Genomic DNA, 64,578 nt, shown 5'->3' on the forward strand with positions numbered 1-64,578 from the left:
AACTTGCTCGAACGGAAGTGAAAGACGACCGGGTGGGAGGGATAAAACATTCTTTCTTTCCCCCGGAGTGGTGCCAATTATTATTGTTCTGGTAATGGTACTGTCAAGCACAAAGCTAATGGGCCTCGCTCTCGCCTCCGTTTTCAGGCGCAAGCTTTAAAGACAAACGACCACACGGACGCAAGGTGAGTCAGATGGCAGTGATGCATGCGTAAAAATGCTGTTTAAACCAGCTCAACTCCATTCCGTTGCGTTGGAGCCGAGGGGAGTTTCGCAAGCGACAAGAATGAATAAAGTACCACTTGAAGCAATTTCACTGCAGATTACATGCTGACACACACACACACGCACACCCCAAAACGGCCATTTGCTTTTGAATTGCTAAACGGGGCTTTTAAGTGACTAATTGTTAATGTGCCCTTGGTGGCATTGTAGCCTCAAGATTACCTTAACTTCAAGCGTGCAAACGAACCGGGACAAGATTGATAAGACTAACCTGAGGTTAGAGTCTGGCAATCTCTAGCACTAACATTTTCTATCCATCGTAAACCAACTTACCCACTCAACGACACTGCCTCGCGAATGTTTCACACGTAAACCCTCTCGTGTGCTGGTTGCCGATGCGTTAAACTTCCAAACCTCCAAATAAACCGGTGCGATCTTATGCATCCCACACTTAACACTCCAATACTTTTAAACGCTACACTTCGCGACTACGGAAAGGTGATAAAGAACCGTGAACGAATACAACAGCAGCAGCAGCGGCGGAACAAAAAATATCTCCACTTGAAAATTCCACGTTTCGGTGTCGGGCCCTGTTTTTTTTCTGGCCACCCATTCCACCAGCTCGTACCGTGCCGACTTGCCATTGACACCTACTTTTGCCACTGTGAGAACTCGTTTCGAACGTCGCACAAGTAGTACCGGCACACGCGAACCGGGAGTGCTTATCTCTCTGCGGCTCGTTTGCATCCTCTTTTGCACGTCGCACAATCACAAGGCTGCAAGGCGGCATAGGATGCGACACGGCGGAACTCGGGAAGCGGTTGTGGTTTGGGGTATATCGTTTGCTTTCTCTTTTTTTTACTGCAAGTTGATTTAAGTCAACTATGCAAAAGCATTTTCACTCCGCGCCACACCTGGAGGGATGTATATGTTCTGCTGCTGCAAAGAAAATGGCCACCGGTAGGAACACATTTCACTTCTGCGAGGTATTTTGCCTTCTTGGTGGTGGCTAAACAACTATTAGCTTCCTATCTCACAGCGCATTCTTGCCTTAAAACCATCAATAATAACGACGGTAGGGACGGATTGATGCTGTTTAGATACCGTTTGCAATCCTTTAATCCTCACGATCCTTGCACTTTGGGGAGATCAATTATTCTGCTTCATTGCTGACACTTCCACTGAGCACTTTATTAGCAGAGGCAAGCGATTGACATTTGACATCTTTTTCAAACATTGAATCAAAACACTGATTTCAAGCTTATCGAGGTAAGTGAAATTTTCAAAACAAAAAATTGAAATTGGGCAGTTCTTTCGGGAATTTTGATCAATTCCAGTTCCAGTTACTTTATACTTTTTTTATAGAATACGTAATGATGTCTAAGAATCAATGACAATCCTTTGGACTATACAATGATAAGACTAGCAAAAGGTACATCGCATAGTTATACAATAGTTGTTGGGAAACAGGATCTCAACCAAATTGCATGATTGAGTCCTTGCCCTGAGCAATTAGTGTTCAATACCAAACCGTCTGGATCATCTGGTTTTGTGGTTCGGATTTGGATTCCTTGGAATTCGGATCTGTTTTTGAATTTTCTTTGAGAACGTCCAGACCGTACATCTTGGAATCCGGACCTTTTACGATTAGAATCCTGGATAGGGATTCAATATTCAAATCCGGCAATTGGATTGAAAGAGGCCCAGATTCAGGCACTTGTGGATCCAGCAGTGAGATCTAAAGCGAGAGACGTGTCATAGAAGCAACCTTGGTAAGCTTTTAGACCAACCAAGAAAGAAGAACCAAGGTAAAAACACAGGGTGAGATCTTGTCTCTAAATTTTTCTATCATGCCAGGTAAAATCTTTGCCGACCCGTGAATCAAACAATAAATAAATCGTTAATTTATTTCATCACAAATATTTTTGTTTTTCAATAAAATTTCATTAAACTTTCCTATTTCACTACATTTCAATGTTATGTTATGTCATACAAAAAGTTATGGAAAAGAGCTTAATGTTATACGCTGTTTTACATTAATAAGCGCAAACCAATTACAACATTATTCGATTTGCACGTTAACTCGGCCGCTCGCTCCATCACATTCATCGCTCTAACGCAATAAATTTGTCGTTTCCTGTACTTTGCAGCACTGCCCTGCTGCTGCAGAATGGTACGTAAAAGCAAACCCATAACCACCGCAGCGCACCCTAATGATGGTTCGCAATAAATCGTGGCATTCGTCCGACTGCACATCCCGATTGCATTACGCAGCCACTTCATCTCAATCCATTCGCTAACCAAGTGAATCAGAGTGGGTACCGCACACTACGCTCGTGTGCCAGCAAATCATCGTTTCGTTTTTGCGGGAAGCACCCCCGGCGGGGGTTTACTTTGCCGTGCCAAACACAACGTGGCCAGGTGGTCGGAGGTCGCTGGGTCTAAAAACGTTCGCATCTTCCCCACGTACACAAAGGTGGGCGAAGGTGGGGAAAACAATTTCCCGTACCCTACCATCAACGGTGACGCTACAACGCAACTCGGGTGCAACTCCATAATAGACGGAAGGATGCATTTTTAATTGAAAATCGGTATTTGCGCTCACGCTGCTCGGTACACTGCGGCATCACTCATCGTGCACCATGGCATCATAGATGGTACCGCCCATCTCCCAGCGTGGCATACAGATAACGGAATTAATTCCACGGGAACCGTGCTGCAGAAAGCAAAAAAGGAAGGTTGCCTCAACCACGAAAAGAGAGTAACAAGCAAGCCTGCCGGATCCGGCGTAGAGGAGCGGAAAAGCGGATTAAATAGTTTTTCTACGCGATTCGCTTCACAATTTTTACAACCCCACCTTGGTATTGAGTAATTGTGAATGAAATGCAATTGGGAAGGGACAGCCAGCTTTGGGTTTATTGTTGTTGGTGTTAAAAAGAATTCGAATCACACGATGCACACGATAGATAATGAAACCTGTCGGAAGAATCAATCACACCGATGCAATCGTACTTAGCAGCTTAATATTCATATTCCTCCCGATCGGGTTAGGGATCTTGAACCTTGATTACTAACGAACCGTGGGTACACTGATCACCTAGAAACAAAGCTCCAGCTCCGACCGGAAGCAGAAAATGCAAGAAACGATAGGAAACTCCAGCGGGAACACGGCGAATTCTTTCCATTCGCTTCCACGCATTACAGGAGAAGCCATCAATTTTCTCCACACCTCCAAACCTGAACAGGAAAGTCGATCCCTTTTTCTTCGGTGCCCTTTTTCTCCCTTCGCATGCCTGTCACTCCCGTTGTTAAGGGATAAGATTCGATACCCATCGTCGACAGCGACAGCGAGCAAGGAGTAAAAATAAATAACTTGAGCAGAAGATAAGATGCACTGTGATGGGACGAAAACCGACCCTGGTGGCGTCGGTCCCATCATCATCGTCATCGTCATCAGCAGCAGCAGCAACAGCAACGTCCCATCGGCGTGTGTTCGCTTTCGTGTGCCAGATAATTGCCAATCATCCGAAACTCAAGCCACGAAACGCTGAACTGCGGAAAGATTAGTTTGGGGAAGGAAACATTTTAACCATCACCACTGACACCCTCGTTGCCGGGTGCGCCCACCCCGGCACGATTTCGGACCACCGACATCTACCGTGACGAAGATGACGCGGTGATGGCGTGGAAGAATTATTGAAAACTTTCCAGCGCGCTCGTGCATTTTCCTGTTCGGCATTTTTTTTTTTTGTCCCTTTTCCTGCCATGGAAAACGTTCCCACGTGATCCTCATCATCTTTTCTGCTTTCGTTTCTTCACCTTTTTTTTTTTCTTTGTTTGCCTCCGAACCACTTACCATCTTCAGTGCGTGCATACTGGCCACGACGAGATGGATGGTTACCTTTGGCTGGGATGTTGGGGGGCTTGCAAACTTGGAACAAAAAAGTTTACTAAGTGTGTGTGTGCTTTTCTTTTTCTTTTTAGTGCCCTCCTTTCACTGGAGTTGCTCCCTTTTCCCTTTTAGTTCTCTCATCACTTTTCACGCTTTTCTTGATTCTCCTGCGCGTCACGCTCCTAGTGCGGGTGATGGGAAAAAGTTTTATTATTAGAGTTTGATCTCCATCCCATCCAGGTCGCACACACACCAATACACACATACACACAGCAAAAGAGGTGGAGAAATTGAGGAAACATTGCTGGCCACTAACCTGCTGGCCGTGAGACTACCGTGCAGAGATTGTGCTCGATTATGCTCATGTTGTTGTCGTTCATTTTTTCTGGTCACGGCACCAACAATGCCATTTGGTCATGCTTGCTTTTCACCGATCCTATTAACGCCACTATTTCTCTATTGCGCTTAGTGTAAATCGGTGAGATGAAGGATGTTGTTTTAAGCGAGAAGCGGGAACAAAAATCTATTACCCAAATAGCGCTGTACATTGTCATGTCAGCAACGTAGTAAAAATGTTGTTAATCGAACGCTTTTCTAAGAAAAATGGCCAAACTCGCTCGCTCACTCGCTGTGGAAAGTTTGCACAAGTTTAACCATTCATCGTGCTCTCATAATTCGTCATTTACCAATGTCACTCGTTGGAAAATTGCCAACATCGACGGCAACGGTCAAGTTAAGGACACTTTTGATTGAATTGCTCGCCCAATCGTATCACCATACAAAATTCAATTTCCCCCGAAGAATGTTTTTCCTTCTCGCTCACAGCTAGTTGGATAGAAGAATTTTTCAATTCAAGCATAACTGTCCTAAACTATGTGCCTGCCAAGCAAGGGGGATAACACCTTCCCGCTACGAGCTGTCCACAAAACTCGGGAAGTAGGGAAGCACGTCCGAAGATTGTAAAATTCATCTGCCATCTGATTCGCTTCCAGTTTCCCATCCGAATGATCTGCTGGTCAGCACTGGCCCACACATCGTCCAACGGTGCGTGGTCGGAACGAGAGTAGGAAAAATGGTTTTGAAAAATAATAATCTCATAAATCAACGGCACTGGGTGGAGGGAAATTCTATAGATTGTTTTCCTCCTCCATTGCCACACGCCTTGCAGGCGTTTTTTTTGCCATTTTGAGCACGCCTTCGGTAAGTGGAAACCAAACGCTAAGCCGGTACACTCCGTTGAACCGTCAGGTGTTGAATGGCCGCAGGCGCACACGCATAAACTCCGCATACTGCTCATACGCTACTCCGGCTGTTCAGTTTCTTCTCCATTCGGCGTACGCTGTGCGGACAGAACTCACCTTCAAACGCGCGCACGGAACAACGGCACGGATGTTTGTTCGTTTTCACATCATTTTATATCAACGCATCGATGGACGCGACAGGTTGGAAAATGTGTTGATACGAATTATTAACTTCTGGGCGTCCGTTGCACAATACATGATCAACAAACGTAACGTACAGACAGCTCTGCTTTTGAAGGATACGTTTATTTATCTTTGTAGTTTCCACTTGGACCTAACTAACTCACGGTGAATGTGGTATTTGAAAAGAAAAAAAAACCCTGTTCCGTAAGGAAACTTCACCACCACCTTGTTGCGCTGAGCATGAAATTCAATATAAAATTCTACCAAACTCCACCACAGACCACCACCAGCACAGCACAACACGGCAACAGCTACAGGCCGTACCATTCTTCACAACATTACCGTATCAAAAGGGATCAGAAAGCCGTTTATCCGGCTTTTTTGTTTAGAGCGGGGTTTTTCTCAAGTGAAGATAAGAGCAACAACAACAGCAACAACAACAAAAAACCCGACTCTGCCACAAAAGACTGGGCGCCTCCATTGCGCGAAACGTGCGAAACACGTGGCATGGCATGGTGAAATGGGGGAGGCCGGGGGCGTCAAAGTGGTGTTTATATTTTCCCAAATTTCTTTCACTTGCTCCATAAAACCACCCCTCGAATGTGAAGATTGACTTGACGCTGGATGGCGGGACGGGGCTGGGGGGAGATTAAGTCCAGCGTTGGTTGAATTACGGACAAGTTTTTAAATTACACTTTTTAAGCATGATAAAACGTTCATTTCTCTCTGACTCTTTCTCTCGCTCCCTCCACACCTCCCTCGATTGGGCACCGTTTTTCTTGGTTATAATTTCTTATTGCGTTATTGGTGACTGGTTCGGCTTGTTGGCATTCAACCGCACTGGCATATGGCAACAAGTAAGTGTGCGTGTATGTGTGTGGGTGAGCGTGTCGAACGAGGTTATTAAAACTCACTGGCAAAAAGGTAAACACTTTCCCCGGGCGCAGTTAATATTGCCACGCCGCGCACCATTCCCGGTTTTTGCACTCCCATTTTACGCTGTGTGGAGGAAGTTTCGGTCCGCGTGCACTTCGACTTTGTATAGTTTGCGAAAGTCGAACGGTTTTTCCAACACAATAAGCGGGGGTTGTTTTTTTTTTTCTCTCGGATGGCGATTGGCTGCAGAAGGATGGGCGGCTTATGAAGCGCCCGTTGTTTCCGGGTTGTTTGAGTAGCGCAACTCTTGCAGAAACGCAGTACGGCTTTTGACTCGGAACTTAATCGCACAAAGCAAAGCATGAAGTCCAACAAGAAGTCTTTGGTCCGGGGGTGAGCTACACCGTTGAGACCCTCTTTTTTAGTGTTTTATCATAAAAGATTAATAATTAGTGAATTTGATAGCACTTCAAAACGATACAAACGCAAACAATTGTTGCTGAATGTTTCAATACATCTTCAATGCACACGATCGACTGATCTAAAGATTTCCTTTCCCAAAGCTCCTCTCACAAATTACGACAAGTTACGTCAAACTGAAGACAATTTCGTACACTGCCACCAATTTTCTTTCGTCAATCACATCTTCTTCTACATCGAAACATGCTTCAAACTGCCATTTAACAGGCTGTGTATTTCCACAGTCCTTGCACACAATTCTTCTGCGAACCTTAGCCACATTGTAAACTAACCAATGCGGAGCGACCCATCGCTTGGCTCGGAACCAAACGCAAGGCACATTCCATTTTCCTGCCCCTGAACTTAAACGTAACTTAGTGGTAACAACAAGAAGAAAAAAAAACAAGGACGGAAATTTGCTTCCTTGCGAAAATGTGCGACCCAGAGCGCATCGGCGGGGGCGGTAAAAAAAAACCCGAAGGGAAATCGTTTAGAAAGTCAGTGAATGGAAGCGGCACTGTGGCATCAGTGGCAAAGCATTCTTCGAACACGGGCATTGTCGCTCAAGAACAACCACTTAACAATTGTCTTATCAGCGTTTTTCTTACAGTATAGAAGCTTCCCCCTGTCCCAACTCCCCCCTCCTCCTCCCCCCAAATGGGGGTTTCCTTCCTTCTCCCAAGCGCAAAAATCGTGCGCATCTCATCATACGGATCACCTCTGCACGTCAGCCTATACCAGCAATGCCCCACCCCACCGGCCCAGCAAAACCCCCAAAACCGCACCCTTGATGTGTCTTGAAAAACCACTGCAAAAGCACCCTTGACGCTGGTACGCTATTCAAACCAAATAGACAAAGACCGTAACCGGAACCAGCGCTAACTGGGTCCCGTCTGAAAAGGAAAGCCCCTGGTGAATGTCGCCCAAGAAAACCCGGTGTGCACCAAAAGACAAAAGGGGTTGTCCTGCTCATTGTCTTACGATTTGCTTACCCAACCTCGAGAATCTGAAGCCGCTTCCAGCTCTAACCTCCGCGCTGTGGATGCTTAAGGAAGTGTACTTTGCGTCTCAAATTTTCATCCTCTTGCGTTCCTTCGCCTGCGACCGAATAGCTTCGGTTCGATCGATGTCGATCGATGCCAAATAGCGCCCGGTAGCTTCATTCCCCCGCTTGGTGTAAAGTACCTTCGGGTGCGGGTGAGATCTTCTTCTCGAGGAATGCGTACCGCACCCTGGGCGCCATATGTCGTACGTCAGAGAGAAGCGATTACACCACGGCAGGTGCACACTAATCTGCCGTGCAGTGCACCATACGTGCGAGTGTTGCCTCGTATTACCGATTATGCAACAACGGCCATAACTGATAGGGTTCGTTCTCGTTCCATGCGAAATTCTCCTGCAAACCTGCAATGGATGGTCGTACGGTGTGTTACCATCGGCTTTAGACGACGTACCAACCGACACGCCCTTCCAAACCCAAACACCCGCTCGGTAACGGCATGGCCCCGGAATGATAAAGAAATTGTTCACGTTCTGCCCGGCGTTAGCAGCAAACCCGCCCCGGACCAGCCTGTAAATGAGCAGCAATCACCGGAACGGGATGGGATGCCCTTTTGTATCGGCGCTACGCAATGTGTTGATGTGCGAATATGTAAGCAACACGTTTGACGATGCACTTCTTGCTCTTCAACACTGTTTTCAAAAACACACACACACCCGGGCGGCGTGCGACGACAACGGCGCTTTCTGCACCAACAGAGCTGTCAAATACGCCCGGTGCGTACTATTTACACAAAGCGAGCCCCGAGTGCGCCTGTTTGCCGTTTGCGATAAAACACTTACCTGTGGGCACACAATTTCCGCCAACACTTGCGGGATGCTGTGAACAATGGCGTTTGGAACATTCTGCCCGACAAATCGCTTCATTCCGACTTCCAATTGGTCGTTCGATATTCCCCGTAGGGTTAAAGACGCTCTACACGCTGCGCTTAGCTACTGCTGTTCAACGATCTTTGCGAAGGACATCAAAAGTAAATCTGCGCAATTTACTGCTTTAAACATAACATTACATCTGTTCATCATCCATCAACACAAAAGAAGAGAATAATCACTCTATTCATTGCGTTGAATCAGCGTCACAGTGTGACTTCCGATATTCTAAACCATTACTCAATTTACAAACAGGTCAAACTGGTGCGCAGGCAGTTATTAAAACGTCACAACAAATAAACAGCAGCGTCTGACGTACAAGCTTATTTAAAGCCCGAATCTCTAGGTCTAATATTGTTTAATTATTCCTGTAAAATCAATATATTCTATGAATCGGTTAACTTCTTCGAGCCATAACGCGGATTGCTGCAGATTGAAGCTTTAAAAAAGTTCGATGAAGGGAGGAGGCCTTATTCACATTAATGTACATTCCTTCTGCTACAGCAGAAGCGTCAATATTTCCACACAGAACTGTAGAACTCTGTTCGCGAGTACCACCAAACCCAAAAACAGTGACATAATAGTCACTCAAGAGTGAGTCACTGGTCGGCACACAGAGAGTGAGTGAGTATAAATGCAAAGAAGTAGCAGTAAACTTCTTCTTCATCCGCACAACAACCTCAAGATGTCCAAGGGCTGCCATTTCGGGTTTTCTTTGGCTTTATTTATCCGTAGACGGGTTTGTCAGTTCTGCATACGGAGGATCGGTCCGGATGGGATTTTGGACCGGTCCTGTCGTGTGAAGGCCGGCGCCGCTATCAATACACTACCGGGCCACCTCGAAAAAGTGTAGTAACACGAGTCATAAAAACTCCATTCATACAGTCACTTGCAAGTTAACTCACTCATTCTTACATCTCCAATCCACACCGTTACTTCTTAGACCAAGTTCAAGATTTAACCAGGAATTTCAAGAAAACCTCCGATCGTTTCACGGTGAAAGTTAAACTCGGCTCCGTTACCAAATGAAACGTTTTTACGAAATGTACTGTATAAATTAAATCAACCGAAAAACGTATGCTCCACGACGTACACTTTGGCACCGTCTAGCAATTACTGCTCGCATAACCACCTGCAGAAAGTGTTGGGACAAATTTCACTAACTGAAACCCTACTTGCAAATTGAAAGCAATAAATATAGCTTGCGCTCACTCTTTTGCATGAACCCTGTCCCGAACCATATTCACGTTCAGTTCACCGGTGAAGCAAATCGAATAACGCTATTGATTCGAAAATTGCACCAGCACAATCTTCCAAAGGTGGGATGCTGATTGAATTAGACGCGGCGTGGCAAAAACCCCGACGGGCAGCATCGATGGCACTTTTACCGATTCGCTCCACAATCACGGAGCACCATGGGAGGGAAGGGTGGGAGAAAATAAATGGAAGGAAACAATGTCACCTTTTTTTTTAACAAACGGCAAACAGGCGCAAGCTTTTCGCAATGATTTTCCATATTTTTCCACACAAAGATGCACCACGCTACGGCAAAGAAAGCCATACTGCACCGGGAAAACCAACCGACTTCCAGCAGCTTACGAACCATCATCGACACGGTGCTTTTCTTTTCACTGAAGATGAAGAAAGGATGACATCTTTTCCAAATGAACGGAACGTGACGGCGTAGAAGAAGACAATAGAGAGGACAAAAACCACTCACACACCCTCATCTGATGGCTCTTGCGGTGACACTAAAGAAAACAAAAGGGGAAAAGGTATCCGAAGCGGTCGCTACACCGGTTCTTCCATCGAAAGACTTCGACGTCGGGCATCTTGTCAGGAACTCAAGAAAAGCTGCTGCACTCCTCATCACTCTCTTCCCGGCTACAGTCAAAGTCAATAAATCAATGTCGAAAACGTGTCCGTCCGGACGGATGGAACCGGGTTTCCGCTTTTTTCCGTTCCCGCCCAGCAGTCGGGCGATGCATTCCTAGCGAAAGTCGACACTTGAAGCATCGACTGCTTCCCGTGATGCGATGCCAATGATGATGCGTCTGTCACAGATGAAGTCCAGCAGAAAACTAATAAATTCTAATGGGAGGGGGGGGTTGCCGGTCGAACAAACTATGCTGCGAAACGGAAGCGAACGCATTACGGCGTATAATGCAACTTCTGGTCCGCAAAATCCTTTCGCCCGGCGGCAGTTAAGCGCATTCCACAGCACAAGCACGTGGAATATTCCACCATTTCGTCAACTTTGATCGATATGCCCTCGACACAGCACTGCTGACCATCGTGATTTTTATGGTGTAACTTATAGATTTCAGCATTTTTGTGTCGTTCTCAGTGGGAAAAAAAGAAGATCGGACCCGAAGATCCGTAAAATGGAACCATAAAAACCATCCACACACACGCTCGCACACATCTTTCGACTTTGGCCGTGTCGAAAGTTTGATGGTTCGTTGAAGTTGAGTTGAGGTGGATCCACATTCAGTCCGGCAGAACTTTCGTTTGCCTTTATTTTATCGTCCCGTCCAACCGCTAAGAACTTACATTTATTGGTGCTTTTTCTTACCGGAAAAGCATACGCTTTGGGCACACAATCGGTAAGAAAAATCGTCCCCTGGAAGGATCCGCTGTAAGTCTGTCAGCTAGGGCCAGGTTTCTTAGCCGTGGAAAAGTACATAAAAAAAACAAGCAAGGACGAGAAAGAAAAATCTGTCGTCTAATATTCGGTTTCGGCAATAAATCTTACCAACGACAAATGGACTGCCGCTGAAATGATTGTACTGATTCGGGGGTTTTTTTCTGCTTGTTTTCTTTCAGGTAAATACATCCCTCGGACAAGAGTGCCCTGCAGATTAAACCGCTAGCGAGTGAGTCATGCAGAACCCACGCAATGTTTTAAAGAATTTCCACTCCAGTTCCATCGACCGTACTTTCGTGGATGTAGGAAAATAATCCAAACTAGACCACCAACTGACTGTGGACAGTGCTTTTATAGCACCCAAAAAGGAAACACAGTTAAACAACAGCCACCTCGCGTGGACCCAGACTATGGGACTCGCAAATTTGTGTTGGCCGTTTTCTCGCCCTTCGATTACTCTGCCACCACACCATTTAAATCATCCGGAAACGAAGAATAAAAACTGACAGACCGAATGGCCATTCCTTCGGCCTCCCGGACCGGCGCGAACCCCAAAACCCAGCGCCGCCATTGAACGCCCAATTAATTCTGGTTTATGAGCTTTCTCGCTAGTGTCGCCTCGGTGCCGGAATCGTGCCTTCGACCAACGGTGCACGCAACTTTTCCGTGACGGCAGGCGGAAAGATTCCGTAATGTTTCCGCCGAACATCGTCGTTTGCGCTTCCGGCGTATGGAAGGAGGGAGGAGAGGGTGGCGGAGGAGGGGGGGGGGGGGGGGGGGGGGTACAGTTTTATCTTTGCTCTGCGTTAACGCCAGACTGCGAGACTGAAGACCAAACACCCAACAAATGTCCCGGTGCAAACAACACATCAGCAAGGGGAGGGAGGTGTTTTCGGGTGGTTTTGGGCCATGGAAAACGATTTCCCGACTCCGATTCGGGAGTCTTTAAAGTGGCTTCCGGGTTCCCGGTCGTGTACTTATCCGTCCAGCGCGGTTTCCGGTCACGGCCGGGATGGCCCGAAGGAGTCCGGGTCGCATTGTTCCGGTGTTTGTCTTAAAGATTCCGCTTCTCGGGGAGGCAATTTTTCATTCCCGCTCGGGCTTGTCATTACCGTCATCAGTTCTCGCTTTTTTTTTCACTTCGCTACTTGCAGCTCAAGTTAATGTTGAGTTGAGAGTTTAAATCAATAGTAAAGATTTTTCATCATCTCGTGTTGGCTGTTTTTCCATTAAACATTGAATTGCTTCCAATCTGTGCAAATCGAAATGCAAAAAAAAAATATTTTCTTTCCTTTCATTCACATCGGAATCGAAAGACAAATGGAGTATATTTTTCATCGAAGAAAGTTGTTGTATCAAATGAATTTCCGATAAGTTTTTGTATATGTAAATTACTACAACGGAAAGTAAGCATCAGACGTGATCTGGATCATAGATATGGAGCTGTCTTGGAATGCTTAAAATTAACATTCCACTTCATGCTTTAACACTAGAAAACTTTACAAATAGTTTGTTTAATTAAGATTTGTTTATTTTATTATTTTTTCGTAATTTGTGTGTGCATGAATTAAAATATGAAAAGAAAACATTTTGGAATTGTAAATAACTGATGTTTTTGTCACTTAGACCGGACGGTCTGAGTTAGGCCGGACGGTCCAACCCTATTGGATCGGTGCTGTCTGAAATTTGAATTGAAACGTCCGTAATATGAACTTTATAATTTGATGCTTTTTTTTTCAAACATATTTTAACTAATATTTTAACCTGTCCACAAAACACCAACAAAAGGCTAATCGAGGTAGAGGGCCATTACATCGGAGTTATGCAATCTTGGTGCTGGAAATGCAGACAGATCAGCTAAATGCTAAATATAAATATTTTGTTTTACCCAACTCATAGAAAATGGCTTGAGAAGCAATGATTAGCTTATTGGAAACGAAACGGCCATTAAACATGGTATAACACGATTTTCAGAAATTGATGCGAGGCATCATGCCATTTATCTTGCAACGTTCCCCATACCCAGCTATTGTTTCCATTTAAGCATTTTTTACTACATTAATTAAATATTCCTAACGTTCCCTTCACTGCAGTGCAACGTAATAAGCTTGAATAATGAGAATTGTGCATCGAAATTTCCCATCGCGGTGTCCTTTAACAGCCAGCAAACAAGAAACTCCCGGAACTGAAATTAAATTGATTTCCCCAGCCATCCGGCGGTCGGAGCTGAAGGTACGCCCTGTACCAGCTCCCAAACAAACCGGAAGCAGGAAATGCGAACTTTTCAATGATCTCTCGCTTTAATGCTGGCTGTTTCCTTTCCCCCACCCCCGTTGGCATTTATCGCAAACTCGAATCATTTCGAGTGACCTCCAGGGAATGGCGGAAGGACAACCACGATCCGGTTTTAAGCCCCGGGCACTGCAAAAGTTGCACATCCCGGTGGTTCATAAATTATGTTCTCGCATTTCCACAATTCCCCCGCCAAATGGGGCAGAGGGGGGAACGGGTGGTGGTGAAGACAGATGATGAGGATGTTACTGACCACAGTGTGACTTTCCACCAAATCCGGAAAGCTCGAATGTGTATGTTTGTGTGTATGTTTGTGTGTGTTTGTCTCACAAGACTCAATTGCAGAGGATAACAAAATCACTTGCCTGTATCGTATCGTGCAACTTCTGGACGGAGACGGTGTTAATTTTTATTGTTACCAAACTGACCAAAAATCGTTCATTCTCCAAATGTACTGTATCACGTTAGCTGAAAAACGAGCTTTGCCGCTTCCGCGTAGTACCGAACGGAACCATTTACCGCAGCGCCATTTTGTGTCCAAGTATCTGCCGTAAACGCAACAATGGAAATGAAACTTACGGCAGGTACGGGAGGGTTCGTTCGTGTATCGTTCTCCATGCCGGACGTTGCATCAAAAGGGAATTAGAATGGGGCACCGAATTGGGGGCTAAATAATTAATTTAGCCAAACCAAACTAGAGATCCGACCGATCCGGTTCGGCAAATCGGGAACGAGTACACGCTGGTAAGTCACTTCCAGCAAAGATATCTTCCTCCCACGTATTCCTTCTTCACTTCAACTTTATCGTCAATTACGCATCGGAAGTTAAACAAATGCACCAGGAAGTCATCGTCGTCCGGTTTGTGATTTGTGGTCTCAACAAGTTTGCTGCAGACGTCAGCTGTACCACCGGCCGTGGAGACCCCAACATGGTAGCCATCCGTAGCTCCGAACTGGCCTGCTCTCGATCACTCACTCAACCTGGGTGTGATGCTTATTTGAATCATCACAACCTCCTTGAGTGAGCGACCGCGAATACGGGTAACCGCCTATCACCAGGAACATTCGGCATTCGTGACAGCTTGGACATCCCAACAGACTATTCGGAAGTCGTAAAATTCAAATAAACTCCACTGGGGTTTCTTCCTCTTCTGCTTATTTTAATTGAGTTGGACGAAGGAGCTTATAAGACAATCAAGGATACATCTACTTGCGCCCATGAACTTCCGACAACTAGAGCCATATACCGAAAAGCCCACAAGTTGGAGCTTATACTATTAATGTCCGTCGGCGCAAAAAGCCCCTCATCGGAACGGAAGTATTTGGCGCAGAGCGAGTGCTGCGTTACTATAAGAACTTACAGTTTTCGATCTGTCACCTCATTTGGCCTACCAAGGAAAGAGTAAACTGTCACACGAACGACAGAATTCAATTACCGACTTCATCTTCAAAACTAACAGCTTTGCGTCAACCAACAGCGCGAGCCCTACAACCGAAACGCTTTCCAGTGAATAGCGTGAGATTTAAATTAACGCAAAATGTGGCTCGTAAATTAATTAATTATGGTATTAATTACCCGTTTAAGTGTTGCTACAAGGCAACGCTCGCTGGCAAAAATATCTCCACCCCCATTCTGGACAAGCGTGTGCCCGCTCTGGATTATGTTCGCTGTGCTCTGCTCGAACGGCCTTCTACTAATCCAGGCCAGACGAGTTTTGCCATGCAGTAGGAAGTACCGGGAACCGACAGTTTGTCTCGAAGGGCAATTAAAAAAAAACACACGTACCCCACGCTCTGTGGGCTGCACGTTGGCTCGTAAAAACTAAACCTTCCGAAGACCGAACGGGGGGCGTTGGGTGAGGGAGGGGAATTTGTCCAACCGTGGTTACATTTTACCATGCAAAATCAAGCAAACAGGCCGGTCATGATGGTTTGTAAATTTTAATCTTCATAAAGTGTGCAGACAACCCCCCCCCCCCAGCAAACGCGACCGATAGCGATATTTCAACCATCTTGGTGGACGGGAAGGCAAAATGGTGACGGTGGTGATGAAAATTCATTTACGCGCCCACCATTTTAAATGAAGCACAACCGATGGATGAGTTGCGCGCCCGCTTCTTGCGAGTTAATTGTGTTGTACGCCCGTGATTAAGTGCGAATTACTTTGCGCGACAGCAGGCAGCAGGCGCTTTGGAGTGAAGGACGCGAAGAAAAAAAAAAACCCCGCCAGGTGGCGCGCTCGTCGGTGATTAGATGTCATTTCATTCCGGTGCTACAAAATTACCAATTTACCGGCCCAATTTATCGCGAAAGTACACCGTTACGAGGTGAGGGAAAATGAAGCGAACTAACACAATCCTTGTCAGCTCATTAAGGGTGTCGTGTTGCTGTGTTTTTTTTTTTTAAATGGCAATTAAATCTCAGTGCGAAGATTACATCGGGATGCAATTTATTCCACACTCCACATTGCACGGAGATTGTACTATGCGGAGGTAAAGTGATGTGTTCATCAACACATTTTGCTTTCTCGTGATGTCATCGATCACAACGATACAGTGAATACGCTCACCCTCAACTGTCTGCTGTGGTTCATAAAAGTTGCCTTATCTGCTCCAACACCAATAACACTTCACGGGGACCAACCCCCAAAGTTGTTTTTCCACCCATAAAAAAAAATCATCCTCGATCCATGGCCGGAGTATATTTGTTTCGTCAACCGTTTTTCCGTTTCATTCCCGCACCCAACGGAGCAAGGACAAATTATCCCAGCCAAACCGAGTGGTGTTCTCAGCAAGACGAAGAAGGAACATGTCGTTACCCATGATGTCGATCGATTTATGCTACCCACCGCCGAACCGCTCTCCGTCGCCCTGATTTTTGCCCACCGAAAAGAAAGGGGAGCACAACGTGTACGCGGGATAAACCATACACGCTCGTTTACGGGTGGCACCGTACGTTCCCAGCTGGCAAGGGCGAAGCAGCGACGTGGAACGGAGTTTATTCAAATTTGATAACATATTTACCGCTCGAAGACGGTGAAAGGATGCCGAAGGATTCGCAGGGCGGTCGCGTCGACATCGTTAGGGTGCCCTTTCTGGTGGGGGGGGGGGGCTTCGAGGACACTCCCCGGAGCTGCATTAGCTGCGACATGAAGAGGACGAAGAACGTTTATGCCACTGTAGGCAGGGGAGAAGAAAAAAACAAAGACACTGGTGTGTGTGTGCTTATGGCATAAATCGCCAGAGAAGCTGTTGGCGTATCTCGTGCGAGTTTGCGTTAAGGTTCCCCAGCAACGGGGGCAGTCAACATCGAATATGTAACTCCGAATGGGTAAAAAAAACACAGTCGTAAAATGCATAAATTTGTCAAGCATATTACCCTAAGCGTTGAACCGTTCCCCTTCGCGCTTGGTTCGAACGGGGGACGCCCTCCGACCGATCATCTTCACTCTCGCGAATTGGTCTTAAAATAGAAATAAAACATACTAATCTGTCCGAAACGATCGGAAAGCTGACGGGCCGAGGGTCTGCGTTACGTAAATGAGGCGTGTTTTACAAACAAATGGCAACGAAAACAGGTGAATGAAAAAGAAAAGAAACGAAAACCCACCCTCAACCTAACCGGCATTATCTGATAATGAGCTTATTGTGGGGTTGATTGTGCGTGGCGGAGCGATTGCGACGCAGCAGTCGTGGCCGAGTGGTTAAGGCGTCTGACTCGAAATCAGATTCCCTCTGGGAGCGTAGGTTCGAATCCTACCGGCTGCGGGGTAAAGCATAATTTTTATTATTTTTCTTTACCATTTCTTTTTTTTAACTAAAGCTTGATTTTAAAATTAGTTTGAATAAAAGCAATTTAAAAACAATCAAAATTAATGTATTTCAAATAAGCTTTTATAGTATTTTTTTAAATAAACGACAGTAGATAAAAATTGTTTTGTTATAAGTATTATCGTATGATAGTCCCTGAATGCAGATCTTCACTGTACAGTGCGTAACAAAACTATAAAATGTCTGGTGTTTCAACATACGCCTTGGAAAAAGAAGTCCTCTTTGTTTTCGATAAATGGCTTTAGTGATCGATACATACGACAACGCATACACCCCCGATGTTTCGTACCAAACAACTATGAAAACTGGATGGATTGGATATATCTATCAGCGAATCTTTCGGTAAAAGGGGGATTGTGAGAGGCTAAGTTGCAGATGATAACAAATAATGCGAGAAAGTGTTACATATTTGGCCAAAAATGGACTTGTTTGACATGTACAAAAACATGCTACATAAAACAGAGAATTTCGCGCACAAAAACAATGGATTTCGTTGGTAATAAATATAATTTGATATTTATTTAATAAAAAAACTTTAATAATAATAACAAATTATTAACTTTTTTTATTCTTCCATTATGGCGACATTTGCCGTATTTAAACATAAAAACATATTCACAAAACTTGAACAGCCCGAATTATTTTGTTCCGTACAACTTATTGCGTCTAACGTTTACAAGTTTGTTCAAGTTGTTAATGTTATGATTTTATTTTCAAAACATAACAACATACATACATATCATTAAGCTACGCACTGTAATATACCAATTTACGGTATGTTTGCTAAAGACACCATAAGAACAGGAGCCGTGCTGATATTTCCAGGTGCTGAAACACTACAGTCCTCGCATGGACGTTACGTTACGTTACGATTTCACACTCGCTTCATAGAGCTTTAAAGATTTATATTTGCTCTGGTGAAAATGGATGTAAACATTACATCCCCCCCCCCCCCCCCCCCACCTCCTCCCTCCTCCCATAATCGAACGTACTTTGAAAATACAAACACTCTTGAGCTCGCTCCTAACCATAGCCCCCGTTAGCACCGTTAGGGCCACAAGATCGACACCGGAAATATTGTTTATCGAAGACGAGCGAGATAAGAACGTCTCCGTGCCTTTAGCAAAGGAAAATGGAAGCATCAAAGACGAGATGTGTTATTTCAATCGGAAGGCATATGAAGATGTTTCCATTTGATGCCGTTTTCGATCCGGACTACAATGCGCGTTCCGTCGCTGGGTTATTACTTCTTCAGTAAAGGAATCATGGTAATACTGGCCTTTTGATCTGTGCGTTCCCTTCACCCATGCAGGGTGTGCATAAAAGGATCCGGCGGGCCAGGTTAAGGCGGCAGCATCATCGAAACACAGGCGAAAAGGGCCGGATCGTATAGAACGTGGCGGGCAAAATATGTATAAGCTGCCACCTTACACCCGCTTGCTATCAGAGTTTCTCTCTCGCTTCTTCCGGCAAGTGAACGCATCCGAAAGGTAGTACACGGCGCCGAACGTACAACAAGCTAACATGGTGCTACTACCGCTCAAGTACTACTACTCCGGCCTACTGCCTACGAGAGAAGTGCCAGAACGAACGATAAAAGGAAAGTGTACAAGCAAATTATCTTACAAGCTTGCAAACAACATTCACCCAGTACGACAGCGTGGAAAACTCTGCCGATGTTTAACACACGTCAGTAAGGAGGATCCAAAAAGTCAGCTAAATCCAACTCCATCGTCTGCAGACACAATACACCTTCCGTGCTTAACGGTGCCAAGGGTTCAGATTTGATTATGCCTAGACGGCGCTCTCTGCCACCTAGCAGATGGTAGGTTAAACGACTGGTAGCAGTGCATTAGACACAGTCCGTAAAAAGCAGACAATTCCTTGAGGAGGCAAGCGAAAATCGATCAATTGGACAACAAATTTGCGTCCCACTCCAGGACACGATGCACTTTTGTTGTACGGACGATGCTTTTGTTCCCAGTTATACTCGCACCGCTCTTCTTAAGCAATGGACAATCTACTTATCGGTCGCTCCCTTCGTACGGTAACGCCCCCGAGCCACTTACTCAATTTCGCATAAAACATTCAATTTCCAATTTTCGCTAAAACTTTGCACATCACAGCGCGTGCACACATGGTCCAAAGGGTAACTCGGATGCGCTACCGAAGGTGCCGGCACACCTGTTTCGGGGGAAAACCCACCAGAAACCACAAACGGTAATGCAAACGAAAGAGTTTTAGGTGGATTTGGGGTTGAAACTCCTCCGGCGTTTGGAGACAAACTGGGAACTTCACCTTCGTAACACTGCCGCTGCCCATAACCTGCAACACCGCTCGGCCAGGTTATGTACGGGTGGATTTGCAGCCAAATGCTTTCCATTGCTGGCTGGATTAAATAAAATCAAACAACCGACGAGAGCAAACGTGCTCGATACGGACCACCGAACCCCGGGAAGGATGGTTCATTTTCCTTTGCCAAAGTAAAATGGGATCTCGTAAAGGAAGGATTTGTTCGATAGCGTATACATTCGCCCGGAGATAGAGACGCAAAAGCGCACACAACATGGGAAACCTCTTCCGGTACTTGGTCGGTAAAGTTGCCGTGCGCGAAACACTTTACGATGTTACCAACGAAATGGCACCCGTCGGAACGTTTCAGCAGCTGACGAGCTGAGTTCGGCTGCCGTTCACAGCTCACCGGCGGTACTACTTACCCGCACTGGGTAATCGATAACGGAAGCGTCATCGTTCGGTGTTTGCTGTTCAAGTGATTGAATAAAAATACACAACTAAACACCATGAACGACTGGTAGGACGTGGAAGGTTCCTCGTCTTCACGGTGCCACCATTGCACAGGGATCTTTGCGTTGCGTGTTACAACACCGCACTGCACTGGCGTTGTTGAGTGGCGTTTATGTATTGGTTGTCGCTTTTACTTCTCAAAACCACCGCAAATCCCTTTTTTTTCTAACCGGATCCCCCCGCCCTTGATGAATAGCGAAAATCTCAGCGGAAAACGAGCGTTATACACCTTGTGTGTATACTTATCTAACGGATAGTTTACTTGTGATGCTTGTGTTGTGCAGTAATAACAAAACTTGTTACAAACGTCTCACATCCCTTATTACAAATCCTGTCACAAGTTAGTGCTTAACAGTGCTTTAGTTAAACGCCCTAAAGTATGCAACTCACACGCTCACTCTAGCGATTAAACAACGTTAAACCCCTAAAAGTATGCAACCGCAATGTTTTCTTTGCTTCTCAGCGATCTTTTTAACCTTTCAAGTTAGAGCACTGTTAGATGAATGATGGTTTTAATAAAAGATTTGGGATTCAGTATGATTCCGTGTCCAAATATAAATATCTCAAGAATAAATCTTCAAGAGATGTGATGCACTTATGCGCAAAAAAGTGTGTTTCAAAATTCTTACCAACAAATGCATGGAAATTCATCTTTTGCAATGACAAATTTAACAACTTATGCATCTTACCTGACACGGAAAATCCTTTCCCAAGTAGCTAAATCTACCAGAAACTATCATATCTCTAAAAGTGTACAAAAATCACTGACATTCTATCCGAGAAATCTCAAATCCCCAGGACTCCGAATTTCTGAGTACTGATGCTCGTTGCAATAAAAAATGGACGAATAATCCTTCTTCGAATGAATCCTATCAACGGCAGAGATTCACGTTGCACTTACCTTCATTCAGCGCTGAAAAAAAGGTTATGCAAAAAGAGAAAAGGGCGCATTCTTACGGTCCTCCAATCCGATTCCGATGCTGAAGTGCATTTGCTTGAAAGACAAACGAAGGTAAAAAAAACATATTAATCGATTGCTTTAGCTTCGTTGCTATCTGCTCCTGCTGCCCAGCAGTACTCACTTTGATAATGACCAATAATCCTACCTCAGTTACATCAACGTTTTGTTCTGGTGCCATTTTGTTTTCTTGTTTTTCACATTCTCCATTTCATCTATCTTTATTGTCCTTTTTATCCCGATCCGGATGCACTTCTGGATATTCCGATGCTGGTAAGGAATTGCTGCTCGTGTCCACTCGTGAAGATAATCAAAACAATTCGTTCCAACCAGTCCGGATCGGGCTGTGCATGTAATGCCAATCTTCTTCACACGTTACCCGGTTTGTTGGAGTAGATTGGTCGTTTGGTAGAGTGAAGTAAAAAGTTCCCTTGGTCACGTCAACCACGCCAGGCCAACTGCGATGCATACAGCAACGGGGAAAAAAACCGTGCAGCAGAGCGGACTAACTTGATCCGTTAAAAACGTTGTGGGGAAAATAGCGAGAGGTTCTCTTTGTTCCCAGTTTTGGCTCAATTCGATGGTTGATGAACAGTGGTGAAATGAAAGTTCAATCTCTTCAACACCATTTTGTGGCCAATTTTGCCTGGCCACAGAATGTAATGTGGCTGGTTGTTTTTGTTTGTTGTTTACTCTCTTGTTTCGTCGATGCAATTTCTACTAATAACCCGAATGCAAGGAAAGGTAAATTGAACCCGTTTGGGTGTAGAACAATTGGTTGTAAAAATCTGAGCTAATAAACAGAGTTAGTGTTGTGTTATCTGTTGTGAACTGTGGAGTTTTATTCGTATTCTTTGGAGTTTACACGTATTTTTTTCCTTTTTGTAATGTTGATACACATCAAGTTATATTATATTTATGCAATTTATTAATTTTTTTATTCATGTTACAATTAAATTCATAAATTAAATTTAAAAAATAAATATTCAATATTGGTAAATTAATCATTAATTTATATATTTTTTTGTTATTCGTAAATAAAAGTATTTTAACATTATTACAAAAAACAACGAAATAGGAAACCCAGTGTTAAACATGCTTTAGTATAAATGTTTACCCAAACAAAACGAACGACAAGAAGAGAAAATTTAAAATTGTGCCACCCTGTTCGAAAAAAAAGGAGGAAAATCGATTTTCCCCTCTCTCGACTCTCTGTACCGAACCGTGTGCTACCACCAAAACGGAAACCCAATGGTGTCGATCGAATGATTACATTCAAGTGGTTCCGTGTTCCGTGCCGTGTTCAATTTGTTTTGCCGGGGGCGAGCTGCGGCACGAATGCAACCTTTTCCGACAATTGCATCGGCAGTACTTGCAACGAAAATTTTACCCCAACAAAAAAAAAGTTGCACTCTCACGTCTGTTTACACTCGCTGAAAGATGGAAGAACCTCCAACGGAAATACTTTACAAACGCAAAGGAAAGTAACTATGGTTGAGGTTAAGTTTTAATCTAAACCCGCTCATCCCTATCCCCAAGACTTTCGTTCATAAAATGAAGCTAGCAAAAAATGGACAGTGAGCCCTGTTCCACTCCAAGTCCTTTGTGTGGCAGATACTCTTGAAAACAGGAATTTTTGTACCTTTTTGCTTTGTTTTTGTTTGACGGACTCTTGGCCCCAAACCAGATACCCACACGGAATGGATGACTCTGACTCTCGTGGCTCAGCCATCCCGAGCATCACCCATCACTCACACCCCGTTTAAAACCACGGACGCTTCTTCGCCTGATTGATGATCGTGGCCATTTTCGGTGGCGAAACGACCGAAACGATATTAAATTAGTCTCGACACAGGCGGGGAATGAAATTTATCTTATTATTGCACTCTCACTTGATACTAATAACCCCAGGAACGCCCCCCGAAGCAACTGAGGCGGAGACGGTTGGGCACCAAAAATTGCCTTTTCGGCGAACGAATTCACAAAAATGTATTGCCAATCTCCGTCGCCTACCAAACGCCACAACTCTTGCCCGGCTTACGACTTGTCGGCACAATGTCCGGGCATTTTTTTTTTGTTCGTCCCCAAACGTCTCTTACAAACCGTCCAATCTCACCCGCTCTCAAGACCATTAACTTTTGCCACTTTTAGATTGTCTTCCTTGTGGGGGATTTTTTGTTTTGTCCAACGGGCGCAAAGTGCCGATGGAAAGCGGGTGAGATGTTGCAAAACCCCGAGATGCGACAGTGGCGATAAGACTTGACCAAATGGACCTCAAACTCGTTGTTCGCAACGCGGGAAAGAGTTGCACGGCCGGTTGAATCGGGGCATCTTGCAACTCCTTCCTGATGTCGGTGCTCGAGACATGGAGACTTGGTGGTGGTGGTCCCCACCAGAACAAAGGGCGACGCGGCAGAATCTTGGAAAAGTTGAATCCCCCCACAACCAGACAGAATTGCGAGACGAACAGCGATCGACCAACAACAAACCGGGCGGACGGAAATATATTTAACAAATTGCCAACAAATGTGTCCTGTTTGTTTTTTGGTGTGCCTTCGAGCATGGAGAACACAAACATCCATGCCCATTCGTTTCCACGGCGTAGCGTCCGTACGGAGTGTCGTGTCGTGTCGTTAGGTTTTATTTGTCTAGAGGACACTGCTCCGACTTTGCTACGCTAGGACACAATCGCAAGAAAAAGAGCTCCAAACGGTAAGGACGAAACAATACGGAAGCTGTTTCGCGCTGGTAAGAGATAGAGAACGAAGAGCTCACAAAACCCTTCCTGCCTAGTTGCTGAATTTGCCCATAGTCTTTTATGGCCATTGCATGCATAATTCGTATAATTTTGCAGTAAAGTCAATAAATTCAAATTCACCCATTGCAAAACTATGGCGTACCAAAGGCAGCCCCACGCCACGGCTCCAGGGTCCTGTGAAAGAATCGAATGAAGGTCCCTCCTGTACGAAGGACTCTAGTACGAAACAACAACGCTTGTTGTGACACGCCGACCTAACCTTGCTTCCCAACTCCAAACATTGCTGTCGCGCTCATGAATGGAAATATGAGTACTATTATTCACCATGTACGTGTGTGCTTGTGTTTGTTGTAGCCATTTTTGGCTTGATTTGACCCAAAAGCGATTGGTCGTAACGGAGTCAATTATTGAAATTTTGCTCGATCGCTTGGTACGAGCCCGGCAAATGGATAAAACTTCATAAAGTGAAGTTGTCAGTGGTTTGAATTATCGGCAATGAATAGAGAGCGAGTGATGGCAAAAGTTTACGAACATCTTAGGTTTTATGCGGTGAAACTATGAAACTGTGTTGTACGAGTAAGAAAACCGAAAGGGTGAAAATATTTAACATTGGGCGGGATTGTCTTAAGATTTGACGAATTATTATTTTATACATAGTTTATTTTTAAATAACCAACTCGTAATTATAAAACTACTTTCCCAAAAACAAGCTTTGAATATAAAACGAATCTTTTTTCTTCAAATTGCATACTTTTTGGCGCATCACGGAAGCACGATGAATGGTGGTGTGTATTGCATACCTTTAGGCGTCGTATAGTCCAAGTGCTTATTTTATCCCAAAACGCAATCAAAAGATAATTATGATTTCACTTTAGAACCATTCCATAGAACCAATAATTCCATCATTAGAACCATGATAGAACCATGTTACTTCAATAAATGCAATCTTTCTTATGAACAAAACTAGTTTCCAGACACGATTTGTACCTTTACGATGAAAAGTGTTATTTTTCCCCACTCAAAATTCAGTTCTCTATACTATCTGAACCGCACCTAAGGGTCAACCGTGTAGCATAAGCTTTTACCGATATGGGCACAATGCCGTTATATTTTTTACCTTACTAACTTCCCTTTAAAAACCATTCTGTGCGCGACAGAATGTAATGATAGCTTCGAACTTTTCAGCGACATGAAAATAGGAATACGCATTCGAACGGAAACGACAAAAAATACTAGAAAAAAAAAACAAATCCATTTATCGCATTGCCGTTTCCAATATGCGTCACCGGAGTGGAATTGGTCGAAAAGTGAACGGTTTTGAATTGTGCAATGTGCTCTGTGGAAGCGACATCAGCCATAGCCTTACAACGGTCACCAGACGGCGTACTGAAAACTTCCCACCGGGATGGCTAGTGTTGTGGGGTGGAATTTGGAATGTTATCACTGTTTTGCCGTTCTGTCGTTACGCCCAACTTCCAGGTCTCCATGCCATGAAAGCAGGGAGCCCAGCAAAACCGGGTGCAACATTGTAACGGCAAACAATTCACACGCACCTTCCGTACGCAAACGAACGAAGCGAAGCTTATCGTGCCGATGGCACAAGGGCTCAACTCGAACCAGGGCCTTGAATTCCACACCCCCAAGGGTAGCTCTGAAGGAACGCAGAAATGCATAGTAAATCAACATCTCATCAAACCATTTCCATTTGTATGCTGAGTATTTAAACAAGTTGAATGCCGGTCTAGTGTGAACGTCCAGGTCGGTGCCGCATAGCACAGATAAATTCAATAGTACAAGAACAATATCTTATTACCTTCAATAAGGCATAATTTTGCCTAAAAGTTTGCAACTATTACTAAAAAAACAACACATTTTTATACTATAACTACCGCACGTTTTAACCATTTTTTTGTGTGAATGGTTAATTTAAAAACATTTCGCAGAGATGAGCAATTTTTCAATATTACTTAGAGTTCTTACTGCAGAATAGTTTAATAAAAGTTGTGCAGTTAAGTTAACACCAAAAATGTATATAAAAAACCTAATTTTTAGGTTCAAAAGACTTTCCCGGTCTTTGTAGTGTTCAATAAATCCATTTTACAAGCATATTCCTCTTAGGCAGTAATACGCCTAAAAGTATGCAATAATCATTACAGTAACCCTTTTACAACATCATCACCACTGAATTTCATCATAATGGATGCCTACTTTCAGGCGTTTTACGTATCCTAGACACAAACCACCAATAAAGGCACAGAAGACCAATTTTACTCCCTATTGATTGGATAACGAATTTTGAGTTTTGGTTCGACAACAGTTAATACCGTCGCCTAAACACACACAAAACCGCACTATTATTCAACAAGTCATCAGCTAAATGATACCACCGGCTAAAAAATCCCCCCCACAGCAACCTTATGCAAATGAACAGTCCGGCAAAGGGCCAGCAACGGTGCTCATAATCGTTTATCACGAAATTATGGAGCAATGCCGTGGAATTCCCTTTCGGGGCAGGGGGAGATGGATGAGGCGACCGGGAAAAGGGTTGGTACCCGTCTAAACAAAACTTGTGCCCATTGGTTGTGATGAAAAGCACACACACACACACGCACACACGAACCACAGACCGATCGAATTGGGAAAGTTTGAACCATTCAAGTGCCACCGGCAAGATGAAACATGCACAAGGGGAAGTCGGGATGGGGTTGGGTTCCGTGCCGTTAACATGAGGTATAAAAGTCAACCCACAGTTAAGGCCCCCTCCATAAGCGGGACGGAGAAGATCACCCAGACGCAGCCGTTCTATTTCAGACGCGCTCTCGTACAGTTTTCGATAAACATGCAAATGGTGTCGACGATATGATGGTACCCGGGGCAAAACGACGGCTCGACAGTTCAAACTTTCCCCCTAGCATCGTTCCCTGGCCAGTTTTTTTTTTTCGTGTGTGTTGCTGCTTCTCTAGTTTTTGTATGTTTCAACTATGATGTTTCCCCATATCATAGCGCCTCCCCATTTGCACTTCATCTCCTGTGCCGACAAACAATAGGGTACGGTTGGTTCACCTATCCCTCGGAACGGGTAACTCAGGAGAGACAGGACGATGACAATGATGGTAACTTTGTACCCGCGCCGAAATCACCCGAGTGCCTCGGGTCCCCACCAGCCCCAGCTCGCAAACACCCAAACGCTCGGGAGTATTTATCACCGGGGTTAGGTAGTAATGGACGGTACAAAAGCACGGAGAATCGTCAGCACAGCCCGGGCCCGGGCAGGGGCTAGACAGACCGACAGCAGGATGTTGCACAAACCGTACCATGGGACGACGCAGACGACATGATACACACGTCATAAATGAATGTAATTAAAATTTACTGAATTAAAATACTGCAAAACTCTATCTCGACGGTACAGCTTGCGTTCGTTCCCTTTGCCCCAAACCAATGCGCACCCAATACGGTCGTTGGGTTGGGGCAAGTTGAGCACCTGTGGGATCATCCATTTATTACGTAACGCCGATAGGAAGGAGCAGGGGGTTAGTACCAGCGTTACGATGTGTTACATAGGGAGAGTGGGAATTAAACTTTCCGTAACATACAATAAAATAAAACATAAATTCCCGTATTTACGAATAATTATCTGATTTTAGCGGGTTCCTCGCCAATGTGGCAGTTTAATGAATTTAAAAAATAGTGGATCGACAAAATGATACGTAATTAATACAGAGGGGTTACTTACAGTATTATGTGTTACATATTTTTGCATCACAAAAGGGGCCAAGAGGGGATTGAAAATTATCTATTTTTGCGTTACGTCATAATTGACTGAACCCCTAAACTAATGGGAACTTTAAAATTTCCCGGGTTGAACGGGTAAAACACCGCCCTATTCGAAGCAGAACAGGCATCCTTTTCGGGACACCGTTTACTTCACACAGCAAAAGGACTACTCGCGCACAAGGTGTTAACACTTGGACGCCATGTCAGCCGTGCACCCGGTGTAGACTCTTGAGGGCTGAGATTAGATCAGAGCTTTACGGCGTTATCCAATTTCCTAGCAGCAGCATTGCAGGAGCTTGCACTACCTGCAACATCTTCAATTTGTAGCGGAAATGAAACGATTTGCACCGAGCAGTGCAACTAATTGCATTTCGGTGCGTTAGTAAATTTGGTTAGTACCTGGGGAGGACCTTTTCGAAACGATCGTAGGTTAAGCGATTTTTATATGGATTTGTATCTGCGTTTGTCGGTGAAAACAAAAAAAAAACGTTGGACGGCATCTCAGTCGTACCTCCACCGGGACACCGGTGGCCGGCCGGTGGACTCGTGTATAAACGACCGTAATAACGTTGTTAATTTTCAATTAAAAAAACCCCTTCATCCCTTAACTGTGTGTGCAAGCGTTATGTATATCGGCGGGTCGTTGTTTTGGGGCGCTGGACCTTCTGGAAATGGTCCCGCGACCAATTAAGACCAACACACTGTCGCAATTCATGCAAAAGAGTGAATGTCCTCGAGAGGATATATATTACCCCGGGTGCTTGTGCTACCACACTAGGTACAAGCTGTTGCTCTCGTCCACTTCTTGCTTGTGCAACGGGCACCCCCCCTTCCTACATGCCGTCCGTCAGCTTACCTTTGCGAGCGAACAAGACGGAACCCGGTACGGAGCGAGAGTGATAGAAAAATGACCAAACGGAAATTAGGAACGTTGATGAAAGTTTAACGTCAAGGAAAATTACGTTCAAGCGCGCGTCACCGGTGCAACGGTGGCATTCCAAAGCCCATCCATCATGCGAGGATTTGTGGGGTGTGGTGCCCCTACTGCCTCCTACACTACTCGCACCGTTCCGCCACACGTCAAACGGTTGTGCCGTTTTTCTGCTTCCGGTACAGCAACTTCCGGGCTGCTGTCCGTCTGCCGCACGGCGCTGACACTAATGACAGCAAAGTGAATTTTGTGCATCAGCCGCGACTCGTCCCTGTGTTCCATTTCGCGATACACTAACGTACAACCCCAACCGGCAATATTTATCTTCACACGAAAGTAAAACGGAGCGCGAAATGCTGGTCTAGTACCAATCCTCCTCCCCCCGCGGTAGAGAGACGGGAGCCGTGTGTTTGCCTCGGAAGTCAATTTCGAACGTCGGCACTCACTCACCAACGAAACGACGGCAAAGAAAATAAAACTTCATTTATAATTTCATTAACTGCACGTTGCAGTACACCCTCACCAACTCGTCCGTTTCTTGTGGGGTTTGTGCTGCTCCGTCTGTTTCATTGTAATTTTTATCCGTAATGAATTTTGTAAAACACAAAATTAATAACGATTTCGGATATAATCCCAACACGAAAGCAGGAAGATACAAGCGAATACTTAGCGATAGATGGCGCTAGATACTCAGTCAGCTCGTGAGTAATTTTTTACTTTTTTAAAAAATGAAGATTTTAGTTGGGGCTCTGTGAAGCAATTCACTGTTAGTTATCCGAATATAGTTGCTAAATGTTTGCAATCGAAAGGAGATAAGCTAGAGGTGCAGGAATTACAGGGGTATTACGTCTCATTCGTAGAAGAGTTAGCTGAGGACACTATCGGAGGGGATTCCGAAACGGAAAAGCAACCACTGATCAGATCTTCAGGAGTTGCCACATCTCCATAGTAAAAATGGCGGAACAGCAGCTTCACTCCTTCCATCTTTTCATCGCCTTCCATACGTCGCATACGATAGCATAGCCGGAGTAACACTTTACCTTTTTGAAATCCTGGCCGATCCTACCAAACTAGGTCTGCGTCTAGGAGATGGGCTAGCTTGTGGACTCTTCAACCTAGCGCTAGAGAGAGTCATCCGCGACTCGGAGGTGGAAACTTCGGGGACCATCTTCTATAAGTCCATTCAGATCTTGGCATACGCTGATGACATACACAACATTGGACGTGGCCAATTGATGGTTGAACCAAACCAAATCCTAACCTACGCAAGGGTGACATACAGATAGGGGAGGGGACATGTCGATGACATGTCAGCATCGACACTAACATTGATGTTGAAATACGCGCTAGGGTGCTGTCTCCCAACCGGTCTTTCTACTTCTGAATCTGATGGAACTTCTCTTCTGCAAACAAGAGAGGTGTTCTCCCTGTTATAACGCCTCTGAGCCATGGACTTTGTCCCTCCTAGCCGCGTTCGAGAGGAATGATGCTCAGAAGGATGGAAGGACAATGGGGGATGATGACAGTTGGAGCCCGTTATTCTTAAAAGATTGCCAGGAGAGCAGGGCTTCTGTGGGGTGGAGTGGGGTGACGTGGGAGGGGGAGAATAGGACGGTGGGGCTCTAGCTGGCCGCCCACTCTATCTTCCGTTAGATCCGCCTCTGGTTTCAACAAACACAACAAACAACAAAGCAGTCCGCTGCAAAATGTCTTTACAGGGAATAATTTCGCAGCGCCATCTATTAGGAAATAGCGCAACTTTTGAAAACGCAATTTCGAGAAGAAACACTCCGTAAAACTGTGTCCTTTTCCGGAACTTTTTTAACAGACTCCTAACCGAACTGCAAAACAATCCACCAGTGCATAACATTCTCTTTCTCATTTTTTTTTTCTTGCACAGTTTGGTGAATCAAACGATGTCCGAGCTGGATGCGGGCCAGGTGCGAAGGATACTGCACGAAGCGCTGGATCTTTGGTCGCAGCACGCCAACATCAACTTCCGCGAGGTGTACAGTACGGACGCCGACATACAGGTGCTGTTTGCGCGTAAATTTCACGGCGACGGTTACAACTTCGATGGGCCCGGCAAAATACTAGCCCACGCGTTCTATCCCGGCACCGGTATCGGAGGCGATGCGCATTTCGATGCGGACGAGCATTGGCTGCTGAATGAACCGCTCGACGCAGAAGGTAAGCGTGCAGGTGCAGTGCTGGAACTACATGGTTATTGCTGTCTGCCCCGCGGGCTACTAATATTTACTTGATAAAGAACACCTGCACCGACACTTGTTTACCAGCTAGGGACGAGTGAACACAAGCGATGGACGATGACAACAAGCTAAGGTACAAATCGAACATATGGACACATATGGTTACGAAGTACACGTGAAGGTATTTGACAACGAAATGGATAGGAGTATTTCTGGCCTTAACTCTCCACCGAGAATGGGAGCGGTTAAATTCTAGAGCGTTCAGTTTAAGCATCTGAACACCTGGACATCTGAACTCATATTGGGAGGACACCGAGAGTTTAGCTTATAGCCAAACATGATGAACAGTCGCAGGACCTACTCAATACAATCAACGTGAATCTTAGACGATCAACGTGACTGGACAACTGAACAAGACTCCACAATAAATCTGACAAGCAGGCATTGGAGTTTTGAAGTCAAGATCATTGGAGACATCTGAGCAAGACTCCACAATAAAGGGAGGTGTTGGTTTGTTTTGTTGCCACAGGGTTTTGTGAGAGGTGGAGAGATATTTCTAGCTTAGGGTCCTTCAAGCTCTACTAACCAGTGACATGGAGTTGGAGGATTGAAGTTGAGAGTGGAAGTTGAGAGCATAGGGATGGGTCTGACGGGATGGTAAGGTGGACGGTAGGGCAACCATAAACGACTAAGAACACTGAATGAAGAAGATTAAAAGAATTCGTTTTCACGTCGATTAATTACCTTTTTTTGCAAAATTCCGTTTTTTTCTTTAGGCACTCGACTTTTCGATGTGGCGGTACACGAGTTTGGCCATTCGCTTGGACTTGGACACTCATCGCAGCAGGATGCGATCATGTTTCCGTGGCATCACATATCGTACCGTGGTAAGGACACGATCCCGGAGGACGATCGGCTCGGCATCCAATCGATCTACGGCCCGCGGAAGAAGATTTACGGCAAAAACCCGGAACGTCACACACCGTCGACGACTACGACGACCACGACAACTACACCAGCGCCACCGCCACGACCGACGACGCGTCCATACTATCCGGTGAAGAACACTACCGGACATCCATGGGAGGGTCTGTATCCGCACGGTGGTCGTCCGTACACGACACGCACGACGGTTACAACCACCACAACCGAGCGTGCTCACCATCGGGACGATGATGATGGACGTTATCCGACGCGTCATCATCCCACCACGGTGTCGACGACGGTACGGCATCGACCGCATCATCGACCGCACCATCGAACGACAACGACGGCGATGACGACGACCACAACCACACGGCGACCGTACCACCATCGACCGGTCGCAATCCATCCGAACCCGTGCAATACAAGCTTCGATGCGATCACGCTGATTCGCAACGAGCTGTTCATCTTCAAGGATCGGTGGCTGTGGCGTATGAACGAGAACGATCTACACCGACCGAGTCCGTTCGAAATTCACCGGATGTTCTTCGGTTTACCGGCAGACTTTGAGCGCATCGACACGGTGTACGAGAACAAGCATCAGAAGATCATTTTCTTCATCGGTAAGTGGCTCTTTCCTCGCGCAGGTATGCGACGGTTTTTCAACATACGTCTGCTTTCTTTCCTCCAGGCAAGCAATATTATGTGTTCAACTCGCAGTATCTCGAACCAGGTTACCCGAAACCGTTAACCAATCTTGGACTTCCGGACAGCATCGAGCGGATCGATGCAGCACTCGTATGGAGTCACAACAATCGGACCTATCTTTACAGCGGACGGCTCTACTGGAGGTATGCAGAGTATGCAAGATGTATTTCCGAACGGAATATCTCAACCACCTTCGTTTCCCCCTTTTCACGTGCCACCTTTCAGATTCGACGAAGACACGAATCGGGTAGAGTTGGATTACCCGCGCGACATGTCCATGTGGAAGGGTATTGGGTATAACATCGATGCCGCGTTCCAGTACCGTGACGGTAAAACGTATTTCTTCAAGGGCCTTGGTTACTGGCGGTTCAACGATATGCGGATGAGTATCGCACACGAGTACCAGAAGTCGTCCGCTACGCGATGGATGAAGTGCCGGCACGAGCGGCAGGTGCTGAACGATCTGGACGTGGACATTGAATCGCCCAGCAGTGAGCCGACGGTAGTGCAGAAGGCCGCAATTGGCACGAACCGTGCCGCCCCATCCAGTCTGTGCAATGACGATCGGAGATTACTGCTGCTGCTGCTGCCATGCACACTCATAACGTTAGCGATATCATACTACTCCAAACAGTACGCTTAAGATGGCCAGTTGTCATTACGCCGAGGTGGACACCTTTGCCGGTGTTTTATTTGGACCAGATGTTCAGTGGGACCGTTCCCCGAATGCTATTGTCAGTAAGGCTAGACGACTTTGGTTTTTGGCAAACCATCAAAAGACATCGAGTTTACTAAGTTTGCCCGTGTCTTTGGAACTTGGTAAGGAGTCGTCTAACACGCCAAGACTGACATGAAGTTAATCCGGGAACGCTGCACCAGTAACATCAGACCAGAAACCGGCTAAGAGAACAGGCGTCCAAGCTCTAGGTAATAGCAACTGCTGTAGGAGCCACGCAGTGCACACTAGGCACAAGGTGCCTGTAGGCTTCTCCCTAGTAAAATATCGTAAATATTCTTCCTAAATGTAGTTTCCGCTCCCCTAGGTGGGTTCTTGGTGCTTTTGCTATGCATTCTTACACTATGGTCTGCCGGTAGCAAAAACGAACAACGTGATTCTTTAGGATAGTAACGTAAGCCTAGACATGATACATGTATGTGAATACTTGAACGTGCATCGTGTGCACTCTCATGCAATGGTATGAATATGTAATTGTGCAAAAGCTTATTAGTGCTGGAATTGGAAGACACGAATTGCAACAAAACAAAAAATACACAAGGATCTCTCATCCGACACAAAAATAAATCAATCGAAACAAAGATGAAGTCGAGTCCCACCCCGCATCGAACAATTGAGAAACAATGAGGAAAGTCTGCAGGCTGAGTATGATTTATTCAGAGTATAATTCTGTGTTGCAACTATTTGTTAAATGTGTTTGGGCCCTGTTCGGTTGAAGTTTCACGCACTCCAACCACCTTTCTCTTTCCCTTCTTTCACGCTACCACCGGCCGACCATTTAGGTCGCGGTTTGTACAGACAGTTTGTCGGATGTTTCATCAGATAGGCACGATCGTCCTTCACTTTGTACGGTTGTGTGTATCTCTGACAAACGGCAGCCGTCGTTGTACACCCGCTCAGCGGATAATGATGGACGTTACGGTACGGTTCATGGCCGTAAACCTGCCTATGATACTCGGTGCTGGTGTGGTAAGCGAAACCGCTCGTCGTTGTCGTCTGCGAGATAGCCCACGTTGGAGGCTGCAAATAGTACCGGAAAAACAGAGGGAAGTGAGCAAAGGCCGAACGATCAATTAAAATAGTACGAAAAAGGACACACACGCACAAACAATATGTGAGAAGCGGATGAGAGAAGCGAAAACAACACACAGAGGATAGCAAAGCGCTGATGAATAACAGTAGACCACATCTTGTCTATTTCTTCGCCTTGTGAGATGCCTTCATTAGCCGGTGAATGTCTCGCTTTTTCTCGGCGATGCTTTTTTTGGACGGTATCGCAGTTGCTTCACCTACCACATCGTGCTTATTAATCGACGGCGTCAACAGTGGACACCGTTCCGGTTTTTCGAACGGTGTTAACGGTGTAGTGACACGATTGATGGACGACAATGAACTACGACTGACGTCCAATGCTAGCGCATCGACACTGTTCCTGTCCGAACAAACCGTCACCGTCGAGGCGGTGGATGGTGTTCGCGAGGGCAAAGATGTGGTGGGGCTAGGGACAGTAATGTTCGGCAATTTTGCAGTGGATGTGGTAGACGTGCTAGAGCCGCTGTTTGAGCTGGAGCTGGAACTTGTACTTGAAGACGAACTTGAGCGTTTGCCATTCCCGGCCAGTTTTCCCTTGTTGGCAAACACAAACGGTGGAGGCCGGGGTTTTGTCTTCGTTGACGACCCACTTGCCTTGGCCGAATCTTCACTACCAGGGACACTCGTTGTAGACAGCTTTTTTTCGCGCGTTGGATCCACTTTGCGTATTTTGTACAACATATGGAGCTTCTCCTCGTGCAGATATTTATGCACTTGCCGATGGGATATGTTGATGCAACGTTCCTGTTCCAGCAGCTCCATCAGATTTTCCGAATCGGAACAACAACGCTCAACAAACTTGATGCTTCGTGCGAAGGGCATTGGCTTGTCCGATTCGACCTCTTCCGGCGAGTCCTTTGTCGCATAGGGTGCGGCACGTATTTCCAGCTCGTAACAGTACTGGTTCGCTTCCTCGTGTCGTCCAAAGTAGATCATCAGGAAGGACAGCTTCTTGTTCGCTACATCTGAGAAGAAGTAGAACAAGAAGCGCTTACTGAAGGCGTCCACCAGCTTGAGACCCCCTAGTGATATTTGCTCCTTAAACACCAGTGATGTCGTCTCGCGGAAACGAAATACAGGACCAAGCTCCTTGTGACCCTCGGTAAGATGGTTCTCGATTTCGTGCTGTAACCCTTGCCATTCGCACCTGCAAAAAGTGGAAGTTAATCAAATGTCCCACATGCCGTTGATGTAGCCATCTCTCTCCCTCAAACTTACTTGAGGACATTTAAAGCAGCCGCAACACACCCGTAGGGACGAAAGCGGCACTCAACAACATGTGCATCCATCTCTGACTGGACAAACTTCCAGGTGCATCCGTTGGACGCATACCGACACGGACACATTGCCTGATTCAGCAGCTTCTCGATCGGGTTGGGTACTCTCTTGTCGCTCAGCTTGGCACCACACTGCAAACAAAAGAAGAGATGCAAGATTAGGTGCGAGACTAGGATACTAGCACGCCTCGTACTCTCTTCTGCAGCCCGCCGAACTTTGCGAACAATAACAACAACATCAAAAACGGCTATCATCATTGACAGCGGCTTGCTGTTATCGGGGACAGATGTTAATGGTATCGCTGCCGTTGAGCATGTTCCGGTAGGTTGGGTTGTCGTGTTAAAAACGCTTATCAGCTAGGGTTAGGCGTGTACTAACAACATATCAGGCTGAACTATTATCTGCAACAACAACAACAACAACAACAACAACAAATGCAATCGCAGCAACACTCTGCGCGGACGGTGTGTAGGAGTGTCTGTAGCAAACATCAATCAGCTATCCGCCATCTTTGTGTAACGCGTTTTATAGTAGGCTATTTTAATGCGAGTTTTTATCTTTCACTTCTACTGTTAGCGAATTTGGAAGTGAGTAGTGTTGGGTTTATCTGATTCATATTTTTTCATTCAAGACGAATGGCCAGACCGCCATTGGTAACTTCATCTGCTGATCAGCTGATAGGCTGATAGCTATTGGTAACTTAGTCCATGGAGTAATTCACAATAGTTTTAAGATATTTCCCCTTTTCAAACAGTTCCGGGAGTACTCGGAATCATGACCCTCTGATACAGATTTATGGATCGGAATGAATCTGCGCTGAATGGATGACCCCTCCCTTCCGCCCAACTACCATTTCGCTTAGGCCACCAAAAGGTATGATCCGCCACTGGTCTGAGCATTCAACATTCTTTTTTAGAATCGATTCCTGATTTCAATGACTCCTCACTAAAGATGCATATAATTACGTTGCACGTATGATCGTATCAACATTCCTTGGCTCACGTCCGTTCGTCTACATATCATCCGATCAGTGGAGCTAGACATTATCGCCGATCGTTGGAATTTCTCCCCTACGGAAACGTGTGCATTCTTGCAGCCCAACTCTCCGGAAGCCAACACATTCTTCCCAAACGCGATTCTCACGTTTCGCAATAGATAACAATCAGTTCCCGAAAGGTGTCAAAGAACAGGGAACATAGAATTAGGTGATTCATTTCACACTTAGTTTTTGTACTGGTAGGAAGTGGTCCTGCGAGGTCCATTAGCAATCAATTTTTTTTATTGTAACCTGTGTAACTTGTTATATGGATGACGCTTCTCAACTGATACATTAAGCACAACACTGTAAGTGAGGTTATGATCGCTTACGAGTCATTTTTAAGCAGCACTACACAACTTGTTGAACATTTACGCGTCTTTTGGTTAAGTTATTTTATACATCGGTGCATGTATCCATAATATCATGATCGAAACAGTAAGACATTAACAACGGACGGCTTTCCTCGTCTTGTGAACAGTTATTGGAAATGAATTGTAAATACTTACCACGCACAATATTTTCTTTTTCGATTCCTGGCACGGCGCGCAATAAAAGTGTTCTTTCGCTGTACACTGATACACCTCGCCGTTTGGGAAACAAAGACATTGTTTACATCGCAAATTTTCCATTATGGTGTCGTTTTCGCAGTATCAGCTCTGTGTGTATTCTCACAACCCGCAAACTTTTCCGCAATTCCAGCAACTACAGCACTGCACCTTTATATGACTGACAGTCCTCAGACACGTTCGATCCCGCTCAAGGCTTAGCGTGAACTGTCAAACACACTTGTTTGGGACTTCGTTTTCACTGAACTTCGCACGTTCTCCAACGGTAACTTCGATGGCGGGCGTAACGCAAAATGGCGCTGCAATGTTTTGGTATCTCCAATTTTATTTTATTTTTTTCGTTTGCATACACCGGCTTGTCAATCTGGTCACCAACGAGTTCGGGTACTGTTCGAAACACCACGCTCTTATCGTACTTTACCCACAGGGTAATCTTAAGTATCCTGATTGCCAATGACGAATTTACGGCACTTCCCGTCTGCGAACACACGTTTTATCTGGTTGGGTTTTGGAATATTAGATGACCAACACGCGTACTCGAAGGATACTGGGATACAGCTGCCGATAAGATAGCACCGAACAGAATTGGTCTAAATTCTTCATCACCGACGTCACGGTTGTATCGCACATCACAATTTCAGTTCGTGCATATTGATCCCATCACCTTTGTTGGACACTGATTTTGTCTTCGCTGGTTTTTTTTAATCACTATAAACAGATTCAAAAGTTAAAGTCTTACTATGGCCCGTTTCGTTTTGGCAGTGCGGAACTAGCATGCGTGTTCGCCCTTCGACGGTCATTACAATTCTGACGCAGACATCGTGCCAAAAGTGTGTACCATCTGCAAGGGGTCCTAACACACTCACACACCAAAATTGGACCACAATCTACCCAAGAAGCTTTAGTCTTATCGTGCGATATCGACCCATTCGCTTCCCGACAGACCGACTTCAACGTCCCATCCAACACACCGGATGACTCAGGGAACCACGGGGTGGCTGTGATTTTATTGACAAGGTTGCGCCTATTCTGGAACTCCGCAAAAAGTCGCTGGGTGTGCCCGGAGTAGCCGCAAATGCCTTTATGTTTATGGCACCCCGACATTTAAGATAAGCTAGTGCTAGTGGTTGATGTTGGGGTTGTGTGTTTGGGTTCCGCCTGATAGGGAAATTAGTTTGTGCATTATTTTATGCGCTTATCAGGAACAGATTGAGCATGACACGTCAATTCCCCTCGCCGGGAGCTGGCTTACACTCGATCGGCAATAGGGTAATGTTTCCCTATTTCATGCTAGTTGTGGCAGATGGTAAAGTGAACTGCAAAGTAATAGGAAGTGATAATATTAATAAATCTGGTGCTTATCCGAAATTTATTTACAGATTCTAGGATGTCGATCTTCAACTACGGCTAATTCCATCATGTCAAGATATCAAAAAGAAAGATCTACGATTGCTTTTACGCATTTCCAGCATTCCAGTATTTGATTCAACCTATGAATTATTTGGGACCGGCGTTGTATTGGTAGCGGCGTACGACAGGGACCACGACACGGCGCACGACAGAGTTTATTTCTCAGGAACCCTGTACACAAACCCTTGTTTGAAAAGGTATTGCCGTAGTACCATACGCTTTCTCGGGAAAAAAAACAAAGTCATCATTACCTTCTACACGATGATGTCTTGTGCTTACAGAAAGCAGACTTCCACTGAACGTCTGATGCGAAACCAATTATAAAAAATCGATCGCAAACGATCAAGAACATGGAAAAAGGCAAAGGCCACGATTGTGCCGTGCTATGGCAAACATTAAACTCGAGGCAAAGGAAAGCAAACGATTACTATTATTGTACGGTTCTACCTTTTAACTTCACGGAAAGGGATTTACAAACATCTCATACTTTGTGCAACATTGTTGCGCGTACGATCTTGCATCATTCTTCCACTTCTGGCGCAAGATCGTTAATGTAAACATTATTCGCTAATCGAATAAGTTGCTTAGTCAATTATACGTTATCAGTATTTCGTACACGAATCAGTTACCAGATAATCGCAATATCTAATCAGTTAAAAACAACAATAACGATCCAACGAAAAGTCGATTAATCACTGCACTCCTGTGCCACAGAACGCGTTATCGGACGGACGGTAACACCAACACCCGCAGGCAGCAAAACACAGTATTGCCTTCATCTCTGTCATTAACGACACTAATTGGTTACAGGTTGATGGTTGATTGATTTATGACCTCTCCATGTAAAGCCATCGCACACACTCTTCAGCCGCAAGCTTTTAACACACTCCCAACTATTGTTACCGCCTTATCCAATTGCTGCTGGAAATCAACATTGATGATTGTTAACGACCGCAACAGAGCGCCAGGACAGAAGTTTCAAATCACAATGGCACATTTGATTGATCAATCGCTCAAGATATTTGCTGATGACCAGCAATGTACCACACACGCACGACACGACACTTTCAAACAATCCTTTGACGGAATGTGTGGGATGTAGTGACACTGAGAAATCCACTGCCTAGCACCAGTCAGCCGATCGATCCACTCGCGCTGATGAAGCAGAACTGAATATGATTCATGCTACTTGTTGCCGATCAGTTTGCAGCTGCGGAACGAACACACCCCAGCACAACTACAATCGCGACCCCTTCCCACTTTTCTTCACAAATGCATAAACAAAGCTGTGGCGTGATGCTGCAGCCCAAAACAATTTTGCTCATTTGCGTTCCAACTTAGTAAAGCTACTCCGCAATAAGCAGAGCAAATGAGAATCAATTACTATTCAATATCACCCAACCGATACAAATTAAGGGGGAACTACACTATAGAAACTATGTACACTAGGGCAACCTAAAAAAATAAGGAAACATTTGGGGATTTTTTTGTAAAACAAAAAATAATAAAATAAGCGTTAGACAAGAGTAGAAAACATGTGCGACTATAAAGGTAATTCTTTGTATCTTCATTCGGTGGCATGTGATACGCCATGTGGCACCTACCCTGGGCAACCTGTTGATCACAATTAGAGACCGCACCGTAGGAGCTAGAACAAAATAGATATGTTTCTGGTTTTATTTTTAACCATTTTTGAAAACTTGCAGAGAGTACTATCCCCTTAACGGAGTCTTTCTCCGAGATGTAAGCTGCTTGTGCGTAAAGTTGATGTGAATGTGAATGGGATTAACGGGGCATGTTCGGTATATCCATAAAGAGTAGCCTTTAGCCTACTTATACAGCATCTTTCGAAACATACCAGAATCGGTTTTCAGTAGGTATTAGCCTTCAATTTCAAATATAATGAATTTATTTCACGCAATCCATCCGACCATAGTTTTCGTCACTGCTACATCAGAGATTATAGAAATAGATATCTTATCCTTTCAGCTAAGTTAGTGTTTTGTTTGCCTCCCCTTTTATTTCTTTCCGTTCCGGTTCCGTAAGATCGATCTAAACAACGAGTGAAATTCATCTTTCCGCTTTCCTCGCTTATACACTACAATGTCCCGTTGTACCGTACACTACAATCATTCCGCAACCACTAAAAGGATATGCACAATGCAGAGGCGAACCCAAGTAGTAACGGATTTGGCGGATGAAAAGGTAGCAGAACAAAATTTATTCTGCCGGTATGAACCATCCCAAAGGAGGCAAACGGATGCAAATTAAATGTGTCCCCTTTGCTAAGCCATGTAATCGCGCCAACTATGGCCATTTCTTATTATTAGGAGTAACACAACCAGCTACGAAACGATCTACCAATCTCTCCACTCATGTTTTGCTCCTGCATCCTGGTACTATTCATATTACATCACGCTATTAAGGAATCTACTACGCTTTTTCGGCATTTATCTTCATTAATTGCTCAATCCAAACGAATACGGGGGGTTGCAGTTACTACTCGAACGAAGACGTACCGTAATGCGTTCATTGACCATTACCCTCTTCAAAGAACAACATATAAAATTGAACGTACGCGTCCTGGCATGCAATAGAGAAACGCAAGTCCCATCACACTATATTATAAAATTAAATCATTTTCACACCGAAGAGCTCCTTGATTATTTTTCCGTGCACACTTTTTGCTTCGCGTCACGAACAACAGAGGTCGCTGCTTTTCCCTGTACTAAAGACGGCTACAATTTATTAGCTACCATATTATGTGGTTCAACCTACGATGACAACGACACACACCACGGTCAAACAGTTGATCTTCTCATTACAAACTTCCTGCCACGCGTGCTGATTTTGCTTTCCCTTTGCACCACGTTTTACTATTTTTCCTCATTTACGGCAAACATTCAAGTACGTAAAAACAAACATTTTGTTAAAAAAGCTATGCTTTTATTATGCTTTCCGTTCGATCCGGCTGTATAATTACCGTACCCTTCCCTCCCTAGACAAACGATTGTGTTTCCATCTTTCGTGCTTCTGATTCAATACCTTCGCTAGTTCTTTTTCGTTTTTGTTTCGTTCGCGATCAGAGATCAGCCATTGTGCAAATCGCACACAAGCCACGGCTTCACCGTCAATAAAGGAGGGGGTGTGCACGCGTAGGAATATTGATGAAAAATAAATACTAAGTGATACCCATCGTAAAAGAAAGGGAAAAGAGAAACAGGCGGTATCGAAGACCTATAGAACGTGCCTAACAACACATCTTAATTTCCTCTCTAGCAACGGAGAACAACTGATGTACTAATGTGATGTGCTACCCATGATGACCAGTAGCAACAAAAATGCTTACACACAATGCAGCAGAGACGCGGCTCATTACTGCTTGCATTCATGCACACATCCACGAATATATGGGAGTTGTTGGATAATATATGTTATGCACAGTCGAAGATATTTAAATTGCGTCATTCCGTCGGTCCAGATGTGGCATTATAAAACATTGATCTTATTCAGCTATTTTCCACGCACTGCATTTGCCGAGTGTGATCCCCACCTCTAGTAATCTTCCTATACGAATACCTCATACCTCTCGTTCCTCCCTCCCTAACTCTTTCTTTCTTCCTCCTTACCGGTATCGGCAAACATTAATTCATAATCGAAACCTCCTGCAGCCCCACCCCTATTCCTCTATTGCGCCGTTCTATCTTCAGCAAGGGGTTACGAATATTCAAGGCAACACGTAGCGCACGTACGGCACCTCCACATCCTCGCCGGCCTCGTCGTTACAGCAGATCTCAAACACGAGCGCACGTACATGCGGCTCAATACTCTTCTTCGATACCTTCCGCACGACCTCGGACATTGGCAGGTTCAGACGTTCCTGCTGCTTCTGCTTGGTCATGAAGAACGCGTACAGCATACAGACGCCCTGGGACAGCATCGTAATCTTAAGCTTGTGCTCCCTATCGAAATAGTCGAGGAATTCCTGCAGCGTTAGCTCGCCCTTCACCTCGAACCGGTCCCACAGCGTCCACTCTTTGTCGTAGTAGGTCGACTTTTTCGCCTGGATCGGTTCGGAGAAGGTAAAGAAGGGCAGTGCCAGGTTCAGGAAACCGTTCTTGAAGCGTTCCAGCGTGTTAAAACTGCAACCGAAAGAAACCAATGACCGTAAAATGTTTACTCTCTGAACGTGTTTTTTTTTTCTTACCCTTGAGCCAGTTTATAAAGCTCCAATGAAACGCATCCGGCAACAAGCGACGTGGTGGTAGCAATGGCCGGCATAATTTTGCCCGCGATCAGCTTCGACTTGTGACGATCTGCTGGCGGGATTCTGTAGTTGGCTGCGCGCAAATTCGATGCCGCCACAATAAAGTCCATGTGCAGATTGTTATCGTCGTCCTTTTCGAACTCCAGCGGTGTGATCCTAAAATCGGGCTTGCCCAGTGCAGCCAGCTCGTTCTGCAGCCGGCTGATACGGTCAGGATCGAGATCTTCACCACCCATACCACCGCCGCCACCTCCATTCTCTTCTGCCTGCAGTGCAGAATCCGTCACAGCAATTTTGACACCGGAACGTGGTGTGAACTTCGGCACCTATGAGAGCACGAAAGGAGGAATCAGTTAATCAATTAATACCTCCTCAACAATTGGCCTCCGCGTTTGGCACAAACAACACTCACCTCAATGGCCACCGCTATCTTTCTGATGACATCCCGGTTACGTTGCTGTGGAATGCCGTACACCTCTGCCTTCAAATTGGCCGCCGCGAATATGTAATCCAGGTGCAATGGGTTTTCCGGATCGAAAGTGATAGCCTCTGGTAGACGTTTCGGTCCGGACCAGAACGGTTGCCCGGTGGAGCTCGTCTGATCGGGCGGGAAATTAAAGAGCAGCTGGCGGATTTGATTCGAGTACTGCTCCTCGAAGTACATACGGGCCCATTTTACGCAGTCTTCAATCGATTTCGGTCTATCGTCAATGAGTGCTTTCTGCAAGGGAAATTCAGTAATGGTTATTTGCCAACATTTAAACAATCTGTGCTACGTTTAACTATATTAACTTAACCGATTATAATACTATGACAATATACTACTACATTACCTTAACAGATTCGAGTGCCTCGAGTGGTTGGACGCCGGGCAGCTTTAGCGTGCGCTCAATAAAGGTAGGATCTGTGATGTACTGAGCAGCATTTTCGGCGACCTGCTTAAAAATACCCTCAAACGTGTCTCGTGCCCATTGCAATGTGTGTTCGATCGCGTTCGGGAAGTTCTTCAGTGTGCAGATCGGAATCGACTTTTCCGGCGGATCCTGCGAAGAGCTGTAAGATTCCGTCAAAAACGGTACTACCACCTGGAAATAAAAAAGCACCAATAAAAACATTAAACAATTACCACTAGCCCTAATGGAGATTATTTGAATGAATTTAATTTCAATGAACCATTTTTCATTTTTTTATCTACAATGCAATGTCTATTCAACTATTTATTATTCAAACTTCCATTAAATAAGAAATGATTGAATGATTTAGGTTGATCAAATTTCTTTTCCTGCCATAATAGTGGACTTCTGAACAATTATAAATTCAGTATCCCATGGAAAACAGGTTGACTATCGTCTTTACATTCGATCCCAATCTTTTTTTTTTATTTGATAATCTATTTCTATAGCAAATATAGGATTTTCTATAGAAGATAGGAATCTCTTAGAAGATCAGCAATCAATTAATTTCCATAACGCTTGGTCCTTTTTTGTCAAAACGCAATGTTTTATCAACCATTAAATGCACATACTGTCATGATATAAACAAAGAATGATTTTGGGTTGATTAAATTTCTTTTCCTGTCATAATTGTGAACTTCCGGACATAGATCAATCCGGTATCCCATGGAAAACAGGTTATTTTTTATCATCTTTATATTCGATCCTAATCTATTCATACGTTTCTTTGTATTATCAACGTTATAAAATATGTTATAAAAAATATTTAAGCTTCAAACAATCTTTATCGATAATATCTTTTTTTCCTGTCTTTTAGAGATGACCTAAAATGTGTGTTAATTTGGCATCTAATAGGGGACAGGTTTAAAATGTTTGCCGTGTCTGCTTTACTGTGCTACTGACTAAATTTGCCAAAAAGCTTCCATCCATTTATATTTATACGCATGAACCTCACGCTAAAAAGAACGTAGCCTCACCTGAATGTTGCCGAGTGTTCCGAGTGTTCCCGATTCCAACAATGGCTTGCGGTAGTACACACAGCGACGGTCCATGTAGATACGTGCGTCAATATTGTCCAGAGCATTTGCAACACCATCCAACCGGTTAAAGAACGTATCATCGTAGAATCGCTCCGTTTCCGGCCCAACACGGTTCTCGTGCGATGTCACCTTAATGTCACCATTCATACGCTTGACTGCCTGGGCGGCGACACGCGATTTCGGCTGCTGAACATCGTGCGGTCGGAACAGGAACTGACGATTAAGATTGCTCTTTTCGATCAGATCCATATCGGTCACAATGATCTCGCCATCGCCCTTGGACGCGACCCCGATCATGGCGAAGTTCTTCAACAGCTCACAACCGATAGCACCGGCACCGACGATGAAGTACTTCAGCTGACCCAGCACGTCCTGGAATTTACGACCAAAGACAGCAATTTGTCCGTCATATCGTGATCCCGTCGGAGCGCATTCTTCCTCCGTTAGGTCAGCCTCCTGCAGGCACTCAATCGCATCGTAGCACAAGTACTGACAAATCGGTGTGAATTTGCCCGTGCAAGCTTTCATCACTTCCTGCGCAGTAATGCCACCAATCGCTCCGTTCATCGGGCACAAATCACCAGCGCAAACCTGCGCGAATTTGGTCAACATGGACTCGTTCAGCTCCTCGATCGATAACTCCTTTGCACGCTTACGACACATTTCCACGAATTCCGTCGCATCTGCCGAGTTCCAGGGACGGGGTAAACGTCCATGCTGCTCCTGGTAGCGACCCAGTACGGTGAAAGCGATCTGCGTGTTGGTCGAATGGTCCCACTTCCCAAAATCGGTCATAATGAACTCGGGAGCGTTCTCCGCCTCGGCCAACGATTTGAAGCTCATCTGCTTGGACATTTTAACCTGCGCTGCGATACCACCGCGCAAATACGGACTCAGCTTACTCGTATCACCGATGCTGAAAGTGTACGGTCCAAGCACCTTGATCTTCATCGGCGCCATTCCGTTCAGCTCCGTCATACCTTGAACCTACGAAAGGAAGAAGTACATATGAGAAAGGAGTTTTGATTAGTATTCGAAGATTACATTAAACTTCAAAACAAACGTAAATAAACCAAGAACTAAAACTCTACAGCACATGACATATTAGTGTAATACATTTGATTCTGAAAGCAATATGAACATTAATCATATAGCTAGAACTGTAATCAAGTAGTTTTTTTTTAATGCATACAATTGATCCCAACATGAAAAAATCTGATTAATTGGCGTGACACGTCAAAAGGCGTGTGTGCCGCAACGACAATTTCCACTCGTCTAACAACCGGGTATCGATTAGTTATAATTAAATTTACCTATAATGGACCATCCTATAATAGAATATAGGTAACGTATAACCCGTATTTCCCCAATGATTGATTTATTTTCTCATTACTCCCCCAATGCGCTGACCCAAAGCAATTTAATTAATAATTGCAGAGCAAACTAGATTAAGCTGTCAAAAGATATACCCAACAACAAACATAGGGAATAAATGCTACTCAAGTAAAATAAAAACGATCGATTAACCCGCAGTGTTAGCAACCGTCCTAACAGAGTAAGCAAACTTTGAGTGGCGTTGCTATGGGTCGATACATATCAAACTGACGTAAATTGAATATGGGAAAACGATGTATCTGCAACTTTTTCGAAACATTTTACAACAATAATTGTCAACACATTATCGTTTACAATTTTACACTTATCGCATTTATCGTAGGAAAAACATTCATCGACGACTGTTTTATTTTCTATAACAAACATGTTTACCCACGATCGATTGCACAAAGCCGAATCGGACAAAGAAAATGAAATGTGCACCGATCTGCAGCAGACAGGATTAAAAAAAACACACACAGGTTACGCATCCTCCGCCCGACTCATGCCATTTACACACCAATTGTATGTCTCGTAATGACGATAATGATGATGATGTCAGATGATGATGCGACGCGTGAAACAAGGAAATTTCAACAACAAAGAGCTGCTGGCTTTTGGCAGCAAAAACAAGGCGGTAGTAAACGTGGTTCAAACCATCGCGGTTAGATTGAATAGTTTCGGCAAATGCACAATTCATGGTGCATCTTTTACCCATTTAACAACAAATCGTGAAGATACAATCCCCATACAGTGGAAGGAAGTTTCTTATTAGTAATCTAATCTTATTTTTCTAACCCATTTTCAAACACGATTCTTTCGAAAAGGAAGCAAAGGTGATATGGAAATCTCAACTTGAATTATGACTCATAACATCCTTCGATTCCATCAAAAAACCCCGAAATAGTAACCATTCATTCGCCCGCAACGATAGTAAAGAAACTGAGCTGACACATACACACATACAGCAACAGCGTGCCCACACACAAACACACATACGCGCGCGCTTTTCGGCCACCCCTGGATAGGCACGCACACACACACACACAGTCACGCACGCACGGAGAAAAGATTCATTTCGAGAGTGCGCTCATTTTACTCCCTCGGCCAAATTTCACCATCCCAGCCAACATACAAGCCATACACGAACGCATGCACGCACGCACACCGCGAATCAATTTCACGTCATTGCGTATTCAGAAACCGTGGGTGGGCAAGGCATTCCAATGGGATACTTTTATGCATTATCAGCGCATCTCACAATGGTCACACAATACATTTCTCACAATTCCGTGCGTGTTTTTGCATCCTAAAATTAAACCCATTCCTACATCCCATTTTGCTCACATAAATACGCACGCACACATATATACACCTAATCTTCTTTGGTTCCCCCCTTTCCAGTTGTCACACACGCGCACACACACACACACGTACACACGCCCCACTGAAGGGGGATACTTACCTCCGTGAAGGTAACATAATCGCCATCCTCGAAACCGTGGCGTGTTTCGTCGACGCACGTAACGACACTTTCGATATCGTTAGTAATGCTGGCCACCATGGCCGAGCTGAGAGTTGCCCCATTCTGGTCGTACACGGTAAAATCGACCCCAAAGTCGCAGAAAACCTGAGCGAACAGGCCGCGCGTATCTGCCACAATCAGGGCGATGTTGTGCCGATGCGTAATCTCCGCAACGCGCCGTTGTTCAGCGGGCGAGGTCTGCGTCAGCACCACGACCCGGAACTTCTGCAGAAACTCTTCGGTCAGTTCGCCCGTGTACGCCACCGTCGGTACGTAATGGTTGAGTTCGGAGAGCTGGCGGCAGCTTGCGTCCGCACGATTTCGCTCCTTGGCCACATCGTCCGAGGTCAGGTAGAACTGCGACGACAGGTCGCCAACCGTGCAAACCGCCGTGTCATGCAGGGTGACAGATTTCACACCGCCGAGTATCACGTTCTTCGCTACCTCAACACCGAGCCCACCCAGTCCGGAGATCAGCACATCCGAACGGGCCATTCGACGCATCGCGTCATGGCCGAGCACGTAGAGCTGGCGCGAGTACAGGCCCTCGTCGATTTCCTGGGCACCGCCAGCGCCAGCAACACCACCGCCGGAATTGTTCTCCACGGACGGCACGGGAGCGGAGCCATTGTTATTGGACGTCGCCATTACTACTACTGCAGCGGCTGCGGCCGATGATGGTGCAGAGCGCTCTATCGCAGGCGATGACGAATGCGGCGGCTGCTCGTGCTGCTGCTCGGGCGGCTGTGTCAGCGACGGCGTCGGCGATGGCAGCTTCCGCTTTTTGGCGGCTGGGGGATCGACGAAGCTGTCACGAAACTCACCACTAGACATTAAGCCAAACCGGGTGCGTCCGTGACGAAGACGGAGGTGAAGGAGGAGGTGGTAGACTGGAGATGGTTGCTTTAGCTCCTTGGCTTTCCGAACGGTCCCTTGCGTTTCGCTTTCGCCCTTTAATACCTGCCGGGTGGTAAAGCTCACACAGCGTCCTTTTCCACAAAAAGATGATTGAGGTTAACAAATCGAGTTTCCCAGCCAACCGCAAAAACTCGTGCTGGAGATATTGTTCCAACACCGCGCTCGAATCTAGCAGCCCGAAGAAGCTATCCTTTCTATCACACCCTCGTGTACGGTTGCTTTGCTGCTTCGATCGTTCTAGCTACAATTGCTGCGAAGAAAATGTAAGCAAAAAAAGCGTTTCGCTACATTAAAACACGCCGTCATCACCGAAATTGTCACGAGTAAAACTATGCGCTTCGCGGAGAAGACACTGAACATGAAGTTCGTCCTGCAGCTGTGTGTGTTGCAGTACAACAGCAGACGGCGGCGGCGGCTGCAATTGACACTCACACACATGCACAAGCGAAATCGCAAAACACCGCTTTAGAAACTACGCGTTGCTTCTTCCCCGATACGATCATAAATCTATTGTAAATTCATTTTGCTCTCTGCGCTGATTTAATTCTGCATCGTAACACTACACCTATTCAAAGTGGCAACCGTTCCTATCATACTTGTCCTAGCAGGTTTCGAACATTCTGCTGACGCCGGCTTATTTTCTCAAAAAATGCCCCCTGCCAACAGTGGTACCACAAATTTGCAATGGCTTTCTTTGATTGAAGCTGCTGCCGGCATCATTTGACCATGTTTAAACGTCACAGTTCATTTCTTCCCTGTTCTAGATCATCTCTTGGGAAAAATGCAACGTAAATGAATGGTTGCAATCTCCACCTACACTCACATTGTAATAGCATCCATATGGGAATGTAATAACTTACGTGTTGGAAAATAGAATGTCACTGTTCTTCAATTCCAGTCCCCTGAATTCCCTACACACAAACGCAGTTACACACTCACCCAAAAACCACAGGGCAAATGATACAGGCAAGCTGGCTATGAATGCTAAAACCTAATGCTAAAAACTCTGCTGACTACTGTGAGAATATGCAAACGAATTTAAATGCATTCGTTCTTCACATCCGCTTCTCTTCGCGTCGCGGAACACTTACTTGTCTTCAGTGCTGCACTGCAACTTTACGTTCAACCCTATCAATGCAATATCGTCAGACATCGGTTGCTGTGCGGTGGTCACACACGATGTACACACACGCACACGTTTCAGCACTAGACTTTATTTGCACTCTACCACTTTGCGTTTCAGCAAGCTGATTCCGATGCTGTTTGGGCTTGTGCACCGAGGAAAAGTGTGCAAAAATTATACTTCAATTCACAGCAATGACTGCAATCGACGACGGCTAGAGAAGCGGCTTCGATGCTGAAGGCGAACAGTGACAGCCCGTATGGGCGGCTGAATATTTTTTTGTTTACAGTTCTGGGCACGAAATGGCCGCCTTTTTAGCCGGTTGTGTATCGGTGTTTGTTCACCACTGGCGGCTCTTCCGTTCGATTTGACAGCGATGGTGAGAAAGCACCACTGTTTCAAATGACCGTTTGCAAAAGAGATAAATTGCATTAAATGTATGAAATGCATTCTTCTTTCGAATTCTCTTACAAACAGCTCCCAAATACACAATACAGTTTAATGTAGTGCTGGCCATAGCACACTGGTCTAGTCCTGGGCCTGGACACGTTTCAGTCAGGTGTATGCTCCGCACGTATACCACGAAGCTAAGGAACTGGAAGAGCAAACAGAAGAGTCCGTCACCTTGCTTTAGTCCCCGGTAGGAAACGAACGATCCTGGAACCGTGGAGGGGTTGAGCGAAAGGCCTTACCAGCCATTCCCAATAGAAACGCTACGAAAGTACAGTTAAAATTCTATAATTCAATTATTTATTTCACCGCACACAAAGGTGGCGTATCCAAAGTAGCATGATTTTCATTGTTATAATGTGGCGGCAATTGCACTGTGTCTTTTGACCATACTTTTAAATCCCTGCGCTTCAGTACTTTATCACATGATTTCCCTTCCCGATGTATTTTCCAGTTCTCCAGTTGCTGATTGATGCTAAGAGTCCTTCATTCCTTTAGCTAATCATGCTGCAAAGAGAAAGAACAGGGAACATTCGTTACATGGTTGGTGCAGCTGTGTTTCGTACGCATTCTAGGCGCAAAACGTGCAATAATAATTCTCTATCAAGCTTGTTTTTATGATGGTTAACAAAATAAAAAGTACACAACAGTTCCGCGCAGAGCGGGACAAAGTTGTAACCAGACGATCACAGTTGTACATGCACCATGCATCTATCAGGCATACTACGTACGTACAGTAATTGCGCAACCGGACAAGGATTACGAGAGAGCAACGGCGTACGAAAACAGTTCGCTTCAGCTACCTGCTTCACAAAGGCGAAATGTTGCTTTCGGCATCAAGCGACACTAGACTACCGAACACGTTCCGCCTCAATGGCAGAAGCCCCTCATCGGTCGATTTGCTCTTAGCGAGCAGATTCGTCTCTTTCCGGACAAACAGTGGCGTTGCTGGTTTTTGTGCACTTGCCGCCCTTTGTGCGGAACGCCTCCAGGGTGGTTGAGACGCGGCACTAGAGCGTGCCGTCTGATAGGACAATTGCGTGAGGCTACGATTAGAAACAGTAAGACAATCGTCAATATTCACTGTAGCCATCTTCACGTCAGCAAAACCCAATTCTTCCGTTGCTATTTTGCTTGCGTGTTCCAAATACGTGAGGTAGCTGTTATCAACGGTCTTCTGTAAGAAATAGTCTCCACTCACGTCCGTCTGGAAACAATCGGCAACTTACTCTATAATTCTTGTCTGACTCGACATTGCCTGGCTTGGGTCGGAATGGCGGCTGTCTGCCGAACCTTTGCGGGAGGCCAATTTTACACCGTTCACCGTTCCATTCGCACGATTTGTGTTGTCCCACGAATTGTTGCGCTTCAAGTTGTTAGCAATGGTGGTAATGCTGCAATCAAAAATATACCATTCACGTACAACCCCGCTAAAGATCCGTTCATCCACACGTACCTATCGCCGATCCGACGTTTGTCCAGTTCCTTTTGCAGCAGCTCCGGGATTTTATTCTCATTTGCCGACACACGTCCGTCCAGCGATTCGTTCCGGTAGCGATTCATACTGTCGGCGCTAGAGCTGAGCGGATTGCGCCAAATGTTTGAAACCTCCACGTCACCGCTTGCCGCAGATAAATTCAGCATTTCGGCAGAAAATGTCGGCCGAGCTGGTATAATCGGTGAACGGCAGCAAACTCTACGGAATGGTAAAGAATATGCTTGATCACAATGGAAAGAAAATATACAGCTTTTAGCGATTCCCTCAGAATACTCACGAATTTACATCCTCCAACTTTTTGAGTAATCGCTCGTTCTCCCGACACACTAGCTCCTGATCGCGGATGATCATTTCCCGCGTCGAGTACAGTTCTGCGTTCTCCTGCCGCAGCGCTTGGTTTTCCATAATGTATACCTTCACCAGTTCCTTCAACTCGTTGCCCTCCATATCGGTTAGCTTTTCAAGGTCTACCTTAGGTGGAGTGCGTGGTACCGGTCTACGCTCCAACAAATCCACCTGACTGTTAATGTCCTGCGCTTCGGTCTGGAGATTGAGCGCCGTCCTGAGATGTTCATTTTCTACCTGGAGTGCGCCAATTTCTCGCTTCAAGCTCAGTATGAGAGCTTCTCGTGGGTCCATCACGATGATAGGTTTTGTGCGGATGCGTTTTGCACGTGCCGCATAACGCAACGTGTTCACCGTTTCGGTCACATTCGAATGGGCCGGCGAAATGCAGGCGATCTGCAAATAGATGACCAGCGCCGTAGTATAATCTAGTTGATGAAATCTTCCACTGCTTACCATCAAGGTAACTCCATTTCCTGCCAGACTGTCCGCCAGCAGTTTGGTTAGCTTGCTGTCCCGATACGGTATGTGTCCATTTCGCTTCTTCGGGTCACTTAAAGAAGCAATACAATAACCTGCAAACAAACATAACAAAGAAACGAATGCAATAGAATTTGTCCCTCGCTTCCAAAACCCATCTCTACCCACCCAAAACCATCAAACTCTTGTTGATGTTGTTAGCCTCCTCGAGCGTTTTGCCCTCGCTGTGCGTTTTCTTCGTCATCTCGCTGCCTGCTAGATCGACAAAGTTAATTTTGCCCTGCTTGGAAATGAATACGCCACCCTCAGCCTGCTGCTCGGAGGTGATGTGCACCGTCAGGATCGTGTGACTGCGGGAGGAATAATCGTTCATCAGGTGAGAGCCAACGTGCCGGTTTCGCATTCCTGCAAACGGGTGAGAGACAAGCGCGTGAAGGCGGCCATAAAAAGACAATTCAATCAATTGGTTCGATTTCAACGTGAAGTTCCCACCCCCCATCCTCCGGAGATGGTAGAATTATTCATTCCACCTGCTTGCGTCAGCAAAACTTGCTGGATGCCGTACGTACCTTCCTCCAGGACCGCCAGCAAGTCATCCAGCTCCTCACAGTCGACGGTGAACAGATTCTCCACAAAAAAGCCCCGTGACTTTTTGGACCATCGTACGGCGAGTGGCTTTCTTGCCGTGCCAGGATTCAGTAAGTCTATCACCTGGAATAGAGGAGTCAAAAGATTTGGTTTTTTAAAGAATTTTTTGTCCACTTTTCACCAAAACTTATTGCACTTCAAAGATTTCAATTCAATTCTTGTCCGGGCGTTAGAGCGAACTGGAGAAAAATCGATCATTTTACAGCATGCATAAATCATTACGTTTCTTGCGTACAGGTTAGGTTGGCGGTGAAGATAATTGCCACCGCATCCTATCTATGCCATGGTACCGACTTCTCACCGACAGATAACACCCGCGTTCCCACACATATGATGCGAAAATCCTTCCTGCTAGCCACGATCGATTTATGAACCTCATTCGAATTATGAACCAGAGTCAAGGCCAGTTTGACCGCTGTTGCTACTCGGCGGAACAGCAGTAAAACGATTCCGTGCAGGTGGCGGTGTTGCAGCAGTAGCGCAAGGTAGTCGAGCGAGGTGCATATAGATTGCTCCAGCCCGATGCCATGGCGGTGAGCATAGAAAGAATGTGGTGTTGTGTCATGCAAGGATCCAATTATTCATTCCATTTTTTATACTCCCCAGCCCCGTACGAGCCGAAGCAGCTTGTTTGCTCTGGTAGACGATTACGGCTTTCGCTGGAACACAAATCGTGCATTATCGAAGGCACTTTTATGCCTCAGATCAGGTGCAATTGCGCCGCAGGCAGTATCACAATCCGCGAAGCATTCAATTCAATACACTCCAATAGTTTCAATTAAATCGGTGTTACGAAATCAGTCACGTTACACCAGCTATTCCATTCCTACCGGAAACCTTTCACACCGATTCCAGTGGCCTTTAGAATCTTTCCTTTTGGTTAGCAATTTGCTGAACGAATGCAAATGAAATTTTAAACTTTAATGCCCATTGAAGAATAGCACGTGTGCGACGGTCAAAACGATGGCTGCGGAACACTACAACAGTAAGTACGCCGTATTGCGTGCTTGCAAATCGTGTCACAAGCGAAGAGCATGCACGGATCGATACCCAATTTAAATTGATTACGGCTGTACGGAGTAGTGATCGGTGCAAACAAACATTCTACACGCAACATTCATTCCGCTAACCTTTTCGTTATAGATCTCCAGGAACGATGCCTTCAGGATAAAGTTTGTATCTTTACGCTCCTGCAGCAGCTTGAACAAATATAGAAAGGAGCGAAACACCAATCCGTGATCCTCGTGGGCTGGGTCTGGTTTGTGATAAAACTGTAACAAAGAAAAAATACGTCTGTCAAATTAAACCATTTGGGAGTGATTGCTTCGAATAGTCTTACCAGCTCTGGTGGTCCAGTAAGTGTATGTGTCTTGCCCGAACCGGTCTGGCCGTAACAAAACGCAGTACAACTAAACCCTTCGATCGCCATCTCGATCAGTCGTTTTATGCCGGAGTACTGCAGTACGTCATCCTGTGAGGCACCCGGTTCGAACACCACGTTGTACGAAAACAACTTCGGCTTCTGTCCACCAGCACCGGAACTCAGTGGAATTCCGTCACACTGTGGAGCGATTGTTGGGTTCTCATAATTAGCACTGTTCCTTCCTGAGTACAAAGGGCGAAGTTTCAACATACCAAGATTTGGCCATTTCCAGGAAATTGTACCACCATCTCATCACCATGCCGTGCCTCTTTGGTGCTTAGCGGACGCACTCGTACCACCACATTGATGTTATCTTCCGGTGTTCCTGGCATCGAATTGCTGCTTCCGGTTGATGCCTGTGTGATGTTATCTAGGTTGTCGATGCTACCGATGCTGTAGAATAGAAACCGAACGGAAATTAGGCGTATGTCTGGTTCTTCTACTACATCTGTATGTACTAAACTTCTTAAATTAAAACTAAGTATCAATTTCACATTGAGGTTTGCATGATTCCTTGAACATTTTTGAACAATTTTACTCCAATTTTACCATTTATTCTCAAATCTGTATTTATTCTCCATCTTCTAATTTGGACTAACAACCTTCGGTTATGCCTGACATAGCTTAAGTTTGTCAAGTATCCTCACTATCCAAGTACTTAATGCTTAAGAGCAGGTTAATTTCCAAAACTTTGATGTATTAATCCAATTGTTTCGCTTTACACATTGCTAGCGTTGGATTCGCCACTGGATCCACCCAAATGCTGCAAGCAGTCTATCATCTTCTTTGCGTATAATATTTCAAGAATTCTACACAATCGATCGACTGCTATGAGAATACTGAATCCTCAAGGTTCTCATCAGCAATGCTCGGCAATCTAAGCGTAACTGTTAGGGATTGGTAAAGCTTTAGAGACCTAGCCAATACAGAGTCATTTCGGAGTCGGAGTCAGGGACGGAATGTGACTCACACAGCTCTGTTAAAATTCGATTAGCAAGATTCATCTTGATGCCAGTTGTCCAGCTGTCAGCTGTGATCTTCATCCTGATATCAGCTATGCGTCATTATCAGCTAACTGTTGTTCTGTGCATTATATTCCGAAGGATTGTCCATTCACCGTAAGGAAGGATGTCTTCGTGGACACTGTGTGTTGTAGAGGCACTAGTGAAAGACATCTGGACAAATCATTGTGCCACCCTTCAACTAAAATTTTCCATTTGGAAGCTTTACAAAAATCGATACATTGCTGAACCTTGTACGATATTTTGGCCACAACGTTCGAAATAGAAACGATTCCGTACCTTGAATTACGTATTATGCAGGATTATGAGTATACTGATTGGATCTTAATCACGGCACGAAAGAAGTAAGCGGGAAAGCACTTCTACACAGGCCAAGGTTATACTAACAAACGAGTTTAAATTACTCATTGCGCAAAAGTGAAAGACATCGTAATGTAAGTAATCGGTTACGTGTCCTCTGAATGGCGATTTATTTGTCAACGATAATATGAACCGATGGCAAAGTATTTGAACTGTTTTTGGATCCTATTTTCTAATATTGCTCAAAGACTTATACCATATCCGTTTCCATTTACCTTCACTTAACATACAATTAATGCTCTAAAAATAGCAAGTTCCCAATAAAAAATCATGCCAGAATTTTCCACCAAGCTGACAGCAAACGTAATCACTGAACAACGCAACTAACCAGTGTTAATGGTCACGCCATGATGCCAGAACAAACAGAAGTTTTCCACCGAAGTTTTGCGCCGTTCGCACTTGCTTGCGAAGGACACCCAAGAGACCCGTACTGTTCGTCCTTCTGGTACAAATCCATTCCCCCCCCCCCCCCCCATCGGTAAGCGGAAAAATGTAAATTAGGGTTGGGAAAGACTACCTCCCTTTAAATCCTTCGGCCAGTCGCAACCGGCGAAGACGACGTACTAACACGGATGGGAAGGAACTAGCAGCGGAACCGTACGAAGGCGACCGGTGTTTCAAGTTCGACCAAGCGACTATTGACCCCGGGAAGATGCCGTGACGTTGGTGGCTTTTCTTGACCTTCGTTAGCCCCCTAGCCTTCGCGGAGTTTTGTGTGTTCGGGTGAGTGGTAGAATTTTGTTTTTATTAGACGCCATTTCGCCGTACCGTACCAGGACATATTAATTATTTCTTATCTCACCAACTCGAACCTCCAATTGCTGCTAGTTAACATACTAAAGGAATGCTGTACCAGCAAAGGTTATAAAGTGTAGAATAAATGGTACAGCATAATTCAGAAGCCATCAACCGGAAGGATACGACCCCTATCGGATGGAATTATTGATTTTTTTTGTGAACGTTACCCATCACTGACCAACGGTCCGACGGATGAAGGTTGTTCTACGCTTTGGCCGTAGGTCGTATGTCGTATATATGGTTCAATGGTGGACACGTTTCGTGAGCATTTAACATCAGGTGATCTTTCTGATGGACCTATTTATGATGTGTTGGGAATGTGGCGTTATCTAATCCACAGGATCAAAAGGGTAAAAAAAAATGGAGTAATGATCATGTCACTGTTGCACGCTACAAATGCCAAGTACAGCGCGCTGGTAACACAGTTAGACAGTGGACAATCATTAATAACAACTGCGTCACGGTGGTGGTGAGGGAAACATTCTGGGAGTACGATTAAAAGATGCAATATTTCCGAACCGAAAACCCTAACAACCGAAACACGGTGATGGAACTGTTGGAAAAGTAGAGCCTTACACGGAGCGAGAGCTAAAAGAGCAACCGTGTACATACATAAAACATTCCCTGCCCTAGTGGGGCAGGATCCTTCCAGCCAGATAGGGTTAATATGTACGTGGAGTGAGTTGCGTGTTGATTCTTTAAAATGTGTACACACGCAAGACTGAAAACTACTGCAACGACCCATTGCGGAAGCAGCTAGTGCAAACAGTAATGACCAAGGTCAGTGACATTTCAATCCCCGGTGCCTCTTCCTGACGTACATCCTTCAACCTGGCACATGACAACAAATGTGACAATCCAGTTTTGTTTCAAAATCCATCTGTTAATCAAAGGATTACTTATGGATCTACTATTTGGGGAGGATTGAACAGTTGGTTGGATATCTCAGGTTGACTTTTAGATTGACACTTTTGAAGTCGTTGAACAGTTTACCTATCTAAGCTGTAAAGAATTGTAACTTTATAATATTTAATTTATCTTTTTCCTCGACTGTCGTATGCTTGTTAGCATTGCGACATCACTCGAAGACGGGTACTGAGACACGGGTGAAAACCTTGGTGAAATGCCATATTAAATGGAACCATCGGGTGGATTTGCAGAACCTTATTAAAGGCCAAACACATCCATTTGAGGTTTCTGTTCTTAAAATTTCTACCCAACACTTCAGAGTGCCATTGGCCGAGTTGGAGATCTTTGATAGAACGTTTGCCTTAATCAACCCGAAATGATTTTTTTGAATGAAATGACAGCATGAGTAGCTTCTGCTGGGAGATTACCTGGAACTATGATCCGATCGACCACGGTTTAACTTCAGCACAACAATGTCCATCTTGTGCAGATAGTTCTTCACTAATTGTCCGTTTACTTTATCCTCCATCAGGGAACGAAGGCCTTTACCGGTGATCTTCATCTTTAGATGCTGTTGCACTTCGCAGTTATGTCTGCTGTCGGGTGACCATCACAGGACTTCTGTTTAACTCTCTGGAATTTCTCCAGATGGTAAGACATCTGGATAAGCTAAGTCGCATGCGGTATGAATGAAGCTTCGAAAGTAACTTCGAAGTAACGCGGACACCCCTCTTGGTTATACCCAAGAGGTGTTTGAAAAAAAAACATCACCACATTCATTACGGTGTACTTTTACACTTAATTTTTTGTGTTGCCTCCAGTCTCCGAAACGTCTACGGAGATGAGCAATACGTGTTCCAGCAGGACGGTGTACTAGAATTCACGGGAATTTGAACAATTTATTCTGTTTATTAGACACAACTTTGTGAACTCCTACACTCCTATCCTAAGAATTGAATCCTATCGACTTTTTGCTTGGTTCTGTATGAAGACGATTCTCAACGAATACAAGGTCATCACTCAGGGCCAGTTCAGGACGGTAATTCTCAAATCTCGTACAAAATTCCCATCCAAGTTGTGCGTGCCAATTACTTCTGACTCGCGTAACATGCAAAACCTTGTGAAGTGATACGAAGTGATGGATTTTTCTTAAGATATGTTGTATAAGTTATTTATAAACTTCACAAACTTCCAATAGTAAAAACCAAAACTAAAGTTAAATAGATCTAAAAATGACAGACTAAGACATCTAGAGATTTGTGTGCCGCCAAGAAGATAGGACACAGTGACGCAGACATTCAAGCTTAAACCGTGTACAGTTTAAGGAACTTCTTCAAAGGTTGCCTGCTAAGCAAGTAAATAAAACAAAGGATATGCGACAAAGCTTTGTCTGCTAAAATTAACTAACTACTGAGCTATATAACAGATCAACCAACTGAACAGAGAGAGAGAGAGAGAGAGGAACATTTTAGAACCGGTCCACAACATGCAACGTGCTTCAACAACACAATAGCTATAAAATGAATTCATTTCCAAACTAATAAATTCCAACCTTCCTGCCAAGGAAACTCTCCAAATTAGACGACGGCTGTGAGCTTTCGTTTTCTTTGGAATTTGCCTCCAAACAACCTCAACACAGCACCGATAGTAATGAATGCCGAGGAAAAATCCTTTTGCCCTTCAAAAGCATTTTCCGACAACAACGCCACGGCAACTGCCAAAACTGTGTGGAAACGTGGCTCCACCCGTGCTCGGCTTATCATTTTCACCAGTCATTTGGAATTTTACTTACTCATTGCCTCTGGAACGGAACAGTATCGGCTGGTTGCGGGCGGTACCGTTACTGCCAATGGCACCGCTCGTCGTGCTTAGGTTCGAGGTGGAATTTCGCAACGGACTGCGGCCACGGTACACCTTGCCATTGTTCATCCGCTCGATGCTGTTCGAGCGACGTGTCTGCGTCGTTGTCACCGTGCTGTTATACTTGTTGTTGAGACTGTTCGATCGCTTCATACCACCACTGCCACCGGATGCACCCGTACTGCCACGGTCACTCGGTGCGACATGATTGTTTAGCTTGCTGCGCACACTGTTACCGGTGTGGGTATTGTTGTTGTGGGTGGTGGCGTGAAAGGGCTCACCCGGTCCCACCGCCCGCCTACGACCACGCTGGTTCGCTGGATACTGTACCGGGCGCTGCGGTGAGATACCACGCGTTGAGGTGGAGGTGCCTGGTGGTTTGTACACCATCGTGAACCTGTCGAACCGTGTGCCGATACTGCTACGTGCTGCTGTCAGGGGTTTCCCTCACCACACACTAGCACCACCAAATGGATGAAAAAAAAAGGAAACGAAAACTCACAGTGACCTCCGTTGGCTCTCGCTGCCCCCGTTTAATGTGATTGTTAGCGTGTGTTTGTCATTAATTTGTAGATTTGTTTGCCTTTCACGTGGGAGTTGATTACATGTCACTCTCAAACGGTCACATATGCTCAAACATTAATGAACTGTTTTCGGTAGCACCATCGCCGGGGAAGGGTGAAGTACGCAAACATGGCACCCGGAAACATCCTCCGTAGCACATTGACCGTTTATTGTTGCACCTGATTCTACGCGATCATCACTTCATACGGGGTCCATTCCTATTTCACTACCTTAATAATTCATTTCAAAAATGACCATCGTTTTGGTCCCGCACAAAGGCACGATAGTTCAACGACTGAAAGGACTGAGCACCGACATGTTTCTTGACTATAAAAGGGCGTTCCAAGTGTAACCTACATAGACCACAGGTGTGCTGCATCTTCATGATTCGATACCGAATTCCATCAGTTCAAATTGCACAGGATAAGGATCTTGAACGACGTGGAAACACAAATTGAATCCGGTCACGAATTGGTCGATCCTCACCACACAACAAGCACAATAGAAAAAAAAAAACCGCTTCACTTTACGTACAATCATTACCTCTCCCAATGCCCAAAAAACCGGAGACACACCACAGAGACGGAGTGACACAATTTACAACCTTCCCGTGGTTCCGTAACGAGACAACCGGGACCGGCGAACGGAATTCCCAATTCACTTTCAATCAATCAATCAATTCGACTACGAAAAGCTCAATTATCTGTTAACAATTCGTGCCATTAATGTACCACGCCGGAGACTTTTGCTGCGGGAAACAGATAAAATCAACCCGTGGAGAAAAATGTGGGGAGGGGAAAGGGGGTACCCGATGACGGAGACGTCCGCCGTTGTCACAAAAAAATGGTGTCCAGCGGTTCGAAACTAGGTTCCGATCCATCCAACTGATCTCCCTTTCTGTTCCTTCCTCTACTTCCGCTAGTACTGCTGCACAGTGGTCCGTCTCAGGCTAACGGGTGGACATCGCATACAAATGTTCTTTTTTTTTTATAAAGGCTTAAAATTAATTTGTATCTTGGATCAAGTGTTAAATAGCACATAAAAACACTTTCATTCCGCGTGCTAGAGGACATTGCCCAGAAGGATATTTGACCCCGTATATGTAGAAGGACAATGGAGGAACCGAACCGAAGGAGGCGAACTTACTGTCGTACAGCCGATTAGACGCGCGAGGCTCTGGTGGGCTGGTCACGTCATGAAAATGACAACGGACAACTCGGCCCGGAAAGTCCTATTAGGTTGTCCACATGCACAGAACAGGCGTTGTAGGCCCAAATTGAGATGGAGTGATGGCGTTGATGTGTGTCCACCAATGGAAAAAGGTCGGGATAATGACCGAGAGCATGAGCGCTTTAGAGGACGCTTGCAGCAGGCCAAGACCGCGAAGCGCTTGTACCGCCGGGTAAGTGAGTATGAAAACACTTTCCTTTTTCGAGCTGGCTCCGGTGCATGCAACTGTTATATGATGCGGGGAGTAATGATATTTATGATGAGATACACATTATCAAGGTTTTAAGCACAAAGAAAAGTGACTAAAACTGATACAAAAGAAGCTTTTTTTAGCAGAAAAAAAATTGTTGCTATTAGCTATTCATTTGCAGTTTGTTGATTTGATAACCAAACTTCAAATACGAATAACTTTAAGAAGAGCAGCTAAAATGTTCACTAAAGATAAAAAAAGAGTTTACAAATACCTTTTCAAATTCAAGCAAATTCAAATTCTTACAAATAGCATGGCAAGTGCAGGAGTTTGCAGCATAAAAATGCGAGAACTCCAAACACAAATAATACATTGAATAATGGCAGGACATCCTGAAAAAAGGACATCCTCTACAGATGGTAATATCTTTCAGGTGTGTGGATAGATGGGACTCAAATGTTGGATTTTTGTTAATTAACAATCCTATATTCAAAAAAGCATTTTCCGCCCAATTTCCTCCTCTGAACCATAGTGCGCCGGTAAACCGGGTCATACAATGAGATCCCTCCGGGGCTTGCATATCTCACATGTTGGCCGCCTGTTTACTACGAAGACCCCGGACACACGAATTTGGTTTTGTTTGAGTAACCTACTCTTGTCCCCCCCCACACACACACACACACACGCACACCGCGTCGTGTTGTGGAAGGTGTCAACACAACGGGACAACCGGGCATTTCGGTCCCATTGCATAACTTATGAACTCCGGCGCGATAGACTTCCAAACATCCTACACACAACCGAATACTTTCACCAATATTCGATGGCCCCTACTACGGTACGCGGTATAATTATATGCCACTTTCCGTACCGGGGCTTCTCAAGCGGTACCGTTTTCTTTCCTACCCCGACCAAATCGGTTTCCACCGGAATCGGAACAGCTTACTGGCGCGGATCCTTAATTATTCATGATGCAACGCGCGCGCACACACCGCTTTGTGGACATTTGCTAGACAGCGGCAACAAAAAAGAAACACGGCTATGGGGGAAAATAATGATCACAACAAGACACACGACACCCAAACCAACACCTTCTGCGCCACGAACACTACCCAGGCGAGTGTGTGCTGAAGGGTACCGAGCTGTTTAAACACACGCTTCCACTTGGACACAGAGATTTACACAACGTACACCCCCGGGCGACATGTAAGCTATCAAGCGAGCCATTACACGCCGAGCCACGCAACGGTTTTCCCGCTTGGAGTCACATTAGGAACTTTTTTCCATGTTCCACTACCTTTTGAAACAGTGGCGGCGTGATGAAATCTTGATTCCTTTTTTTCTTTCCTGAACCAAAAACACTCACAAATAACTTTGCTAGCGGCCGTAGAGCGCTAAATGGTTCACACATTCGCGGGAACTTGTCGATTCATTGTTCACGGACCGCACAGCCCGGTTTGACCGTCCGAACCGTTCAATGGTCACCACTCGAATGAAAGCGAACGCTGAGGGCATGTCCTTACAAATAGTTTTGTTTCCCCCTCCACGGTCGTCTACTGTGCGGTCGTGACGTCATCGCGTGCGGTCAAAGCACACATACTCGCGACGGGAAAAAAAAACCCGGCTGCAAATGGTGGCGCACAAACGATTCAAAACGTCACACGCAGGATATGCCATGCTTTTATAAGTACGTTGTGAGCTTCGAAACGAATTGCGCTGTGATATTACTATGGATGGATGTTTGGGCTAATTTGAATAGCTACCGTTATGCGTATGATTTCGTTCCTTAACATCGAAATTTCCCATTGAACAGGACATTGCGAGATTCTTTAGGTTGTTAGGAATGACTGATAAGTGAGCAGTGTATAGAATATGAGACATTAACTCATCTGAACTATGGACACTATCTTATCTATTTACTTACGCGACGGCACGAACGATTCAACGATGTTTCAACAGACTGTAGAGTGACCGTTTAACAAACAGTACCCACGCGCATATCTCAACATTAATGTTGTTGTAGGTGGACTGCATCTGGATGGACTAGTAGAAGATGGTCCCCGAAGTTTCCAAGAGTCGCACGACTACGATGATACGACCTGTGGAATTGCCACACAAATTTAAAGAAATAACCTACCTATCCCAAAGCGAAATCCGAAGGCGCATTGTTCAGGGGAATCGTGCCTACTACGGGCTCCACAAACTCCTACGATCCAGAAACCTTCTCCTGCGCACAAAATACCGTTCATTGATTCGGCCGGCTGTCCTCTATGGTCGTGAGTCTTGGATCATGCTCACAGAGGATACCAATGCACTCGGTGTTTTCGAACGCCGTGTGCTAAGGACGATCTTTGGCGGTATCTTGGAGCACGACGGATGGAGGAGGAGAATGAACCACGAGCTTGCTGAGCTGTTTGTTTGGGGGACCTGACATCCTGACGGTGGCGAAGGCTGGAAGGATACGCTGGTTGGGGCACGTCATGAGGATGCCGGATTCGTGCCCCACCAAAAAGGACCTCGTAGGCGACCCGTACGGTACGAGACGGAGAGGAGCACAGCGAGCCCGTTGGCTGGATCAGGTGGAGCAGAACCAGTCGGAGATCGGGTGCAGCAGAGGATGGAGAGCGGCTGCCTTGGATCGAGTTTCCTGGAAATGTATTCGTGACCAGGCCATGTTAGCACGACGTGCTCAGCTCTAAGAGCGGGCCAAAGAAGAAGAAGAAGAACCTACCTATCCCATTCCTGCAAAGGAACCAAAAACGAGATGCCGTGATTTCTTTCCGTTTTAAGAGCTGGAACGCATCACGGTGGGGTTGGCTTCATAGATTTATTCCC

The 64,578-nt window shown here is 45.3% G+C and overlaps 4 protein-coding genes and 1 non-coding gene across 5 annotated transcripts; 2 read left to right on the top strand and 3 right to left on the bottom strand.

Moving 5' to 3' along the window:
* Nucleotides 1-17,429: 17,429 nt before the first annotated feature.
* Trnas-cga (transfer RNA serine (anticodon CGA)) lies at nucleotides 17,430-17,511 on the top strand. The gene has a single exon. It is a non-coding gene; the product is annotated as a tRNA-Ser (tRNA).
* Nucleotides 17,512-30,707: 13,196 nt separating this feature from the next.
* LOC128716283 (matrix metalloproteinase-2-like) lies at nucleotides 30,708-33,288 on the top strand. The gene is made up of 4 exons (XM_053811207.1): nucleotides 30,708-30,993; nucleotides 31,790-32,560; nucleotides 32,629-32,788; nucleotides 32,871-33,288. Exons 1-4 carry the CDS (start codon nucleotides 30,720-30,722, stop codon nucleotides 33,286-33,288), a joined length of 1,623 nt encoding a protein of 540 aa, XP_053667182.1. The 5' UTR covers nucleotides 30,708-30,719.
* An 813-nt stretch (nucleotides 33,289-34,101) lies between these two features.
* LOC128708622 (uncharacterized) lies at nucleotides 34,102-37,419 on the bottom strand. The gene is made up of 4 exons (XM_053803602.1): nucleotides 37,297-37,419; nucleotides 35,692-35,882; nucleotides 34,675-35,620; nucleotides 34,102-34,401 (listed from the first exon to the last, which is right to left on the bottom strand). Exons 1-4 carry the CDS (start codon nucleotides 37,417-37,419, stop codon nucleotides 34,102-34,104), a joined length of 1,560 nt encoding a protein of 519 aa, XP_053659577.1.
* A 5,074-nt stretch (nucleotides 37,420-42,493) lies between these two features.
* Nucleotides 42,494-48,759, bottom strand: LOC128710370 (ubiquitin-like modifier-activating enzyme 1). Its single transcript, XM_053805423.1, has 6 exons — nucleotides 47,866-48,759; nucleotides 44,964-46,013; nucleotides 43,867-44,118; nucleotides 43,446-43,754; nucleotides 42,974-43,359; nucleotides 42,494-42,908 (listed from the first exon to the last, which is right to left on the bottom strand). The coding sequence occupies exons 1-6, from the start codon at nucleotides 48,757-48,759 to the stop codon at nucleotides 42,494-42,496; spliced, it is 3,306 nt and encodes a 1,101-aa protein (XP_053661398.1).
* Nucleotides 48,760-51,224: 2,465 nt separating this feature from the next.
* LOC128719605 (kinesin-like protein KIF12) lies at nucleotides 51,225-60,149 on the bottom strand. Its single transcript, XM_053813232.1, has 11 exons — nucleotides 59,692-60,149; nucleotides 55,023-55,203; nucleotides 54,727-54,948; nucleotides 54,518-54,658; nucleotides 53,309-53,450; nucleotides 52,908-53,144; nucleotides 52,716-52,834; nucleotides 52,192-52,655; nucleotides 51,873-52,112; nucleotides 51,646-51,810; nucleotides 51,225-51,462 (listed from the first exon to the last, which is right to left on the bottom strand). The coding sequence occupies exons 1-11, from the start codon at nucleotides 60,147-60,149 to the stop codon at nucleotides 51,225-51,227; spliced, it is 2,607 nt and encodes an 868-aa protein (XP_053669207.1).
* Nucleotides 60,150-64,578: the final 4,429 nt, after the last annotated feature.

The sequence above is a fragment of the Anopheles marshallii genome, chromosome 2 (genome assembly GCF_943734725.1).
Source record: "Anopheles marshallii chromosome 2, idAnoMarsDA_429_01, whole genome shotgun sequence".
NCBI classification, from domain to species: Eukaryota; Metazoa; Arthropoda; class Insecta; order Diptera; family Culicidae; genus Anopheles; species Anopheles marshallii.

Bases quoted from the DNA above. Each gene is read 5' to 3' on its own strand.
- LOC128716283 (XM_053811207.1), top strand. From the start codon at position 30,720: ATGTCCGAGCTGGATGCGGGCCAGGTGCGAAGGATACTGCACGAAGCG. The intron at 30,994-31,789 runs GTAAGCGTGCAG...TTTTTTCTTTAG, and splicing joins TGAACCGCTCGACGCAGAAG to GCACTCGACTTTTCGATGTG. The intron at 32,561-32,628 runs GTAAGTGGCTCT...TCTTTCCTCCAG, and splicing joins GAAGATCATTTTCTTCATCG to GCAAGCAATATTATGTGTTC.
- LOC128708622 (XM_053803602.1), bottom strand. From the start codon at position 37,419: ATGGAAAATTTGCGATGTAAACAATGTCTTTGTTTCCCAAACGGCGAG. The intron at 35,883-37,296 runs GTAAGTATTTAC...TTTTGTTTGCAG, and splicing joins AAAAGAAAATATTGTGCGTG to TGTGGTGCCAAGCTGAGCGA. The intron at 35,621-35,691 runs GTAAGTTTGAGG...CACTTTTTGCAG, and splicing joins GCTGCTTTAAATGTCCTCAA to GTGCGAATGGCAAGGGTTAC.
- LOC128710370 (XM_053805423.1), bottom strand. From the start codon at position 48,759: ATGTCTAGTGGTGAGTTTCGTGACAGCTTCGTCGATCCCCCAGCCGCC. The intron at 46,014-47,865 runs GTAAGTATCCCC...TTCCTTTCGTAG, and splicing joins ATTATGTTACCTTCACGGAG to GTTCAAGGTATGACGGAGCT. The intron at 43,360-43,445 runs GTGAGTGTTGTT...GTGCTCTCATAG, and splicing joins AGATAGCGGTGGCCATTGAG to GTGCCGAAGTTCACACCACG.
- LOC128719605 (XM_053813232.1), bottom strand. From the start codon at position 60,149: ATGGTGTACAAACCACCAGGCACCTCCACCTCAACGCGTGGTATCTCA. The intron at 53,145-53,308 runs GTACGTACGGCA...ACCCGTTTGCAG, and splicing joins GCTGGCGGTCCTGGAGGAAG to GAATGCGAAACCGGCACGTT. The intron at 52,113-52,191 runs GTGAGTATTCTG...ACCATTCCGTAG, and splicing joins AAGTTGGAGGATGTAAATTC to AGTTTGCTGCCGTTCACCGA.